General features: G+C 40.0%; 1 protein-coding gene across 1 annotated transcript; it reads left to right on the top strand.

Annotated features, from left to right (window-relative positions):
* The first annotated feature begins 34,278 nt into the window (after positions 1-34,278).
* Positions 34,279-57,963, top strand: MED30 (mediator complex subunit 30). The gene is made up of 4 exons (XM_052651897.1): positions 34,279-34,603; positions 41,527-41,685; positions 43,618-43,719; positions 57,719-57,963. The coding sequence occupies exons 1-4, from the start codon at positions 34,427-34,429 to the stop codon at positions 57,812-57,814; spliced, it is 534 nt and encodes a 177-aa protein (XP_052507857.1). The 5' UTR covers positions 34,279-34,426; the 3' UTR covers positions 57,815-57,963.
* Positions 57,964-72,089: the final 14,126 nt, after the last annotated feature.

Below are 72,089 nucleotides of genomic sequence, written 5' to 3'. Positions count from 1 at the left end.
GGACCTTCTTCACAGTCCCATCGCCCATCCCACCCATCTAGGTCACCACAGAGCACAGAGCTGAGGTCCCTGTGCTAATCAGCAGGTTTCCGCCAGTTTATCTGTTTTGCACATGGTAATGTATATATGTCGATCCCAATCTCCCAGTTCATCCCACCTTCCCGTCCCCTGGCCCTCATGTCCACACATCTGTTCTCTTCCTCTGCATCTTTATTCCTGTCCTACAAATAGGTTCATCTGTACCATTTTTCTAGATTCCACATATACGTGTTAACATATGATATCTTTTTGTCTCTTTCTAATTTACTTCACACTGGATGACAGACACTAGGTTGGATGGAAGCACAAAGACCCCAAATAACCAAAGCAGTTTTCTTTCTGAGAAAGAAAACTGGAGCTGGAGGAATCAGGCTTCCTGACTTCAGACTATACTACAAAACTACAGTGATCAAGGCAGTATGGTATTGACACACAAACAGAACTATAGATCAATGGACTAGGATAGAAAGCCCAGAGATAAATTCACACTGGGTTCAATCCCTGGGTTGGGAAGATTCCCTAGAGAAGAGAAAGGCTGCCCACTCCAGGATTCTGGCCTGGAGAATTCCATGGACTTGTGTAGTCCATGGAGTACCAAAGAGTTAGACATGACTAAGCAACTTTCATTTTCACTTTTCACATAGTCACCTAATCTATGACAAAAGAGGCAAGAATATACAATGGAGAAAAGACTTTCTCTTCAATAACTGATACTGGGGAAACTGGACAGCTACATGTAAAAGCATGAAATTAGAACACTCCCTAATACCATACATAAAACTAAACTCTAAATGGATTAAAAACTTAAATATAAGACTGGACACCATTATATTGGATCTCAAATATCTGCATTGCTATTAGTGAGCCAATTTCAATGACAGCTTCTTCTGACTTCAGCTCTGGTTTACAGAAGACAGCCAACACTGGACTCCATAGTGACGTTAATAGTCTTCTCACCAATGAATTCCTGACCACCTAGGTGAAAGTTTGATTTGGGGACCTGTCCATGGACCATAGTCCTCTGCTGATTCTTCTTGCCTCATATAATATACCCATTCCAGCTTGTCTACTTCACTCAGCCTTTTAATTCCTTTCTCTAGTATATTTTACTAGGCAATGTTAAGCATTTCAACCTCACTCAATATGAGTCATTGCCTTATCTAAGCTGTAGCAGCCATCCTAGCCACAGTTTGCACCATCCTCTGGGGCTGTTGTTACAAAGTTAAATCCTATACCCCAAACAAGTGTCCCCAAGTCAATAAACTCTCCAGTTACCAATCTTATGTTTGAACTGCTTTGTTCAAGCACCCTTAGCCTTCAGAACACACTCAGGGCTATGACTGAATGGGACATCGGGAAAAAAAATTTTCTTTGAAAGGGACAGGAACAATTATATTTATATTTCAGATTATAGTACTTTTTAAGTGGGAGTGGGTGGATCCATTGCCATGAACACCTTGGGTTTGTAATGTGAATATTTTTTAAAAAGTTTTTTTTTAAATTTTTATCTTTTCCTACCTTTTGTCCTTGAGTGTTCTTGTTATTAACATTATTTATAATTAAGTTCACAATTCTTCTTTTAAGTGTTCCTAGTTTTACTTTTTAAAAAAAAAGAAAAGGTCCACCCCAGCCCCGTCTTGTCCATGATGGCTGGTCTTAGGACTCCTTGGGTGTATAGCTCTATTTTTCTTTATTAGATGCATTTCATCCCTGGCTGAGTTATGCTGCTACTTAACCCTGGTTAAGGACCTGAAATCAGGAAAGCAGTGGAAGCTGCTTCTATTGTGGAAAACCTATTGTCTAGTCTTCTAGTTTGGTGGGAGTTGGGGGAGGACTTGCTAGTTCTTAAGGGAAGGAGTGGGTGACTTCTTCGAGGCCAGAAGACCAGATCAGTCTGGGAAATCAAATCTTTAGGCCAAAAGTCCAACCACGGTCCTAGGATTTCCCAACTTGTCTTGACTTTGACACAACAGGTCTGCCTCATTCAAACCTTCACTCATCTTTGGAGTTCAGCCACTATATCAAATCTTGAACTCAACCATCAGCTTTCTTTGCATAAGATGAAGGCTTCTTTATAAGTTAGCAAAGATATTCAATGCAACATAGTAATAACCATCCAATTCCATTGTCTTGATCTTTATTATTTCTTGGTACATGTCAAACTCTGATCTATTGCCCTGGTCAGTACTTGTCCCATCCCAGCTCAACATCCTGCTCCCCATGGGTAAACATTTTAACAATTAGGCCACTACCTTGTACTAGTGGCTATCTGAGGGACAAGATCCTCATTACCAGCCAGTCAGTGAATGGTCCACTTTCAAAGCACCATTTTACACACCTGGTTTTTCAGCCACTCCTGGTACCAACTGTGCTGTGTTGGAGGGAAAGGCTGAGATGGACTGTGGAATGTTAGCAATCTTTTAGAGACTAACTCCTATAAAAGGAAAAGGAAGGAAGCTGGGTTAGATGGGGGCAGTTGGCATTAGACTGTCATATAGATGTCACAAGTCTCTGCTAGTCCAAAGGAGAACTCTGGAACAAAGACTGTTCGTTGGAGGAACCTGTCACTGGGTGGAAATGGCTAGCACCTCATTCCATCACCCTGCTTGGTCACTGGCCAGGGACTGACCTGAGAATAACAAGACTCTGGCTCAAATACTGCAGTGCGTGAGGAGGAAGCATGGCACTGCAGACTGTCAGTGGGAATTGTATCTTGAAAGAAGAACTGAGTAATGCATCTCCACATTGGCCACACTTGTATCCACTCACAGAAATGCACTGGGTCATAGGTCAAGCTCTAGATCACCAGAAAAATATGTGTATCTTCAGTAGATACACAAAAGAATCTTTGACTTCTTAGTCAAAGTAGGGAAGGAGGGAGAGGTGGGATTGTTCAATTGTAAAACAGTATTTCTCAGAAGGATTCCGTGTAGTTAAGGGTTCTACAACAGAGACTTTAATTGGAAAGAAAAAAAAAACAACAACACTGTATCTTTTAAACTTATTGGGCCATTCAGTGTGAGTGCTTGCAGAGATAAGTAGTGACTGAATGGCCCTGTTAGGTATTTTGATAGACGGTCTGTCAATCCTGAAAGAGAGAGTTCAGTAGGATCATGAGTTCATCTGCTTGAGTCAATTTTCAGGTTTTGATGTGGGATAAAGGAGGTTGCTGATAATTGGTGAACACTTCACTGCACAAAAGTGCGAAGAAGATAGGAGACTGATGGTGTCAGCTCATTTCCCCTAACCTCCCATCTTGTGTCACCAACCAACTTATGAGAAATCTCTATCTTAAAGAAGCAATTTTCATATCTTATGGCCTAGCCACCCCCTGCCACTTTGCTATTGTGAATGTTGCAGAAAGTGAATTGTGTAACTTCTAATTCAATTTCGTTATAAAGTTTTTACACTTTGGGTGATTTTCTCATTTGGCTTTCTATACCTTTATATTTTATATATTATTAATATTTGGGTTTAAAAACATGTCTGATGATATAATGTGGTTAAGTTTCTAAGGTAGGTATAAGGTGAAGGAGAAGGATTCTAGTCTTTGGTTTATAAACAGTCTATGTCTACTGATGAAGATTTATAATCTTGTGAGTCATTTCACTGCACTAGTGAAACAGAGATACACACACATACATAAAGTTTGGCACTACAATGGAATGCCAATGCTTTTGTTAAAAAAAATCAATGTCTATAGATATATAGAGATATAATTTTTCCCAGTGAAAAGGAGCAGGAGCCAAGTTATTCAGTGGTAGAATGTACTTCCCATAAAAGTTAAGAACCTAATAATGCCAGGATGTTATGTTCAAGTGGGTAAAATATGAGGACACATGTAGCGTCAGAAGCTGTAAAGGTTTCACTGTTAGCACAATAAGTTAATGTATTAATAATACTTGTTGACAATTTTCATATATGAATGACATGTTAAAAAATCTATTTGGGTTTTTATTGAATCTACCAAGCCTACCTTTCAACAAATTAAACTCTTCTTCTGGCTCAAGTCAATTATTTAACAGAAATTTATTATCTTTGCCTTATGAATTTTTTTAATGTTAAAAAGAAAGAAAAAATAATTTCAAAAAAGCTTACCTACTGGAGGTTTTTAAGAAAGTTTGGCAACAAAGATATTTTCAGTTTAAAGTAGGGAGTAAGACTACTCTCTACATGTCATCTGCCGTATACAATAGATCCTCAGCAACTCAGTGGTAGAAATTAGTCAAGCCTACTTGGATGAAGTTTAAAAAAAAAATCAAGCAAGAATTTAAAAGCCAAAAGAACTGATGTTTACTGCACCTTCACTACTGACTAGTATTAGAATGTGAGAAGGGAGAACTGTACAAAAAGAATACCTCAAACGTTGGTCAAATAAACTGACCTGGAGAAAAACACATTTCTACGCTCAAAAAACTGTTGAGGATTATTAATGGTTTGCTATATATACAACTCACTGACCCAACTAATTTACTGACAGCTATAGATATAATAATTATTTTATACAGGAATTCCCTGAGACCTGAAAATTATGCCAAAGGATTTCCTGGGCTAAAAAGGTTAGAAATGGCTGTGTTGATTTTTTTTTCATCCTTCATCATCTTCCCTGCCATGTACAACTTCCAAATCAAGCTGAACATTTGTAGAGTGGGCACATGCTCAGTCGCTTCCGTTGTGTACGACTCTGTGATGCTATGGACTGTAGCCCACCAGGCTCCTCTCGCTATAGGATTTTCCAGGCAATGATATTGGAGTGGGTTGCCATTTCCTTCTCCAGGGGATCTTCCTGACCCAGGGATCAAACCCACATTGCCTGCGTTGCAGGCAGATTCTTTACCACTGAGCCACTGGGGAAGCCTGAACATTTGTAGAAACCAGCAACTAAAAAAACTAAAATTTTAATGACTTGGGAATTATTGAACCAAAGAACATTGTTCCTTTTAAACTTTACTAAGGCTTAGTTTGAGACACAAACTACTAACTCAACTACTGGGAAGACAGGAAATATAAATGGTTAAGGATAAAATGGAGAGTTCTCTAGTGAAAGGGACCAAAATACACTCAGGAGAAGGATCTCATAATAAAATTAAAGTCTAAACTTGGAAAAATAAATTTGGAAGGATGCCATGGCTGATTTAGAGGCAAGCAAATTAAACCTAGTGAATTTCAAATTAATTTCACAGATGGTATCCAATTCTGATGTGGCTGGCAGGGTTCCAGGTTATATTGGAACATAAAGAAAAAGCAAAAACTCACTTCAATTTTCTTTGGCGATGTGAGATGCCTGATCATTATAATTGTGTGTTTATATGTATGTTTGTGTGTATTTGTGCATAAGAACATGTTTTTGTATGTATCTAATAAATATGATGCAAAAATTAACAAAGGGAAAAAGTAGCCCAGTCTGCTAGCCAGCTAGAAAATAAATTCTCAGATACTCGTCAAGGAAAATATCAAGTAAATATTTATTGGTCTAGTTTTAAGAACTGCCAGATATATCTTGTTATGACATTGAAAATAAACTCGATCCTTACTCAATGGGCAGGATTATATATTAGTGATGTATATATTGTAGCTGAAGTCTTGATTCCATGCATCTTACATACAAATAAAAAAATCACAGCTGCCTGAAATATATATTTAATATCTGATATTTAATATCCAATATTATGTATATGCATACATTGTTACTATCTCAGAGAACTATAGGATATTATTCACAGAATCTTATATACATATATATTATTCACTTTTTGATTCATTTTTGTCCCCTGAGATACTTTGCTCTTTTTAGGTATTTGAAAGCTGATCCACAGCTATTAAGAGACCTCCTTAGTTTCTAAAGTTTAGAGGCTCCCACCCAATATTATTTCAAACATATAAAATCACACCCATGTCACTTGTTAAATACAGCTCCTCTAAAATTTTTCTGAGAGGTTTCTGAAATTTTTAGAAACCTTCTGAATTTTTTTCCAGATCTTAAAAAAGCTATTGACAAGCTCATATACTAGTCTAGCCACTAAGGTTATAATGCCTAATAGATAAAACTGCCATTTGGTTACCACTAATGATGCGATCTTCTCACAGTGTTAGTGTAAAACCAAGTTTTGCATCATGACCTATATTGCTCTATGTGAGTCTTAATAACCTTCTCCTCTGGCCCCACCTCATATATTATTCCCTTTATTACTGTGTCCACATCACACTGGCAGTCTTTTTGTTCTAAGGACTCATCATGCAGTTGATAAGTAGATGAAGAGAGATGAGCGTTGAGGCAAGAGTTTTCAGGGTTTTCATTTTCACTTGTATAGGACAGGGAAGATCTGAGCTTGCCTGCAGGCAGACAGGAAGCAGCTTTGGAGAGAAGAGGAAGAAGAGACCTGTCCTTTTTGATTTTCAAATTACTGCCTCGTGTAGTGCCTGAGTAGCCCATGGAAGGAGACCTCAAATAAATCTTTCTCAAAGGACAATGTGATATAGTGATACCATGATATCAAAGAGAATATATTGTTTTTCTACTGCTGGGAAAATATCTTCTTCCAAGCTCCCTCTGTTGATAGGATTTGGCTCCTCACAGGCTCTTGGACCCAAGGCCTCACTTCCTTACAGACAGAAGCCGTGCTCAATTCCGAATTACATGGGCAACTCACAACCTGACAGCTGGCTTCCCTCAAAGAAAGCAAGCGAGAGAGCAAGAGAGGCTGAGCACCAAGACAACAACCAAAGTTTTGTATCACCAAGTCTTGGAAGGTAATCCATTACTTGTGCCACACTTTATTCATTAGAAGTAAATAATGTTGACTTTATCTCCTTGGGCTCCAAAATCACTGCAGACAGTGACTGCAGCCATGAAATTAAAAGAGGCTTGCGCCTTGGAAGGAAAGCTATAACAAACCTAGACAGCATATTAAAAAGCAGAGACATTACTTTGCCAGCAAAGGTCAGTATGGTCAAAGCTTTGGTTTTTCCAGTAGTCGTGTACGTATGTGAGAGTTGGACCATGAAGAAGGGTGAGCACCGCAAAATTGATGCTTTTAAACTGCAGTATTGGAAAAGACTCTTGAGCGTCCCTTGGATTGCAAGGAGATCAAACCAGCTGATCCTAAAGGAAATCAGTCCTGAATATTCATTGGAAGGACTGATGCTGAGACTCCAATAATTTAGCCACCTGATGGGAAGAACTGACTAATTGGAAAAGACCCTGACATTGGGAAAGACTGAGGGCAGGAGGAAAAGGGAACAACAGAGGATGAGATGGTTGGATGGCATCACTGATTCAATGGACATGAGTTTGAGCAAACTCTGGGAAATGGTGAAGGACAGAGAAAACCGGTGTGCTACAGTCCATGGGGTCACAAAGAGTTGGACATGACTGAGTGAGTGAACAACAAATAATGTTTAAACCAAGATTGGAAAAAAGAAATTTACCAGCCAGAGAAAACAGTATGAGTAAAAGAATAGATGCAGAGATGTTTATAGCATGTTTCTGGAACTTAAGAATTTCAGTGAGCTTGAAGGAAGTGCTGGAGAAAGAGGCCATAGATGGGACTGAAAGAGACAGACTTCTGAACTGTTGTGCTGAAGAATTTAGACTCCATCTTATACTCGAGAGAGTGACTAACACTTTCTTTTGGGCTTTCCTGGCTGCTCAGACAGTAAAGAATTTGTCTGCAATGCAGGAGATGCGAATTCAATCCCTGCATCAGGAAGATCCCCTGGAGAAGGGAATGGCTACCCACTCAAGTATTCTTGCCTGGAGAATTCCATGGACAGAGGACCCTGGCAGGCTACAGTCCATGGGGTTGCAAAGAGTCACACACAACTGAGCAACTAACACACACTTTACTCGACAAAATTTCCAAAAGGGAAAGGATGAAAACTGTATCTTAGAAAAAATAACTCTACTAACAGGGTGTAGAATGATAGGGGAAAGAAGAAGTCGTGGAGGCCATTTAGGAGCAAGCTGTGGAAGCCTGGATAAAAATATGGTGCCCTAAAATAAGGCAGAGGTCATGCATATGGGGTAGTGACAAAGCAGACAGAAATGGATGGACAGGGATTATTGACAGAGAGCAAAGAAAAGATGACTTTACAATTCCTGGCTTGCATGGTTAGGCAGATGTTGATGACATGAACCATCTATGGTTCAAAAGAGGATGAATTTCTCTTGGATATGTTGAGTTTTCAGTAGCCTATAAGACTCGGTAGATACAGTACGGATAGGCTTTGCTTCATAGACAATGAAAGGGGTAGGAAACGTAGCACAATTATCATTTGGATGGAGACATGCAAGATCAAGTTCAGTTTCACAATATTTATTGAATATTAATAAATCTGGCTATCACAATGAGTTACACTAAAGTATTTATATAGTGGAGCAGTGGTAAAGAATCCGCCTGCCAAAGTAGGAGGCACAGGTTTGATCCTTGGGTTTGGAAGATCCCCTGAAGAAAGAAAGGGCAACCCACTCTAGTATTCTTGCCTGGGAAATCCCATGGTCAGAGGAGCTTGATGAGCTACAATCCATGGGGTCACAAAGAATTGGGCATAACTGAGCATGATGCTAAAGCTGAAACTCCAGTACTTTGGCCACCTCATGCGAAGAGTTGACTCACTGGAAAAGACTCGATGGACATGAGTCTGAGTGAACTCTGGGAGTTGGTGATGGACAGGGAGGCCTGGCGTGCTGCAATTCATGGGGTCACAAAGAGTCGGACACGACTGAGTGACTGAACTGAACTGAGCTGAGCTGCACACATAGCACATACATGGGTATGTGTGTATATGTAGGTGTGTATGACATTCTAAAAGAAAAAAAGATTTTCTGATGTAGTAAGTCATTAAATTCAGATTCTCCACTGTTCATATATTATCCCCAAGATATAAATTCTGGACTTCCAAGAAAAATACAGATATCAGTGAACATGAAAAAGAAAGTGCATAACCAAAACACATACCAAGCAACCATATCTGAATACTGGATATTGTTTCCACAAGTCAGCCTTTTATTGATATTTATTTTCTCTTGATTCAATTAGATATGTAGCCTGCAATTTTGAGGCAATTTTGCATTTTATGTGGCTGAGTTTTATACAAACCATTAATAGAATGCAGGAAAAGGCAATACTCAATGAATCTCTTATGTATTAACTTGATTACTAGAATTAAATTAGCTTGTTTCATTCTGAAGTCATGTTCAACACATAATGCTTATGTATCTTGGACAGTTTGCATTTCACAGCTAGTTAATTAAAGTTTGTAGTTACTTATTAAAATTGTAATGGCACAATGCCATGACTGGGGATCTTTTAAAAATCAAATTATTATTTACCAAAGTAGCTCTGGGATTTTGTTCTGTGTGTGTGTGTGTGTGTGTGTGTGTGTAGCTCTGGGATTTTGGTGTGTGTGTGTGTGTGTGTGTGGCGCGTATGCACTTATTTTAACAATACAGTATTTAAGACTTTTTTCCTCATCAATCTGTTCTTGAAAAAATATGTGCTACAGCTGTTTAGTTTTGGTGGCAAGTTTGTGTATTCTGTCCCAAAATGCTAGCGACCTTACAAATGGTAGTGTATATATGTCAACGGTACTCTCTCAATTGACTTCTAACTTCTGTCTAGTCTTCATTTCCATTAAAGCACTGACTATAATACCAACTTGAGTTTGAAGTCCGCACTTAATTAGAACAGGGATTCTCACCTTGCAGATTGGGGTATACAAGGGAAAGTCAAACCTTTCTTGGTGCCTCTCTCAGCTGATGGTCCCATAATAACTGCCTTTCTGAGCACTACAGAGATTTCCAGCAAGAAGGAGACCATAAACTACTAGAAAGACGGTATTGTCAGCTTGTTATGCCTTTCCACCTTTCTCCCCAGGCCTCTCTCAGAAAAGCAAAGCAGTTTGAAGCCTCTCCCCAAAGTCCTCCCTTCAGGAAAGAATACCCAGAGTTAAATAAGCAATGTTTACTAGCCGTAGGACCCTGGACAAGTCACGTAACTTCTCTAAACGTCACATGACTCATGTGTAGAATAAGAAGGATAAAAATAGTACTTACATAAGATCACTGATAGAATAAAATGAACCGTTCTTATACTTCAACACATTTTTTAAAGTGTTCTGTAAAATGACTACCATCTGGTAAATACCCCATAAATTGTCATTATTGTTATTACTTCTTGACAAAAACATTTCACCACAGTAAAGAGCTACCAAAAATTCAAGATGAAAAGGTAGATAGGAGATATATTCCTACCAATAAGATGGCAAAACCTCAGTTTCAATCACAGAGATAACTGACTGGCCCAAAAGACCACAAAAATTCTACAAAAGATCCAGAGGAACAGTCTAGCATCCAGACTGAGATAAACTGACCCAGGGATAGATAGCATGTGTCTCAAGGTTAAATGAGAGGAAGTAGGGCAATGTTATCTGATCAACTTTCTACTTCAGCAGTCCTGAGAAAACTAGCTTCTGCTCACATTAGTTGGATTGTGGGTATCAGGAACAAAACTAACGCAAAAACTTTGATTCTGAAATATTGGGATTTTTCAGCTTCTTGGGTTGCAAGCTACGTACACTGGAATCACCTCTTATATCACGTCTCTCAAATATCAGATTTTCTTTCCACCAGTGACTTCAAGGTCTAAGAAATATTAAAAATGTTTCCATACCACAAGCATCAGTAACTTTTAAGTGTGTTTGTTTCAGTTTTAAGTTAAATCCATCCCCCAAAAGTTTTATTTTCATTCGTTGCCTTCTAGACATCAATTCTCTTTCGTGTTTCCACATCTCATTTATCATGGAGAAAAGGGGAGTTCTGGACAAGCTGTATCTTCAGACAACTGAGACAACTCCCTCAAGTGTTAGCACATTTATTTTAACTCCATTTGACTTATTTATTTTCCTATCTTAATAGAAGACTTAAAGATAATAGAAACTTCTGGAAAACTCAAGAATATGACTTGAGATCTCATTACTAGAAATAACAAAATATATTAGAGAATATATAGGCTTTGAGTCAGAAAACCTGGATTTCAGATCTGATTCTGCTACCTGTGGCTGTGGATTCTTAGCCAAGTTACCTAACTGCTTTGAGATGCTAATTTTATCTGAAAAATTGGTAACAATAATGCATAACTCATGGTGGCTTTGATGGCTAGGTGAAAGAATATAAAAGACTGTAATTTAGGAATTGAAAGACGCTTACTCCTTGGAAGAAAAGTTATGACCAACCTAGATGGCATATTGAAAAGCAGAGACATTACTTTGCCAACAAAGGTCCGTCTAGTCAAGGCTATGGTTTTTCCAGTGGTCATGTATGGATGTGAGAGTTGGACTGTGAAGAAGGCTGAGCACTGAAGAATTGATGCTTTTGAACTGTGATGTTGGAGAAGACTCTTGAGAGTCCCTTGGACTGCAAGGAGATCCAACCAGTCCATTCTAAAGGAGATCAGCCCTGGGATTTCTTTGGAGGGAATGATGCTGAAGCTGAAACTCCAGTAATTTGCCCACCTCATGCAAAGAGTTGACTCATTGGAAAAGACTCTGATGCTAGGAGGGATTGGGGGCAGGAGGAGAAGAGGACGACAGAGGATGAGATGGCTGGATGGCATCACTGACTCAATGGATGTGAGTCTGAGTGAACTCCGGGACTTGGTGATGGACAGGGAGGCCTGGTGTACTGCGATTCATGGGGTCGCAAGGAGTCAGACACAACTGAGCAACTGAACTGAACTGAATACTATATACTTAATTGGTGTATGTATTGTTTATTGATGTAAATTTTTTTTCACAAACAGATGGTAGGTACATTTTTAGGTAGCAAAGTAACACATCATCATGAGCTAAGCACTGGATTACGAGATGAAATCAATCCAAGCAACAACTAGCTTGTTAATGTCTTGGTCTTGGTTTATCATCTTGAAAAATGAAAGACCTGAGAAGCTGACCTCTTCCAGCTTTGATTTTTCCAAATTAAAAATTATTAATATTTACTATGCCTTTATGTTACATGCCAACACAATTTTAAATTTTTTAATCTTCCTCTTACCAACTAAAAGTTTTGGTAATTAGAATGAAAATTCCACATGCACCTGTATCTCTGCCAAGAGGCTCAGTCTTCCCTCCTCTCTCCTCCTACTCTTGGATGAACTCTCATCCAAGGCCAACTCTTTTACTTGTGCACTAGACTCCATCCCCTTTCTTTCCCCACTTGCTGCTGCACCATCATTTCTTTCTCTTTATTCTGTCACTTCTATAAGCATAAACTCCTAGAATTTGTCAGCAATTTCTCCCACTTTCTGCTGCACCATCATTTCTTTCTCTTTGTTTGATCATTTCTAGGGGAAATAACCATATTATAATTTCTCCCATCTTATTAAATTTAAAAAAAAACCTCTTGACCCTCCAGCTTCCTCCATGTACCCTCTATTTCTCTGCCTTTCTTTTAGAGGAAAATTCCTGGAAAACATTCTCTATATTCACCAGCAACAGTTTCGCTCTTTCAATTATCTCCATAATATTTTTCAACCAGTCTTCACTCTAATTAATCTGTTTTAATGTGATCATGATCTCTGATGACCTCTGTGATGTTGTTCCTCACCTTATTTGACCCGTGAGGAGCATCTGACTCGCTGATTGCTCACTTGCTTGAAATACTCTCTCAATTTGGGTTTCAGGACACTCTCCTTGTTTGCCACCTGTATCACTGTCCTTGCCTTCTCAGCCTGTTGTCCTTATCATTCCTCATCTCCTGGATCTCTTAATTTTACAGCACTCCAGAAATCAGCTGCAATCTTAATCATCCTTATGGTATTAAACATCATCTATATTCTGAAAACTCTCACCACCATAACTTTAGGCCAACCTCTCTCCTAACCTCTGCATCCTTGTGTCTAACTATTTGGATGTCTGATGGACATTTCACACATTACAGGTAAAAACTATCCTCTTATGTTTCCATAATGTACTCTTCTCAAGGCCTTCTCTCTCTGAGTTACTGATGACTACATCAGTCCTGGTGCTCTAGCCACAGTTCTGGATGCATTCCTGACCTCTCTTTTGCTCTTCTTACACTCAGCAGTTCGTTCTGGCTCTCCCTTCAAAACAAATCCAGAGTGTGACCACTCCTCTCCTCTGCCCCTATCACTACCCTGGTCCAGCCTTTCAGGATCCTGCCTCTGAACTATTTTTTTAAAATTTTTATTGGAGTAAGTTGATTTACAATGTTATATTTCTGCTGCACAGCAAAGATAATTTATATATATATATGTGTATATATATATATATATATATATATATATATCTCCACTCTTTAATTCTTTTCTCATATAGGTCATTACAGAGTATTGAGAAGAGTTCCCTATGCTATACAGTAGGTTCTTATTAGTCATCTACTTAATATATAGTAGTGTATAGATGTCAATCTCAATCTGATTCACTTTGCTGCACAGTAGAAACTAACTCAACATTTTAAAGCAACTATACTTCAACAAAAATTAATTAAAAAAAAAACTGTCAATGAGAGTGGAATGCGCCTTCATCCCAATGTGCACTGTGTGAAATATTTTTCAAGATGGGCTGCCTCTGAATTATTTTAGCTGTCTCCACTGTTGTTTGTTTGTTATGCCCTACCCTCCCCAATCTGGGTCTCCTATAGTCTATTCTATTCAGAGAAATCTTGCTCAAATAAAAGTCAGACCATCTCTCTTCTGTTCAAACCAGCTCTGCACCCCATGTCTTTCTAGAATAAGTGCCTTATATGATATGCCAACTGGAATTCCATCACCTCCACTAGCTTTGTTCATAGTGATGCTTCCCAAGGCACACTTGACTTCGCATTCCAGGATGTCCGGCTCTAGGTGAGAGATCACACCATCGTCATTATCTAGGTCATGAAGATCTTTTTTGTATCGTTCTTCTGTGTATTCTTGCCACCTCTTCTTAATATCTTCTGCTTCTGTTAGGTCCATGCCATTTCTGTCCTTTATTGTGCCCATCTTTGCATGAAATGTTCCCTTGGTATCTCTAATTTTCTTGAAGAGGTCTCTAGTCTTTCCCATTCTACTGTCTTCCTCTATTTCTTTGCACTGATCACTGAGGAAGGTTTTATCTCTCCTTGCTATTCTTTGGAACTCTGCATTCAAATGGGTATATCTTTCCTTTTCTCCTTTGCCTTTAGCTACTCTTCTTTTCTGAGCTGTTTGTAAGGCCTCCTCAGGCAACCATCCTGCCTTTTGGCCTTTCTTTTTCTTGGGGATGGTCTTGATCCCTGCCTCCTGTACAATGTCATGAACCTCTGTCCATAGTTCTTCAGGCACTCTATCAGATCTAGCCCCTGGAATCTATTTGTCACTTCCACTATACAATTGTAAGGGATTTCATTTAGGTCATACCTGAATGGTCTAGTGGTTTCCCCTACTTTCTTTTAGAGAGTTGGACTACAAAGAAAGCCGAGCACCAAAGAATTGATGCTTTTGAACTGTGGTGTTCTTGGACTGCAAGGAGATCAAATCAGTCAATCCTAAAGGAAATCAGCCCTGAGTATTCATTGGAAGGACTGATGCTGAAGCTGAAGCTCCAATACTTTGGCCACCTAATGTGAAGAACTGACTAATTGGAAAAGACCCTGATGCTGGGAAAGATTGAAGGCAGGAGGAGAAGGGGACGACAGAGGATGAGATGGTTGGATAGTATCACTGACTCAATGGACAAGAGTTTGCGCAAGCTTCAGAAGTTGGTAATGGACAGGGTATCCTGGCATGCTACAGTCCATCACATCTCAGTGAGTTGGGCACGGCTTAGTGACTGAACTGAACTGAATGATATGCCAACCTCTTTCCACCTGCCAATGCTTGCAATGTGCTGGCCCCACAGACCTACTTGCTGGGTCTTGAACATGCCAGGCAGCTCCCTTCTCAGTACCTCCCTGCTCAAGGCCCTCAAACCTTTGGTCAAGTAAGAGAGATGACAAGCTGTCACTCTCAAACAGAAAAGTTACTATTCAATACATCAGAGCCTGACTCCTTATCTCCTTCAGATCACCATTCAAAGATTATCTACCATGTGATGTCTTCTCTGATTAGTTTAATTAAACAACATTGTCTATCTCCTTTCTCTGATTTGGTTTTCTTCATAGCCCTTACCACCATTGACATAGTATATATTTCACTTTTTTTGTCTGTCGTTTTATTAATGTCTTAGTGTATTCAGGAAGTCAACCATGAATATTCATTGGAAGGACTGATGCTGAAGCTGAAGCTCCTATACCTTGGCCACCTGATGCAAAGAGCTGACTCATTGGAAAAGACCCTGATGTTGGGAAAGACTGAAGGCCAAAGGAGAAGGGGGCAGCAGAGGATGAGATGGTCGGATAGCTCCATTTACAATGGACATGAATCTGAGCAAACTCCAGGAGATAGTCGAGGACAGAGGAGCCTGATGTGTTGCGGTCCATGGGGTCACAAAGAGCTGGACACGACTTAGCAACTGAACAACAACAACAGTTTATTGGCTCTTCCCACAACTAGAAAGTAAGTTCAGGTGGGCCAGGATTTTTCTTTATTTTCTTCATTGCATTAGCTCCAGGGCTTAGAACAGTGTCAGGCACAAGTCAGGTGCTCAATAAAAGTTTGTTAAATAAACACTGAATGAATCATAGAGAAAAATCTGTAGCTTTTTCAGAAATAACCAGAATGATAATATTATGTAAAGAAAAGAACTCATGGACTTAAGCCCCTATGTTTTTAACTCTGAAAGATGTTAAAAAATGTTAAGAAGCTTCTTAAGAATGCATAAAACTTCCCTGATTTGGGTATGTTTATATTCAAAAGCAGAGACATTACTTTGCCAACAAAGGTCCGTCTAGTCAAGGCTATGGTTTTTCCTGTGGTCATGTATGGATGTGAGAGTTGGACTGTGAAGAAAGCTGAGTGCCGAAGAATGGATGCTTTTGAACTGTGGTGTTGGAGAAGACTCTTGAGAGTCCCTTGGACTACAAGAAGATCCAACCAGTCCATTCTAAAGGAGATCAGTCCTGGGTGTTCTTTGGCAGGACTGATGATAAAGCTGAAACTCCAATACTTTGGCCACCTCATGCAAAGAATTGACTCATTGGAAAAGACTGATGCTGGGAGGGATTTGGGGGCAGGAGGAGAAGGGGACAACAGAGGATGAGATGTCTGGATAGCATCACTGACTCAATGGATGTGAATTTGAGTGAACTCCGGGAGTTGGTGATGGACAGGGAGGCCTGGCATGCTGCAATTCATGGGGTCGCAAAGAGTAGGACACGACTGACCAACTGAACTGAACTGAACTTATCCATTAGCTCTCATCTCTTCTTTTGTGAAGCATAGCAAGGAGAAAAATGTTACAAGTGGAAAGCAAACATTGATCATACAAGTCAGAAAACAAGCTGCTAATGAGTTTCAAGTTGCTACAATGTATGTGTTGAGGTACAATTGAAAGGGCTAATAGATCTTAAGTTGTATATGATTTTGAACTGTCATGGTTATTTCAGTGATTTGCTTGATCTTCCTAAACACTTTCCCAAGGACTCAATTCATTTCAACAAGCATTTATTGAAGGCTTGAGTGAGCAAATACCTGGAGCGCACTTTTTGTTAAAAAAGGGAAATGAGACTGGCCTTCCCTTTGTAACGCAAATACAGACCTTTTCTCAGTTCCCAATTTTTGTTTAGATCTAAGCATACGTTGTAGAGATGGTAACTCCTCTGTGAGAAATCAACAGCCCTCTAAGTCAACAAAAGAAATGATGCCTGTGTCAAAATATTATGGAGAGGCAAAGACAATAACACACTGAATTCAAGCTTGAAAAGTAGAGTGGTGAGGGGAATGGGATAGGGCTTCATAATAGAAAGAAGAGGATTTGTGCTCCAAGGGCTTCAAGGGTAACTCAGCTAGTAAAGAATCCACCTGCAATGCAAGAGACCCCGGTTCAATTCCTGGATCAGGAAGTTCCCCTGGAAAAGGGATAGGCTACCCCTCCAGTATTCTTGGGTTTCCCTGATGGCTCAGATTGTAAAGAATCTGCCTGCAAGAGGGAGACCTGGGTTTGATCCCTGGGTTGGGAAGATCCCCTGAAGGAGAGCATGGCAATCCACTCCAGTATTCTTGCCTGAAGAATCCCCATGGACAGAGGAGCCTGGCGGGCTACAGTCCGTGGGATCACAAAGAGTCGGACACGACTGAGTGACTAAGCACAAGGAACTATGTGACTACTGCACAGTGTGTTTAACTTTCCTGAGACCTGTTCCCTAATGTGAGCAGACAGAGTTGAAAAAAAAATCTTTAGTTGTTGTAGACATACGGATTAAAGATAACATGTGTAAAGCACAATATCTGGCACACAGTAGCAGTTCAACAGTGGTAGGTGTTATAAACAAGCAGGAAAAAAAGTGGATATAGTCCACTAATTGAGACTTTAAGAACCAAAATATCTATTCTGCAATGCTTAGGAAAATCTGACACTTCTGCTCTCTCCCTTAACCACATCCCCAACCTCCCAACTCCTGTTTGAATCCTGTATGTCTTTTCAATTGTCTTGGCTATGTGCATTCATGAAGAAGCAGAAAGAAAAATGGAGACCTGATTTCTAAGCTCCTGCTCTAGCTTTACAGAGATGGAGCAAGGGCTAAGATAACAGAATATGATGGAGTTCCCTTCAGTTATGGGGGCATAACCCCCTTTTAGGCCAATCTTCCCCCTTCTAACAATTATAGACTCTGGAAAAAAAAATAAACCTGAAGATTCTGAAGAGTAAACAAATGCAGGCAGATTATGGAGGGAAGTATAGAAATGTGGAGCAGCAACAAGCATGGGGTAAGTTCTGCATTTTCCTATGGTTTTCCCCCAGACTTGGGCTGCAGTAACAGAGTTTATTAAAACTCAAGAAGCTAAAACTATAAGAGAAGCCCACCATCTTTCTTGAAAGAAGCATCAAGGAAAGAGCCTGCACAACAGCCAACACTGGATGGTGGAAAGAGAATCCCAGAGAGGTAAATCCCTAATCCTATGCATGAAAACTGTTTTAAAAGGTTCAGGTTGAGACTTTAACTAAACATATGTGGGACAGATTTAAAACAATACAGCAAAGGCCTAAAGAATTGAACTAAAATTTAGATGACTGCCCACAGAAAGTAAGAAAAGAGTTAGAGCTTATGTTGTACCAAATTACTTGATGGTAAAAAAAGGAAACATCAACAAAGTTTCTCAGAGGAATATAACAGAACCCAGAGTCTACACAACAAAACTTTCAGAATGCCCATGGTAGAATTCAAAATACCCCAAAACACAAAGAAGCAGAAAAATACAACAAATTCTCAATGACCTAAAATTCCACAAGAAGCTAAAATTTGAAAGTTATATCAAAGAACGTGAATCCAGAATTTAAAAAGAACTGTAACAACGTGCCAGTTTACAAATGTGCAAAAGACTTGACAGACATGTCATAAAAGATACACACATGGATAATAAGCACATGGAAAAAATGTTCCTCAATATGAGAAAAAAATAAACAATGATATACATAAATTAAATACTTTTCATAAGAATTAAAATTAAAAACACTAGCAATACCAAGTGCTGCGGGTGATCTCACCTCAGAAACTGTTGGTGGGAATGTCAAATTGTACAAATGCATTGGAAAAAAGTTTAGCAGATTTGTTAAAATTTAAACAAACACTATCTATAAGCCAGTGACTCCACTATCTATAACCTGGTTCTATACGAAAACATGTTTACAGATGTTCATAGCAGCTTCATTGATAATATTCTAAAAGTGGAAATAACCCAAATATCCATCAGAAGTGAAGAGATAAACAAAATATGGTATGACCATACAGTGGAATAGTACTCAGCAGTCAAAAGGTACCACCTACTAATATTTGCATCAACAGGTAATGACTCAAAATTATTATCAGTTCAGTTCAATTCAGTTCAGTTGCTCAGTCATGTCCGACTCTTTGCGACCCAATGAATCGCAACACACCAGGCCTCCCTGTCCATCACCAACTCCTGGAGTTCACTCAGACTCACGTCCATTGAGTCAGTGATGCCATCCAGCCATCTCATCCTTGGTCATCCCCTTCTCCTCCTGCTCCCAATCCCTCCCAGCATCAGAGTCTTAACCAGTGAGTCAACTCTTCCCATGAGGTGGCCAAAGTACTGGAGTTTCAGCTTTAGCATCATTCCTTCCAAAGAAATCGCAGGGTTGATCTCCTTCAGAATGGACTGGTTGGATCTCCTTGCAGTCCAAGGGACTCGCAAGAGTCTTCTCCAACACCACAGTTCAAAAGCATCAATTCTTCGGTGCTCAGCCTTCTTCACAGTCCAACTCTCACACCCATACATGACCACAGGAAAAACCATAGCCTTGACTAGATGGACCTTAGTTGGCAAAGTAATGTCTCTGCTTTTGAATATGCTATCTAGGTTGGTCATAACTTCTCTTCCAAGAAGTAAGCGTTTTTAATTTCATGGCTGCAGTCACCATATGCAGTGATTTTGGAGCCCAAAAAAATAAAGTCTGACACTGTTTCCACTGTTTCCCCATCTATTTCCCATGAAGCGATGGGACCAGATGCCATGATCTTCATTTTCTGAATGTTGAGCTTTAAGCCAACCTTTCCACTCTCCTCTTTCGCTTTCATCAAGAGGCTTTTTAGCTCCTCTTCACTTTCTGCCATAAGGGTGGTGTCATCTGCATATCTGAGGTTATTGATATTTCTCCCGGCAATCTCGATTCCAGCTTGTGTTTCTTCCAGTCCAGCGTTTCTCATGATGTACTCTGCATATAAGTTAAATAAGCAGGGTGACAATATACAGCCTTGACATACTCCTTTTCCTATTTGGAACCAGTCTGTTGTTCCATGTCCACTTCTAACAGTTGATTGCTGACCTGCATACAGATTTCTTAAGAGGCAGGTCAGGTGGTCTGGTATTCCCATCTCTTTCAGAATTTTCCACAATTTAGTGTGATCCACACAGTCAAAGGCTTTGGCATAGTCAATAAAGCAGAAAGAGATGTTTTTCTGGAACTCTCTTGCTTTTTCCATGATCCAGCAGATGTTGGCAATTTGATCTCTGGTTCCTCTGCCTTTTCTAAAACCAGCTTGAACATCAGGGAGTTCATGGTTCACGTATTGCTGAAGCCTGGCTTGGAGAATTTTGAACATTACTTTACTAGCATGTGAGATGAGTGCAATTGTGCGGTAGTTTGAGCATTCTTTGGCATTGCCTTTCTTTGGGGTTGGAATGAAAACGGACCTTTTCCAGTCCTGTGGTCACTGTTGAGTTTTCCAAATTTGCTGGCATATTGAGTGCAGCACTTTCACAGCATCATCTTTCAGGATTTGAAATAGCTCAACTGGAATTCCATCACATCCACTAGCTTTGTTCGTAGTGATGCTTTCTAAGGCCCACTTGACTTCACATTCCAAGATGTCTGGCTCTAGATGAGTGATCACATCATCATGATTATCTGAGTGGTGAAGATCTTTTTTGTACAGTTCTTCTGTGTATTCTTGCCACCTCTTCTTAATATCTTCTGCTTCTGTTAGGTCCATACCATTTCTGTCCTTTATCGAGCATGTCTTTGCATGCAATGTTCCCTTAGTATCTCTAATTTTCTTGGAGAGATCCCTAGTCTTTCCCATTCTGTTGTTTTCCTCTATTTCTTTGCATTGATCTCTAAGGAAGGCTTTCTTATGTCTTCTTGCTATTCTTTGGAACCCTGCATTCAGATGCTTATATCTTTCCTTTTCTCCTTTGCTTTTTACCTCTCTTCTTTTCACAGCTATTTGTAAGGCCTCCCCAGACAGCCATTTTGCTTTTTTGCATTTCTTTTCCATGGGGATGGTCTTCATCCCTGCCTCCTGTATAATGTCACGAACCTCATTCCATAGTTCATCAGGCACTCTATCTATCAGATCTAGGCCCTTAAATCTATTTCTCACTTCCCCTGTATAATCATAAAGGATTTGATTGAGGTCATACCTGAATGGTCTAGAGGTTTTCCCTACTTTCCTCAATTTGAGTCTGAATTTGACGCCCAAGGCCAGCGCCGGCGGCCAGGAGGAGCAACCTGAGGAGCGGTGGCTACGCAGGCACAGGAGGGCCTAGAGGAGCTATCCATCCCACGTTGAAGGTCAGGAATGGTGGCGGTAAGGAGATACCCCTTGTCCAAGGTAAGAGAAACCCAAGTAAGACGGTAGGTGTTGCAAGAGGGCATCAGAGGGCAGACACACTGAAACCATACTTGCAGAAAACTAGTCAGTCTAATCACACTAGGACCTCAGCCTTGTCTAACTCAATGAAACCAAGCCATGCCTGCAGGGCAACCCAAGACAGGAGGGTCATGGTGGAGAGGTCTGACAGAATGTGGTCCACTGGAGAAGTGAATGGCAAGCCACTTCAGTATTCTTGCTTTGAGAACCCCATGAACAGTATGAAAAGGCAAAATGATAGGATACCAAAAGAGGAACTCCCCAGGTCATTTAGGTGCCCAATATGCTACTGGAGATCAGTGGAGAAATAACTCCAGAAAGAATGAAGGGGTAGAGCCAAAGCAAAAACAATACCCAGCTGTGGATGTGACTGGTGATAGAAACAAAGTCCGATGCTGTAAAGAGCAACATTGCATAGGAACCTGGAATGTCAGGTCCATGAATTAAGGCAAATTGGAAGTGGTCAAACAAGAGATGGTAAGGATGAGTATCGACATTCTAGGAATCAGCGAACTAAAATGGACTGGAATGGGTGAATTTAACTCAGATGACCATTATATCTATTACTGCGAGCAGGAATCCCTCGGAAGAAATGGAGTAGCCATCATGGTCAACAAAAGAGTCCAAAATGCAGTACTTGGGTGCAATCTCAAAAACGACAGAATGATCTCTGTTTGTCTCCAAAGCAAACCATTCAATATCACAGTTATCCAAGTCTATGCCCCAACCAGTAATGCTGAAGAAGCCGAAGTTGAATGGTTTTATGAAGACCTACAAGACTTTTTAGAACTAACACCCAAAAAAGATGTCCTTTTCATTATAGGGGACTGGAATGGAAAAGTAGGAAGTCAAGAAACACCTGGAGTAACAGGCAAATTTGGCCTTGGAATGTGGAATGAAGCAGGGCAAAGACTAATAGAGTTTTGCCAAGAAAATGCACTGGTCATAGCAAACACCCTCTTCCAACAATACAAGAGAAGACTCTACACATGGACATCACCAGATGGTCAACACTGAAATTAGATTGATTATATTCTTTGCAGCCAAAGATGGAGAAGCTCTATACAGTCAACAAAATTATTATACTAAATGAAAAAAAAACCCAGGCAATTAAGAGCATATACTGATGTTTACACTTTTATAAAAGTCTATAAAATGAAATTTTATCTATAATAATAGAAATAGGTAAGTGATTTCATAACATAAGAGACACACAGTGAGGTACAAGGTTCAAGATCACATAGAAAGTTTGGAGGTGTTAGAAATGTTCAGTGTCTTGGGGTTCCCTGCTGGCCCAGTGGTTAACAATCCACCTGCCAATGTAGCGGACACAGTTCTGATCCCTTATCTAGGAGGACCCCTCAGGCCCCAGAGCAGCTAAGCCTGTGAGCTGCCAACTGCTGGAGCCCACGTACCCTAGAGCTGGGGCTCTGCAGCAAGAGAAGCCACCGCAGTAAGAAGCTTGTGCACTGCAGCTGGAGAGGGGCCCCCGCTCGCCACAACTAGAGAAAAGCCTGAGCAGTAACAAAGAGCCAGCACATCCAGAAATAAATAAATAAATTTTAAGAAAGTTCAGCATCTTGACTGTGGTAGTTATTGGGTGTAAACATATGTCAAAACTCAAACTGTACACTTGAAATATGTGCAGCTTTATTGCATGTAAATTTTATTTAAATAAGTAAAACTAAATTAATAAAAACTATTTCTTTGAAAAGAAAGAAGATATGGTACCTGCTTTCAAAGATTTTTATAATCTAGGTATGGAGGTGAGATAAAGATAAGATTTTTTAAAGTAAGGTAGCTAGGTCCAAAAAGTAGAACTAAAAGCAATACTTTTGAATTTTATGCTAGGAAATGTTAAAGTCTAATTTGAGATGAATAGACAGGGCTTTCTCCCCACTTACGACTTTGTTCATGCAAAGGGAACCAATGAATCTAATTATTAGTATTCAAAGCATAAAGCAGGTCTTAGTTGTCTAAGTTTTAATTGAGAAACACATTAGGACTATGTTTTTAGACGGACTTTAAAACCTCCCCAGGGCTTATTCCAGATCTTCGACTGTGGGCCTTTATTTCTCAGTCGTTGAGACAAGGATGACAGAAAGCACAGTTCCTTATCCTGATGAACTTTTTTCCTAATATGTGAGACTTCAATGTAAGTCTCTAGAACTGCATCTCATATCTCTCTTTTGGTGCAGTCACAGAAAGGGACTTGATTCAGGCTGCCAAGTATTTATTAAATTTTCATAACATGTCTAGTACTGTGTTAGGCACTTTAAGAAAGGAGGGGGTCCATGGCCTGTGTCAAAGTCCCTGCTTTTATCAGTGGATAAATTAGCGAACCATGCATAAAACGATTAGGGAATAACGAACGATATAATAATATATGTCAAAAGCACTTTTAGTGATTGAACTATAAATGTAATTAAAAGATGGGAGAAAAAAAGAAGCACTGAGATAGAGAAAGGAGTGAAGGATCTGACATCTGGATTTAAGAAAGGTAGTTAGGATTGAGCCAAAGTGGGGAAATCATTTAATATATTTCATTCATTCATTTATTTAATGGCTATTAAAAATCTACAATGTCCTAGGTATTGAGCTGAATGCTAAGAACACAGTGGTGAAGAAATATGCACCTTCTCCTTATTCCACATGTGGCTTCTAGACTAATGGAAGGAGTAGTCATCAAATAAATAAATGTGCAAGTAAAGATATCATTGCAAAGGATGACTAGCGCTATGAAACGGTGGAACAGGAAGTGTTCAGAATAAGACAGAGATCACATTTCACTTGGGGAGGTCCAAGGGACTAACATTTCACTTGGAATTTAAATGAAGAGGAAGCCAGCAGGGAAATAAAAGTGTTGGGAGTGAGTGAAGTGGGGTAACGTAATTCACAGGGTTCAAGAAGAACCTGTAGGAAAACTCCGAGGTTGGAAAGAACCTGGCATCTTTGAAAAGCTTCAAGGACAATGTGACAATGCTCAGTGCATGGGTGCCAGAGAGGCAAGAGCTAAGAAAAGGCAGGACATGAACAGAGCATGCAGGACCCCATCAGGCGTGTTCAGGAGTCCAGAGCTTATGTGCAAATTTGTGAGCAACTTGTGTGGAAAAGCACATCCTCTGAGGTCAAATAAATTATGGTAGAAAGATGGTGCATGAGGTTTCATGGTCCTGAAATGCAAGCTTCTTCCAGTCATCCTTTCCAACACTACCAGCCTCTGTCAGTCTCTGCTTCTCTTTGAGTTCATTTCTTGTCTAGCTCCCAACTACCCTGTTCCCTTAGATTACTGCCTGATTCACTCTTTCTTTCCCCTTCAAACTCCTGAGAAACACTTTCTGATCATCTCAGTTTATTACTTTCATCCTTGTTTGAGCAGAGCTTTTTGTACAAAGTCAGGTGATATACTGTTGGTCAGAGTACACACTGGTTGCCCTTGGGTCACATGCCCATCCCTAATCAGCAGCTGGGACCAGGAGTCATGTGGTATGGAAATGGATACCTAAGACTGTGCCTAAGTAGGAAGAACAGTTCCCCTTAGAAAGGGCCCTGAGGATGGCAAGGACCATGATTGATCCGCTCCACACAGTGAGAAATAAGATTGCTTAAGTAAAGTAGAAGTAAAAAATGGGAGGCCTTGAGAAATCAGAGAAACTGAGACTTTTTATGGAGATGATTGAAATCACATGAAGGAGATAAACAGAGACTGACATGGCGAAAGTGGAGTTTCAGGAAGATAAGTAGGTTTATCTTAATTCTCTACTTCCTTTGCAATTAGACCATGCATTGAGATTTAAAGGACGTAATATTGCCTTTCTTTTAACCCAGCAGAACAAATATGATGAGAATGGGTACAGAAAATTCAAAGGGATAAAGGTAAAATATCAGCCTTATCCTAGAATATCAACTAGGTTATAGAATATGGTTTTCCTTTGCCTTTCTCTTGAATTGCCAACCAGTCCCAGGCAGGGTAGGGACAGTGCCTGAGGGAGAGGAGGTGAGGATACTGCACTGTGGAGGCTAGCCGAAGGAAGAGAAAGAAGATGGGGGGACGGGAGATTGATTAATTGACCCTAGATTCAGTCTCTCATCACTCATTCACCTCTCTGACCTTAGGAAAAAGTGAGTGAAAGTAGGAGCTGTTTGTCATAACTGGTCCTTTCTGAAAACTTGGCCAGTGACAAGTCAGTATTTTCTCCCAACATTATTGCTCTCCTGAACATTTTTGATTCCTCACCCCTGATTTGTCTGTTTCATCCTTTGCCAAAACATGAGATGCTTTCTCGCTCCTCGGCCACACCATTATCTGTTACTGCTCTCTCAAAAATCTGCTCAAAATTAATCTGTACATGATGTTCTCCTAAGCGAAATGCATTGGCTTACCATACCTTAATAGTTTTACCTCTCAGAATATGTGTTAACATTTTAAAATACAGGTATTTTCACTTTACATCATTACCCTAACTAAACAAAATTGGTTGTAAGATGATTCTCTCTAAAGCAATCGATGAAGGACCCTGTTTTTTAGATCTGAAGTTTTCAATAAGGTAAGGTGAGAGGTGGGGAAATAAATTATATCAAAATACGAATGGAATTGAGGGGCTAGGGTAAGAAAGAGAGACAAAAAAGGTGTAATTTGAAAGTTTCCCAGGCATCTCCTTAGATACTGAAGCAGTAGATTGGGGCAGTGTGAATGCAGCCAATACTGATATTTTTAAACAGTTCAGTTCAGTTCAGTTGCTCAGTCGTGTCCGACTCTTTGCAACCTCATGAATTGCAGCACCCCAGGCCTCCCTGTCCATTACCAACTCCCAGAGTTCACTCAAACTCATATCCATAGAGTTGGTGATGCCATCCAGCCATCTCATCCTCTGTCGTCCCCTAATCCTCCTGCCCCCAATCTCTCCCAGCATCAGAGTCTTTTCCAATGAGTCAACTCTTCGCATGAGGTGGCCAAAGTACTGGAGTTTCAGCTTTAGCATCATTCCTTCCAATGAACACACACGACTGATCTCCTTTAGAATGGACTGGTTGGATCTCCTTGTAGTCCAAGGGACTCTCAAGAGTCTTCTCCAACACCACAGTTCAAAAGCATCAATTCTTTGACACTCAGCTTTCTTCACAGTCCAACTCTCACATCCATACATGACCACAGGAAAAACCATAGCCTTGACTAGACGGACCTTTTTTGGCAAAGCAATGTCTCTTCTTGTCCATATGCTATCTAGGTTGGTCATAACTTTCCTTCCAAGGAGTAAGCATCTTTTAATTTCATGGCTGCAATCACCATCGGCAGTGATTTTGGAGCCCAAAAAGATAAAGTCTGACACTGTTTCCACTGTTTCCCCATTTACTTCCCATGAAGTGATGGGACCAGATGCTATGATCTTCATTTTCTGAATGTTGAGCTTTAAGCCAAACTTTCCACTCTCCTCTTTCACTTTCATCAAGAGGCTTTTTAGCTCCTCTTCACTTTCTGCCATAAGGGTGGTGTCATCTGCACATCTGAAGTTATTGATATTTCTCCTGGCAATCTTGACTCCAGCTTGTGCTTCATCCAGCCCAGCGTTTCTCATGATCTACTCTGCATATAAGTTAAATAAGCACAGTGACAATATACAGCCTTGACATAATCCCTTTCCTATTTGGAACCAGTGTGTTGTTCCATGTCCAGTTCTAACTGTTGCTTCCTGACCTGCATATAGGTTTCTCAAGAAGCAGGTCAGGTGGTCTGGTATTCCCATCTCTTTCAGAATTTTCCAGTTTATTGTGATCCACACAGTCAAAGGCTTTGGCATAGTCAATAAAGCAGAAATAGATGTTTTTCTGGAACTCTCTTGCTTTTTTGATGATCCAGCAGATGTTGGCAATTTGATCTCTGGGTCCTCTGCCTTTTCTAAAACCAGCTTGAACATCTGGAAGTTCATGGTTCAAGTATTGCTGAAGCCTGGCTTGGAGAATTTTGAGCATTACTTTACTAGCATGTGAGATGAGTACAATTGTGCAGTAGTCTGAGCATTCTTTCGCACTGCCTTTCTTTGGGATTGGAATGAAAACTGACCTTTTCCAGTCCTGTGGCCACTGTTGAGTTTTCCAAATTTGCTGGCATATTGAGTGCAGCACTTTCACAGCATCATTTTTCAGGATTTGAAATAGCTCCACTGGAATTCCATCACCTCCAGTAGCTTTGTTCGTAGTGATGCGTTCTAAGGCCCACTTGACTTCACTTTCCAGGATGTCTGGCTCTAGGTGAGTGATCACACCCAATCATTCTACTATCCTAAGGAATCTGAAGATCACGCTTTAGACCATTAACAGTAATGCAGAAGGCTTTCCATCCAGTACTCCATGAAAAATTTTGAAACAAACTTTAGAAGAAGTCGTAGAAGACAAGGGTACTGAAAATTCTGACAGGTGAATTATTCACTTTATTCTTTCTCACTTACAGCTCACCTTGAAGTATCAATGATCACAAAGCCCTTATAACAAGTTTTTGCTAGTTTGTTTGATGGCCATACAACTCAAAAAGAAGGAGTAGAATATTGACTTCAAGCACAACAAAAGAATAACCATCAACCATTATCAGCTTATGTAATTGTGAGACAACACACCACAAACAATAGGCAAATTCATATACAACTTGAGCCTTTGCATCCCAAACCATGTTTGCTTATTTAAAGCCTTATGCTCTCATTACTGATATTTACAAACATCTCTTGATCCCTGCTAAATGTGTCTGAATAGCAGACTTTGGATGGCAATATATGTGACACCAAGGGAGAAAAGAGACATTAAGTGCTTAAATACCCAAAACAGTTGACCAGGGCACACAAGTTCTCTAAACTTGTGGGAGGAACCATTCTTCAGTGTGAAGTGGTGATTTAATTCATGCATTTCTTAAGTATGGAATTCTAACTGAGCATTTGTGAGGCAAAGAAAACCTTTACTAATGAATCTTCAGGGATCAGTTAGCATAGTTTGTTAAATTGGAATACTAATTAGGTGTAGGCAATAGTCTAAATCAACCTAAATGCTTGTTAGTTGGACCAATTATAGGTGCCCAATAAGTGTTTGTTTAAACTCAATAATTCTGTATCCAGAGGGAATATTCTTGACATGAGTGGCTGAAGTGAAAAATATAGTCTATCAGTCACGAATAAATTGTGCACAAATGGGCATTTCAACATCACTACTGGCAGGCCAAGGTCATGTCAATGATGGTTTACATCCAATCCTTTGCTTTGCTAGGTCCTATGTGGTAAAATTTCCAAATGTCCCTAGGTTACTTTGAAGCTTTTCTATGACACGTGTGAGTTCATGAAAAGTGTAAGAGTTTAGGAGTGAAACAGGTTATAGACCAGCTTGCTGCTGCTGCTGCTGCTAAGCTTCTTCAGTGGTGTCCGACTCTGTGCAACCCCATAAACAGCAGCCCACCAGGCTCCCTGTCCCTGGGATTCTCCAGGCAAGAACACTGGAATGGGTTGCCATTTCCTTCTCCAATGCATGAAAGTGAAAAGTGAAAGTGAAGTCACTCAGTCGTGTCTGACTCTTAGCAACCCAATGGACTGCAGCCTACCAGGCTCCTCCGTCCATGGGATTTTCCAGGCAAGAGTACTGGAGTGGGGTGCCATTGCCTTCTCCAATAGACCAGCTTAAGCCCACTAAACTATGTAAAGACAAAGCAGATCTGGTTTCCTTTGTGCTGACTTGAGAGGGGTTTTCCTTTCATTATATCTTTCCATAATCTGTATTTCTCTCTTCCCTACCCTGAGTGTCCACTGCTTTCCAGTCAGTGTACTCTTAAATATTGTCTTTTAGGTTCAGACTAACAACAGTGACCTGTAACCTTTGATTCAACTAGCAGTGTCCTAACTCCACAAAACATCCCAAAATTTTTCATCTCCTAGGTGCTAGGTTTCCCAGGTGGCTCAATGGTAAAGAATTCACCTGCCAATGGAGGAGATGGGGACAGGAGCTCAATCCTTCAGTCAAGAAGATCCCCTAGGGGAGGAAATGGCAACCCATTCCAGGATTCTTGCCTGGAAAATTCCACGGACAGAAGAGCCTGGCAAACTATAGTCCATGGGGTCTCAAAGAGTTGGACATGACTGAACAACTGAGCATGCCCAGGTACTAGAAAGTGCAGAGGTGAGCACTTTCTGTGGGAACAGAAGCAAAACGAACTCCACTCTTGAAATTACACAAGAGCTTGTGGCACCACTGGGGATGATGGACCAGGTCAAAAGGGGCTCTGGTCTGTTTTTTGGATTATTTAAAGGAGAGGCGGTAAATCATTGTATTAGGAGAAACTATGTTGGAATCAAGAACTAAATGGAGCTCAGGTCAAATTCCAAAGTTGCCACTTTAGTAGCTAGAATTAGATACAGCTGCATGTGACAAAAAATGTCCCCAAATAAGAGTTCATTTGAGTGGCAGCCACAATGTCTGAATTTCAGTTGGAAGGAGCAATTGGAGGCTCTCTTCTTTTTGTCCACCCCTCAAGCTTTATTGAAGAATAACTGGTATACAAAGAACTGCACACAATTAATGCACACAATTTCGTGAGTTTGGACATATGTATATGCTCATTTTACCATCATCACAATCAAGGTAATAAATGTATTCATCGCCTCCAGCAATTTCCTTGTGTCCCTTTGTGGTTGTGTGTGTATGTGTTAAGGATACAATATGAGATTAACCCTCTTAACACATTTTTAAGTATACAATATCTTATTAACTATACTGATTATATTGTACATCACATCTCTGGAACTTTCTCATCTTGCATAACTAACCTTTATCCATTAGAACAACTCCCCATAAACCTCTGTCTCCATTTCCTGGTAACCAACATTCTATTGTCTACGTCTATACATTTGACTATTTTATACCCCTCATATAAGATAAATCATGGCTGCATTTGATCTTCTGTGACTGACTTAATTAACTTATCATAACGTCTTGTAGGTCTACCCTTGTTATCACAAGGGATGGAATTTGCTTCTTTTTAAAGGTTGAAATACATGCACGCTCCACATTTTATTTATCCATTCATCTGTTGATGACTATTTGGGTCATTTCTACATCCCTGCTACTGTGAATAATGCTGCAGTGAACATGGAAATGTAGATATCTCTTTGAAATCCTCATTTAAATTCTTCTGGATATATACTCAGAAGTGTGACTGCTACATAATATGGTAGTTTTATTTTTAAGTTTTTGAGGAACCTCCATACTCTTTTCCACAGTGGCTGTTTCAATTCACATTTCTATCACCAGTGCACAAAGGTTCCCATTTCTCCACATTGTAGCCAACTCTTATCTCTTATCTTTGATAATAGCCATTTTAATAGGTGTGAGGTGATATCTCCTTGTGATTTTGATTTGCATTTCCCTGATGATTTTGATTTGATTTTTTCCATGGACTCTTTGGCCATTTTTACATCTTCTTTAGAAAAATATCTATTGAGAGCCTCTGTCAAATTTTTAAATTAATTATTTGTCCTTTTGCTATTTAGTGGTATAAGTGCCTATATATTTTGGATATTAGCCCCTTATGTGAATATTATGGTTCACGAAATATTTTCTCCCATTCCACAGGTTGCCTGTTTGTTTCATTGGTTATCATGCTGTTCATATGGCTCCCTTCTTTTAGACATAACTGCCAATAGCCTCACATGTCACCCATGCTTCTAACCCACTGGCTATGACCCAGTAAAACAGCCTTGCCAACATGTAATGAAGACTGAGACATATATTCACCCGGATGTCTATTAAAATCAGATATTCTGTTGCAGAGGAAAAAGGCAGCATAGCTCCTGGATTGAACACATAGTTCACTTCACCATTTTTTCTACATGATGTCAGGCAAGAATTTTCCACTTAATATTCCTATTCTTTAAATTAAGATACTTCCTTTTACAGCAGGATCTCACACTGTTCACCAAGAGCTCCTTTCTGAAATAACCTGTGCTTCCTGTGGCTTCCATGGTATGATATTATCTTGATTTTCCTTCAATCTCTCAGACTATTGTCAACTTTGTTATTATGGCCTTCTTTTCCTGTTTATGTCCCTTAGTATTCCTATTGCCTCTGTCCTGGGACAACTTTATTCCTTACTTCCCACTTTACCTATTTCTTCTCACTGTTACACATGTGAACACATTTATTGAATACTTATGCTTTGAACTATAAGTACTTTATATTCAGAATCTCACTTAATACTATCAACAATCCCAAAAGTTTCCCATCATGTGAAATGCCAGGCTGGATGAAGCACAAGCTGGAATCAAGATTGCCAGGAGAAATATCAATAATCTCAGATATGCAGATGACACCATCCTTATATTGTCACATTGCTTATTTAACTTATATGCAGAGTACATCATGAGAAACACTGGGCTGGAAGAAGCACAAGCTGGAATCAAGATTGCTGGGAGAAATATCAATAACCTCAGATATGCAGATGACAACATGCTTATGGCAGAAAGTGAAGAGGAACTAAAAGGCCTCTTGATGAAAGTGAAAGAGGAGAGTAAAAAAGTTGGCTTAAAGCTCAACATTCAGAAAACGAAGATCATGGCATGTGGTCCCATCACTTCATGGGAAGTAGATGGGGAAATAGTGGAAACAGTGTCAGACTTTATTTTTTTGGGCTCCAAAATCACTGCAGATGGTGATTGCAGCCATGAAATTAAAAGACGCTTACTCCTTGGAAGGAAAGTTATGACCAACCTAGATAGCATATGGAAAAGCAGAGACATTACTTTGCCAAAAAAGGTCCATCTAGTCAAGGCTATGGTTTTTCCAGTAGTCATGTATGGGTGTGAGAATTGGACTGTGAAGAAAGCTGAGCACTGAAGAACTGGTGCTTTTGAACTGTGGTGTTTGAGAAGACTCTTGAGAGTCCCTTGGACAGCAAGGAGATCCAACCAGTCCATTCTAAAGGGGATCAGTCCTGGGTGTTCTTTGGAGGGAATGATGCTAAAGCTGAATGATGCTCCAGTACTTTGGCCACCTCATGGGAAGAGTTGACTCATTGGAAAAGACTGTGATGCTGGGAGGGATTGGGGGCAGGAGGATTAGGGGATGACAGAGGATGAGATGGCTGGATGGCATCACTGACTCGATGGACATGAGTTTGAGGGAACTCCAGGAGCTGGTGATGGACAGGGAGGCCTGGGGTGCTGCAATTCATGGGGTCACAAAGAGTCGGACACAACTGAGCGACTGAACTGAACTGAAAGAACTAAAAAACTTTATTGAAAGTGAAAAAGGAAAGTGAAGAAGCTGGCTTAAAACTCAACATCAACAAAAGGAAGATCATGGCATCTGGTCCCATCACTTCATGCAAATAAATAGATGGGGAAACAATGGAAACAGTGACAGACTTTATTTTCTTGGGCTCCAAAATCACTTCAGATAGTGACTGCAGCCATGAAATTAAAAGACACTTGGTAAAATAAATAAATAAATAAATAAATAAAAGACACTTGGTCCTTGGAAGAAAAGCTATGAACAACTTGTGTGTATGTGTGTGTGTGTGTGTGTGTGTGTGTGTGTTAGTTGCTCAGTTGTGTCTGACTCTTTGTGACCCTATAGATTGTAGCCCATCAGGCTCCTCTGTCCGTGGGGTTCTCCAGGCAAGAATACTGGAGTGGGTTGCCATTTCCTTCTCCAGGAGATCTTCCCGACCCAGGGATTGAACCCTGGTCTCCTGCATTACAGGTGGATGCTTTACCATCTGAGCTACTAGGGAAGCCCATGAACAACTTAGACAGTATATTAAAAAGCAGAGACATTACTTTGCCAACAAAGGTCCATCTAGTCAAAGCTATGGTTTTTCCAGTAGTTATGTATGGATGTGAGAGCTGGACTATAAAGAAAGCTGAGCACCAAAGAATTGATGCTTTTGAACCATGGTGCTGGAGAAGATTCTTGAAGAGTCTCTTGGACTGCAAGGAGATCCAACCATTCTGTCCTAATGGAAATCAGCCCTGAATATTTATTGGAAGGACTGATGCCTGAGCTGAAGCTCCAATACTGTGGCCACCTAACGCAAAGAACTGACTCACTGGAAAAGACCCTGATGCTGGGAAAGGTTGAAGGCAGGAGGAGAAGGAGACGACAGAGGATGAGATGGTTGGATGTCACCGACTGGATGGACATGAGTCTGAGCAAGCTCCAGAAGTTGGTGATGGACAGGAAAGTCTGGCCACAGTCCATGGGGTCTCAAAGAGTCGGACACGACTGAGAGACAACTGAACTGATGGTTACTCCCAGGCTTTACATGGACGCTGATGTGATTTGTCCACAGTTGGGCAGTGCTAACTTTGAATATTAGTCCAGGATATCTGGTGTGTGTGAATAAAACAAGGAGAAGTCAGAAAGAAAACAGACTGAAAATTATGTATAACCTAGTGCCAAAGTGAGAAAAGGGAAGGAAGTGGAGGAATTGTGTGCCATGAGAGACAGAAGTGTTATTTTTATACTTTCCGTGATCAGGAAACCTTGTCAAATAAACGGACTTTTTAGCAGGAAACAACAACAGGTGGGAAATTAGTATCATGTCACAGTGAAGGTTGGAATATCAAAAACTCAAATTTCAGGTTTTCAGTTGCAAGTTGTTTGTGACGAAACACGTCGAACTACCCCCTCTGAGTCTGCCTTCTAGTTGTGAAAGGAAAGTAATACTACAAACTTCGTAGGCTCGTGACAAGGCAATAATCAGCAAGGAAATTAACGCGAATTCAGAGTTCTATGAAGAATTTTAACCACTGGCTCAGACTGGGAAACGAACTGTGGGAAAGCCCACCTGCCTTCCACCCTGCACACCGCCCCCTGTGTCTGGAGTGCACCCGGTGATTGGCTGCTCAACACGTCCGACCCAACCCGCCCCCGCGTCCAGTCCAATCCCAGTCGTCCTTGAACCACAGGTTCCCAGGGACCAGCCGAGTGGGCGGGCCCTGTGACGTCTGACGGCGCGCCACGTCACCGTGGCGGAAGTGGCGGCCGCTGTTTTGAAATCAGACCGCCCGAGTCTCACAAGCTCCTACTTACGCCGAGGCCTGAGGTCGAGCAGCGTCGGGGGACATCCCCGACACCTATCCTCCAGCCCTGCTGACCTGACGCCGCTGCCACGCCATGTCCACCCCTCCGTTGGCGGCGTCGGGGATGGCGCCCGGGCCCTTCGCCGGGCCCCAGGCCCAGCAGGCGGCCCGAGAGGTTAACACTGCATCGCTCTGCCGAATCGGGCAGGAGACGGTCCAAGACATCGTGTACCGCACCATGGAGATCTTCCAGCTCCTGAGGAACATGCAGGTGGGAAGGAGGGCGGGCCCCGCTCCGGGGCGTGCTTGGAGAAAGCGAAGTGCTTCTGAGAGGGAAGGAGCAGCTGGCTTAATTGTTACCTGGGGTCCCTCGGCGTCGATGCGGCGGCCCTGGGCAATCCGCGAGTATGGGGTCGCCCCCATTTACATTCAGAAGTGTTCCCCGATAAAGTGTCTGTCCCCAAGATGTGAAGGTGATGTTTTGCAGACCAGATTTCTGAAAAGGATGAAGCCGCATTTTCTAGATTCGACCAGGTTCTGTAGGCTCTAGGCGAACTCTTGTATCTTTCAAGGTAGAGGTGGGCCTCACTCCTCCACGCTCTTTGGGTTATTTTAATCTCATATTTTTCCACAGAATACTTTGTGATGGTTCAAGGAGTTGAATTCAGATTCTGCTAACCATTTTTGCTAAACAGCTTTATTTTGGTATAACTGATTCCCAATACAATGCATTTATTCAAAGTTTTGACACGTGTACTTGTGAAACCAACGTCCGTCACCCCACAGTTCCCTCCGTGGAGAAGTGAGCACATTCTCGTGTCCCTTTTAAATCTTTACTTCTGGCTCTCCATCCACAGGCAGTCTCTCTTTTGCTTTCTGGCATCATAGCTAGTTGGCATTTTCTAGAGTTTCATACACATGAAATCATACACTATGATTGGTGGGGGGTGCGGATCTGGCTTCTTTCACTCAACAAATATCAATAGGTCATTCCTTTTCATTGCTGAACAGTATTCTATTGTATGAATATATCACAATTAGTGTATCTGTTGATGGCCATTTGGTTTGTATCCACTTTGGAGCTATTATAAATAATACTTCTGAGTGTTAGCTACAAATGTTTGTGTGAACATGTGTTTCATTTCTCTTGAGTAGGTAGATGCCTAGGCATGGAATTTCTGGGTTATGAGGGAAATGACTGATTACCATTTTAAGAAACTTTTCCAAAAGTTTCCTCGTCCTTGCCAGTAGTTGTTAGTGTCTTTCTTTTTCTTTTTTTTTGGAATTGTATGTCTTTCTGTTTCATCAGTACTTTCTCCCAGCCTGTGGCATGTCTTTTTATTCTCTTCACATTGTCTTTTGAAGAACAGATATTTTAAATTTTGATGAAATCCAATTTATTGATTTGTCCTTTTACAGATTTTGGGTTTTGGTGCCATACCTAAGAAATCTTTCCCTAACCCAAAGATTTCTTATGTTTTCTTCTGAAGTTTTATAGTCTTAGGTTTTACATTTAGGTCTATGATCCACATGGAGTTACTTTCTTAAAATAATGATAGATATGGATCTGTCTTTTTTTTTTTTTTGCGTTTGGATATCATGTCATTCCAGCACCATTTTCCTATTTGACTAACCCATTTTTAAGGCTTATCTTACTACTGTGTGATGTGGATATCGTTCTTGTGTTATGGATGAGGATTCTATGGCTCTGAGAGGTGAAGTGACAGAGGTGATAGTCAGTGTAGGGTAAATTTGAAACCAGGTCCTCAGACTCTTAGAACTTTCAAACTCTTATTTCAGCTGGTACACTAAGTAAGTGTTTAGTGGTGTTTTATTGCCTTTTTAAATAAAATGGTTGGGGTATTTTTCCCCTTGATTCTAGAAGTAGTACAACTGTATGGAAATATTTTAAGACCCTGTTAATAAGCCACTGTGAGATAAAAAGGGAATCCAAGAGGAGATATGAAATCTTTGGCAATTATTTTTAAAATTTACAGATTAAAATGTAAAATGATTAAAATACAAATTAAATGTTCTCTCAGAATTTAGCAATTATTTATTTTTAAGCTGCTGTATTGGACTAATAGAGCTAATAGCTAACATGTATCAAATACTTTCCTTAGTCAGGTACATTGTTATAATAACAGTTCTAAGAAGTATTTTTATCTCTATTTTACAATTAAGGAAACAGACTTAAAGAAAGTAGAATTTACTCAACATCATGTATGACTGGTAGCTTTTTCTACTAACCTCTTTATTATACTAACTTGCTATCAACAGTTTATACTATGAACAGAGAGCTAATACACATCCATGACTGACAGTGAAAGAACTGAACTCTCAAAAGATACTGTCAATAACTAGATTACATGTGGACATATATTCAAAGCCAGTTTGTAAGGACTACAATAACTATTCCTTTGTGCTTGTGAATTCTGTGTTTTAACTCACTAAGACCCTTTAGGCCATATCATAATTGGCTGTAAATTAAGCAACAGTGTGCTCCTTAATTTATAGAAAGCTGGGAGGAGAAGTGTTACAAACAAGACTACATATAAACTATTTGTTAATACATTTTTAAGTTCAAATTTTAAAAATTATCTTCTATATTATTAATCCAGAAGCATGACGTGCCATAAATACCAACTTCTGAGGTTATTTCTGAGCATTGATTTTAGAGAAGTCCGTCTTTATTAGTTGTCCTTTAGCCTCTTGAGAATCTGATGGAAACTATAGACTCTCTTCTAAGAAGACTGCACATATAAAGAAACATTCTAAATAAAATTTCATGGGGCTAACAGATGTCTCCCTCCAAATCACTAGAACCGAGGTTGATTCCTTGCATGAAAAAGTATTGCTTTGGTTCTATTTGTTATGCTTTAAATCTTACCTTTTAAAAAAAACTATAAAATATATTCTGAATTCAGAAATGAAAAGGGACATTACAGTGAACATTCCTCCTCCTCTGCTACCTGTCTAACCTCTCTCCCCAGTTCATTTCAGTCACTCAGTCATGTCTGATTCTTTGCGACCCCATTGAATGCAGCACGCCAGGCTTCCCTGTCCATCACCAGTTCCCGGAGCTTGCTCAAACTCATGTGCATCCAGTCGGTGATGCCATCCAACCATCTCATCCTCTGTCGTCCCCTTCTTCTCCCACCTTCAGTCTTTCCCAGCATCAGGGGAATGAGTGAGTCAGTTCTTCACATCAGGTGACCAAACTATTGGAGTTTCAGCTTCAGCATCAGTCCTTCCAATGAGTATTCAGGACTGATTTCCTTTAGGATGGACTGGTTGGATCTCCATGCAGATGATCCTTGGATCATGTTTATTCAGTTCAGTTCAGTCGCTCAGTCGTGTCCAACTCTTTGCGACCCCATGAATCGCAGCATGCCAGGCCTCCCTGTCCATCACCAACTCCCGGAGTTCACTCAGACTCGTGTCCATCGAGTCAGTGATGCCATCTAGCCATCTCATCCTCGGTCATCCCCTTCTCCTCCTGCCCCCAATCCCTCCCAGCATCAGAGTCTTTTCCAATGAGTCAACTCTTCGCATGAGGTGGCCAAAATACTGGAGTTTCAGCTTCAGCATCATTCCCTCCAAAGAATTCCCAGGGCTGATCTCCTTCAGAATGGACTGGTTGGATCTCCTTGCAGTCCAAGGGACTCTCAAGAGTCTTCTCCAACACCACAGTTCAAAAGCATCAATTCTTTGGTGCTCAGCTTTTACATACAAAACATACTCTTACACATGTGTACTATACTAAATAGAGATAGAAATGTGAGTATCTTCTCAGTTCAGTTCAGCCACTCAGTTGTGTCCAACTCTTTGTGACCCCATGAATCGCAGCACACCAGGCCTCCCTGTCCATCACCAACTCCCGGAGTTCACTCAAACTCATGTCCATCGTGTCAGTGATGCCATCCAGCCATCTCATCCTCTGTCATCCCCTTCTCCTCCTGCCCCCAATCCCTCCCAGCATCACAGTCTTTTCCAATGAGTCAACTCTTCCCATGAGGTGGCCAGAGTACTGGAGTTTCAGCTTTAGCATCAGTCCCTCCAATGAACACCCAGGACTGGTCTCCTTTAGAATGGACTGGTTGGATCTCCTCGCAGACCAAGGGACTCTCAAGAGTCTTCTCCAACACCACATTTCAAAAGCATCAATTCTTTGGCGCTCAGCTTTCTTCACAGTCCAACTCTCACATCCATACATGACCACTGGTAAAACCATAGCCTTGACTAGATGGACCTTTGTTGGCAAAGTAATGTCTCTGCTTTTGAATATGCTATCTAGATTGATCATAACTTTCCTTCCAAGGAGTAAGCGTCTTTTAATTTCATGGCTGCAATTACCATCTGCAGTGATTTTGGAGCCCCCAAAAATAAAGTCTGACACTGCTTCCACTGTTTCCCCATCTACTTCCCATGAAGTGATGGGACCAGATGCCATGATCTTAGTTTTCTGAATGTTGAGCTTTAAGCCAACCTTTTCACTCTCCTCTTTCACTTTCATCAAGGGGCTCTTTAGCTCCTCTTCACTTTGTCATAAGGGTGGTGATATCTGCATATCTGAGGTTATTGATATTTCTCCCGGCAATCTTGATTCCAGCTTGTGCCTCTTCCAGCCCAGCACAAAACTCAGCAGTGGTCACAGGACAGGAAAAGGTCAGTTTTCATTCCAATCCCAGAGAAAGGCAATGCCAAAGAATGCTCAAACTACCACACAATTGCACTCGTCTCACAAGCTAGTAAAGTAATGCTCAAAATTCTCCAAGCCAGGCTTCAGCAATCCGTGAACTGTGAACTTCTAAAGCTGGGTTTAGAAAAGGCAGAGGACCCAGAGATCAAATTGCCAACATCTGCTGGATCATCGAAAAAGCAAGAGAGTTCCAGAAAAACATCTATTTCTGCTTTCTTGACTATGCCAAAGCCTTTGACTGTGTGGATCACAATAAACTCTGGACAATTCTGAAAGAGATGGGAATACCAGACCACCTGACCTGCCTCTTGAGAAATCTGTATGCAGGTCAGGAAGCAACAGTTAGAACTGGACATGGAAGAACAGACTGGTTCCAAATAGGAAAAGGCGTACATCAAGGCTGTATATTGTCACCCTGCTTATTTAACTTCTATGCAGAGTACATCATGAGTATCTTCTAGTCTTTATTAAATACAAAATATAGGCAAAGTGTGTAGTATCTACAATGTAGGTACAAAAAAATGTAGTACCATAATAGTACAAAAAAATGTAATACCATAATAAAGGTATAGCCTGCTTCTGTATGTAAACTGTAATTATTATTTTCTTATTGTCACCCAAACAAGAAAGCAGTGACCCTTTGAAAATTTTTTCTTATTTTTTAATGTTTTGAAAGTTCATAAATTGAAAGATCATGAGAAATCCCACATAGTATTGTGGAGGGTGAACTCTCAGTGCTTTTGTCCTTTAAACTGTTTTCACTAATTGAGTCTTTGATACTTTAACCCTTTTCTTTGAGATATCATCTGCAGAATGTTTTAATGCTTGAAAACTTCCAAAAATCCTAATATTATAAAAAACTAATTTCCAAGAATTTTAAAAGATCCATCTCCTTAAGTTGTAAACCATAACATTATAGGAAATTTAGAAATGAAATAAAAGAAGAAAATCAATTATTAAGCCTATTTTCCTATTACATCTTTTATGAACTATTACCTTTTAATAACTATATATATATATAACTATGTATATGCCTTTGGTCTTTTTTTTCCCCCTCCGTATTTATGGTTTTACCTACTTGGAACAATAGTGGCTCTTATTTTCTTTCTTCTCTGAACACTGTATCAGGCTTTTTTTGATTCCTACCTCAGCTGTTTAGAAAAGAAAAAAAGGATGAAGTGAGGTTTAGAAAAGACTGGATTGATCTTCTAGCTATTAGACATTAGTTGGACTTTTCATTTTAAGTCACTTTATAATCCCTACGATAAGTGTATGAATTAGTGATTTTAATGAAATTACCTTGTATACTAGAAACCATGGTACAAACTTTGTTAATTCTAGTTTTAGGATAATTTCACAGATCAAATTGTGGGAATAAAATATTGTAAAGATGTACACAGAGAGGAAGATTTTGTAAGTTTCAGCACTGCACAAAAAGTGCATTTAGTTGTAAGTAGTAGTCAGTTTTTCCATTTATGTGTGATTTTTGTCATTTCGGTATGTATTTTGGCTTCTTTTGGTAAAATTCCTGAATTAAAAATACGTAAGCATCCAAGACAGAGTTATGATCATAGCAGTTATTTCTAATAATTTATTAATAATTTTCAAGTACAGATTGATTTGTTACTATATATTGCCTGCTATTGATTTCTTTTTAAAGTAAAACTTTTGGTGACAGCTTTATGTTTTAATGCATGCCTGCTGCTGCTGCTGCCTCTAAGTCACTTCAATCGTGTCCGACTCTGTGCAACCTCATAGACAGCAGCCCACCAGGCTCACTTGTCCCTGGGATTCTCCAGGCAAGAACACTGGAGTGGGTTGCCATCTTCTCCAGTGCATGAAAGTGAAGTCGCTCAGTCGTGTCTGACTCTTAGCAACCCCATGGAGTGCAGCCCACCAGGCTCCTATGTCCATGGCATCTTCCAGGCAAGAGTACTGGAGTGGGGTGCCATTGCCTTCTCTAAATACATGCCTAGAGCATCTTAATTATAATAGTTAAGGTATCTTGAGATTGTTTTTACAACAATAGCAGTATACTCTTCTTTTTCTTCTACTGAAAAGTCCTATCCTCATTTTTTTCCTTTTCTTCTTCTTTTCCTTAAAATTGTATTTTGAGTTGTTTGAATTCAGCTCCTGGTTGAGTTCAGCACCTTGCTGCTTTTACATTATCTTAAGTGATATTAAAATTGTATATTCTTTTTAGTTATAATACAAAGCTGTGGTATAAATATAATCAAAAGTGAGAGGCAGAAAGCATTTCAGCTGATCAGAAAGGCTTATCACAAAGTCTTGTAGAACTGCTTGACAGTATGCTAAGGAGCTAATTAATAAATCAGCATGTATTACTGTTAAATTCTTAAAGTTGCACTTGATTCATTATCAGGAACAGCTGGCTTTTATGCATTGCTCAAAGACTGTTTCTGTTTGTTAGCTTTGCTTAAAGAAAATCTTGATTTTCATTACTTTATGTTTTGGGGTTTTTGTCCGAGAAGCTGCCAAATGGTGTCACTTACCATACTGGAACATACCAAGACCGGTTAGCAAAACTACAGGATCATCTTCGCCAACTTTCTATTCTCTTCAGGAAGCTGAGATTGGTCTATGATAAATGCAATGAAAACTGCGGAGGGATGGATCCCATTCCAGTAGAGGCAAGTTTTAGTGGTCAAGGGAGGGTGAATGTAAGAGGCTTAGGACGTTTGTAATTTTTTCCTTTTTTCTCTTCTATCTTCACAGTATTTCCAGATTTTGATCATACTGGTTTCACTTTTGACTAGAAAAGATGAAATTGTGAGATATGTGTGTGTGTGTATATATAGAACTGTCTTTTCATGTTGATAATTTCTTGCAGACTTTAGCATCCAGGCTGATAGTGAATTTTTGTTGTTGGGGGAGATTATCTGTGGCAACTTCTATTATTGCTCTCTGTGTCTCATTTTAATTAAATCAGTGCATGATGTCTTAGCAGACATTTTAATAGTATTGTAAAATACTTTTACAGTGGTTTTCATGTAAGTTCTTTATGGATAAAGGTTATAACCATTTTTATCATTATTAAATTATCTTAGTAGAATCACTCTAGTTTTTAAATATATTTATTTAAGTTTAATCTTGGGTCATAGGTATATTTTAGTTAATCAGGTATACAGTTATTTTTATAGGTGGTCCTTTCCTGTTGACAAGTGATAATCTCTGCCAGCAGAGGTAGCTGGTGGCAGGGAGTGGGGTTAAATGTTCTCTCACTCTATATAAAGAACAGTTTCATGTCATCAGTGCTTGCTTATTTGAGTGAGCAGCATATATGGGGTGAACAGGGAAAGAGTAAACTGCAATACAGCCTGAAAAAAAGTGGTCAGAGATGTGGAGGGTCAGAAATATGGTGGACTCTGACAGAGGCTGCAGAAAAGTCAAGGAAAATAAGGAATGAAAACTGTCCAGCAGATTTTACTAGAGGAAATTTGTTGGTATATTTGGTCGGAGCTTTGGTGGAAAGATAGCAACAGAGGTCAGATCACAGTGAGCTGAAGATTAAACAGAAAGTAAGGAACTGAAGCCAAAAAGTGGATATCCATCTTTCAAGAAGCTTAGACTGAAAACAAAAGAGGAAAGTAGTAGGTGGTAGGAGGGATCGAGTTTGGGTCCCCGCCTCCCGCCCCTTCCAAATGGGAGAACTTGTTTAGATGAAAATGGAAGAAAACAGTCAGGTGAGGTCAGGGGAAATAAATAAGGAAGTCGGGAGGGCAGAGGAATCAGTGTACAGGAATGAAGACTGAATGTATTTGAGATGAAGGACCACTGTCTGCATTTGGAGAGAGGAAAGGAAGAAAGTAGCTGTGGATGTAGGCAAATTTATATTTGTCCCAAGAATTCACAGAAGTTTGGCCAGATTGATTACTGGTTATACTAGTTACTTATCTCTGTCCTATTCCTGCATTGGTGATAACAGATGGAAGAGACAAGCCTCTGGTGACTCTCTAAGGGGTTTCATCAAACAAATGTCATCACAAATCTATACATATTTAATTATAATTCTGCTGGAAGTTTCATTGCTATATAAACTTTTTCTCTTACAAAAAAACTTTCTCCCAAATATAAGACATCTAGAAATCTACATAGACACTTAGATAACAAGTAAATCACAATTATATAATACATGTCCATGAAGTTCCTTTCTTTCTAGTATAGATCAAGGCAGCCTATTCTAGCTGAATGGACATAAAGTACTTAAGGGTAGGACTTGTATCTTATTTGGCATTATTTTTGCAGTGTCTGCTCACCCAGTGTCTGCAAATTAAATATTTGCTGATTGACTGAGTAGGACATTACTTAATTACATGTGACAACTAATTTTGCTAAAAGGACTGTTTTGCAAAAGAAACCCAAAAAGCAAATGTACAGAACTTATTGAAATGATATATACTTCTAATGCTTTTATTTTAGGCCATCACTTGAATTAAAATGTATTTTTGTACTGTTAAGATAAAAGTGTAAAATTGATCTTAATTGGATGTATTATCTATGCCAGTATAATTGGAAATTGTGTGTCATATCTTTGACTTTTAACTTGTGTCTGTCACTCTCAGCAACTTATTCCATATGTGGAAGAAGATGGCTCAAAAGATGACCGGGCTGGCCCACCTCGTTTTGCTAGTGAAGAGAGGCGAGAAATTGCAGAAGTCAATAAAGTGAGTTGCTAGTCTGTATGTCTTACATTTCTGAATTATTGATAAAAATTAAAAGGGAGTCTATGTAACGCAAAAACATAATTTGGACCTGAAGTTGTTTCTGTGGCAAATTTAACCTACTTAAGAGTACAACCCCAAACTCAGAGGTAAACAGAAATGCCATCTAGTTATTCAGAAGATCCCAGAATTCAGGCAATAAAGCTCTTAGAAAGGCCTCATAGGCGCTCTGTCACGACCCATTTACATTTTCTTCTCCAGGCAGAATTGTAGCTCTCTAGGATACAGCATATTTGGAGCAGCAAATGATAATACTTTACAAGTAGGAGATGTGAATGTCTCAACAACTGAATAAGAAATTGAGAGTTATCAAGTTACCCCATCCCACCCTTCACCCTACAAAAGTTCCTAACTTGAATTTATTGCTGAGTACTTTCAGAAGTTCAGAAGATAATGTTCAGATAGTTCTCTTGAAACACAGGGAAATAAGGGGTGTTGTCGGTCCATTCTGGGATAGAAGCATGGCTAACAAATAGCACACAAAATGAAACTACCAGTCTTGGTGCTTTACTTAAAAATAAGTGCCCCCACCTCCTGCCTCACTCCTGAAATTCTTAATGCTAGTTAATAGAATTCATCAGGACATTAATTAATCTACCACAGCCAAAGAGGGTTTTCTGAGGTAGAGGAGGATGACTTAGTTTACTTACATAAGGTCTGTAGGCCAAATTGAAAAAAATGGTTTTTCCTCAGATCTAGAAGACATTTGATAGACTTAAAATGTTGCTGACTCAAAGAATGCTTAAAGTGATTAATGTGATAGTCTTAAAAAAAGAATGTTTAATCTCAGATATGTAGTCAACATTTTTCATAGAAATGAAATACAGAACTAGTCATATTGCTGCTGCTGCTGCTGCTGCTTAGTTGCTTCAGTCGTGTCCGACTCTGTGTGACCCTATAGATGGCAGCCCACCAGGCTCCCCCATCCATGGGACTCTCCAGGCAAGAATACTGGAGTGGGTTGCCATTTCCTTCTTCAAAGCATTCATGCATGCTGAGTCGCTTCAGCTGTGTCTGACTCTGTGCTACCCCATGGACAGCAGCCCACCAGGCTCCTCTGTCCATGGGATTCTCCAGGCAAGAATACTGGAGTGGGTTGCCATTTCCTTCTCCAGTCATATTAAAAACAGGCAGAAAATAAGATGCCTTATACTACTGTGTTTGATGCTGTTTTAGAAATTATAGCCAGTGAAACAACCTTTATGAAGCAAAAGTTATTGTATACAAATTTGTTAAGTTTGTTCAGGTAGTACATAACATTATAGCTTAAACTTCTGAAGCTCAAAGCAGCTCACTGATTAACAAGTAGAGGCAGTAAATATTTGATAAAAGAGCTTAAAGATTTATACCATTTTCCTATAATGTTATAAACCAGTTAGATTATAAGATCCTATTCACAGTTGCAACAACAAATATTAAGTAGTTAGGATTTCCATAATATATGAGACTAAACTTAATATATATAAAAGGATTATTTTTTGGTAAAACTTCTTATGTTATATTGGAGTATAGCTGATTAACAATGTTATGATAGTTTCAGGTGAACAGCAAAGGGACTCAGCCCTACTTACACATGTATCCATTCTCCCCCAAACTGCCCTCCCATTCCGGCTGCCACATACCATTGAGCAGAATTCCATGTGCTGTACAGTAGGTCCTTTTTGTTATCCATTTTAAATATAGAAGTGTATACATGTCCAACACAAACTCCCTAACTGTCCCTTCCCAAGAAAAATCCCAAGTAAAGAACCTAACCTTACACCTAAAATGACTAGAGAAAGATCAGATAAAACCTAATGTTAGTAGAAGGAAAGAAACCATAAAGATCACAGCAGAAATAAATGAAATAGAGACAAAGAAAACAATTGCAAAGATGAATGAAACTAAAAGCTGGTACTTTGAAAAGATAAACAGAATTCATAAACCCCTAGCCAGACTCATAAAGAAATTTTGAACAGTTGAAAAAACACATGACATTCTTACATGGGCAATAACTACTCTAAAAATGCCAGTCTTGATTATTTCATAGTTTTTTATTTATTTTTTAATTCAAAGATAATTGCTTTACAGAATAGTGTTAGTAACACTCTATAAGTACAAATGTGAATTCTCTTGAAATTGCACAAAATAGTAAGATCTTAGTGCAATACCAATCAAAAAACAAATAAAAAAATTGGAACTTTTTTCCTTGAGAGCATACTCAAATACATATAATAAAAAAAATTCCAGTAAGAGTAATAAAATGAACAGACTCTTTGCTTCAAAAATTAAAATGTTAGATGAAGCATATTATAAAAACAATAATTAAGTGTAAAATACTGGCATAAGAACAGACAGATTCAATTCAGTTCAGTCGTTCAGTTGTGTCTGACTCTGTGACTCTGTGAACTTCAGCATGCCAGGCCTCCCTGTCCATCACTCAAACTCATATCCATTGAGTCGGTGATGCCATCCAACCATCTCATCTTCTGTCATCCCCTTCTCCTCCCACCTTCAATCTTTTCCGGCATCAGGGTCTTTCCCAATGATTCAATTCTTCGCATCAGGTGGCCAAAGTATTGGAAGTTTCAGCTTCAACATGGGTCCTTCCAATGAATATTCAGGGCTGATTTCCTTTAGAATGGACTGGTTGGATCTCCTTGCAGTCCAAGGGACTCTCAAGAGTCTTCTCCAACACCACAGTTCAAAAGCATCAATTCTTTGGCACTCAGGTTTCTTTATATTCCAACTCTCACATCCATCGGAATGAAAACTGACATTTTCCAGTCCTGTGGCCACTGCTGAGTTTTCCAAATTTGCTGGCATATTGAGTGCAGCACTTTCACAGCATCATCTTTCAGGATTTGAAATAGCTCAACTGGAATTCCATCACCTCCACTACCTCTGTTCGTAGTGATGCGTCCTAAGGCCCACTTGACTTCGCATTCCAGGATGTCTGGCTCTAGGTGGGTGATCACACCATCATGGTTATCTGGGTCGTGAAGATCTCTTTTGTATGGTTCTTCTGTGTATTCTTGCAACTTTTTCTTAATATCTTCTGCTTCTGTTAGGTCCATACCATTTATATCCTTTATTGAGTGCATCTCTGCATGAAATGTACCTTTGGTATCTCTAAATTTCTTGAAGGGATCACTAGTCTTTCCCATTCTATTGTTTTCCTCCATCTCTTTGCATTGATCACTGAGGAAGGCTTTCTTATCTCTCTTTGGTATTCTTTGGAACTCTGTATTCAAATGGGTATATCTTTCCTTGTCTCCTTTGCTTTTCATTGCTCTTCTTTTCATAGCTATTTGTAAGGCCTCCTCAGACAACCATTTTGCTTTTTTGCATTTCCTTTTCTTGGGGATGGTCTTGATCCCTGTCTCCTGTACAGTGTCACGAACCTCCATCCATAGTTCAGAAAGAATGAACAGACAGAGCCAAAGCAAAAACACCATCCAATTGTAGATGTGAATGGTGATAGAAGCAAAGTCCAGTGCTATAAAGAGCAATATTGCATAGGAACCTGGAATGTTAGGTCCATGAATCAAGGCAAATTGGAAGTGGTCAAACAGGAAATGGCAAGAGTGAATATCAACATTTTAGCAATCAGGAAACTAAAATGGACTGGACTGGGTGAATTTAACTCAGATGACCATTATATCTACTACTGTGGGCAAGAATCCCTTAGAAGAAATGGAGTAGCCATCATAGTCAACAGGAGTCCAAAATGCAATACTTGGATGCAGTCTCAACAACAACAGAATGATCTCTGTTCATTTCCAAGGCAAACCATTTAATATCACAGTAAACCAAGTCTATGCCCCAACCAATAATGCTGAAGAAGCTGAAGTTGAATGGTTCTATGAAGACCTACAAGACCTTCTAGAACTAACACCCAAAAAATATGTCCTTTTCATTATAGGGGACTGGAATACAAAAGTAGGAAGTCAAGAAATACTTGGAGTAACAGGCAAATTTGGCCTTGGAGTACAGAACAAAGTAGGGCAAAGGCTAATAGAGTTTTGCCAAGAGAACACACCAGTCATAGCAAACACCCTCTTCCAACAACACAAGAGAGGACTCTACACATGGACATCACCAGATAGTCAATACTGAAATCAGATTGATTACATTCTTTGAAGCCAAAGGTGTAGAAGCTCTATACAGTCAGCAAAAACAAGACCAGGAGCTGACTGGCTCAGATCTTGAACTCCTTATTGCCAAATTCAGACTTAAATTGAAGAAAGTAGGGAAAACCACTAGACCATTCAGGTATGACCTAAATCAAATCCCTTACAATTATACAGACAGATTAGTGAAATAATATTCAGAAAAATTGTCTTACTATTATATTAATATATGAGAATTTAATGTGACATGAGGGGTTATGTGGAAAATTAGTCTTTAAAAATAGACACTTTGGGGGAAATATAGCTAGTTTTTACATTACACCATGTGTCAAAATGAATTTCAGAGTTGAAAATAAGACTTGTAAAACAAAATATTAGAAAACTAAAAGAAAAATATATATATACAAACTCAGAAAAAAAAAGATTTTTCTAAAATAACATTTAAGAAAATTTTATGAGGTGGACTATACATTAAGAGTATTTTCAGCAAATTTAACAGTAATAAGCATAAAGAATTTACAGTAGAGATTAGGAGGGGAAACTTTTAAGTTAAATCTTGAAGAGTAAGTGGTATTTGGTAGTCCAGAGAGATGAGACATCCATATATTAAGAAGTGTTATATGTTTCTGTTGATAATCTTATATATTAATCCACAATGGATGTGTTCTATTATTTTTCTCTATAGTAAGGATGTTATGAAATGTATAGGTAAATAAAACACCATTGTGATGATAACTTTGATTTCAGAATGCTACATGTGACTTAAATATAGTTTGTTCTCTAACCTAGAAGATATTATGATATTTTGGTGGGGCAGGGGAGAGAAAAGCTTCAGAATGAGATCATTTCTCTAAAGATAAGTTTCATTTCACTTCCTATTTCTCTAAGTTTCTCCCTTTTTCTAATATGATTTTGAAATAGCCTATTCTATGGAGGAGGCTGGTGGGGTACAGTCCATGGGGCTGCAAAGAGTCAGACACGACTGAGCGACTTCACTTTCACTTTCTTTTCAAATAATCAGAATATAGTAATTCCTTGACAGTGTGTAATCAAAACATTCTTACTAGCTAGAATTTTGTGAATTTTAAGATAAGGATATAATTGATACAAAGCATTTGATATGTAAAAGTATTTCTCCATATGAAGATGTAGGTCTCTTTATGGTCTCTGTCTGGGACCCACCTACCTCTTTCCTTCCCCCAATTCTTTCAGTGTGGTTATGTGATAATTGGGATTCAGTAAATATTCTGTGTTCATATTATTATGGCACATAGATACTGTTTATTGCTAAACCACGCAGGAAACCAGACTTATATTTCCTTGAACATTTTTTTGTTTTCCTAGACTTTATATGTTACAACCTCACCAAGGCCACGACAGGCTCAGAGAGGTGCACTAGGCCAAAAATAATCCCTGAGTCATGCTTCCAGGGCTTCCGGGGATGGTAACTCTGGCCAATCAGAGAGCTGGTAACTCTGGCCAATCAGAGAGATGATAACTCTGGCCAATCAGAGGGATGATGACTGGCCACTCAGTAAATATGAGGAACCCCCTGCAGCCAATCAACCCTTGCCAACTCCCTGTCTTTGTTCTAAACTTATAAATACTGCTGTAAATCTGGGCTGGGGCGCTTGTTCTACTCCACTGTGTTGGATGTGACAAGAGCCCTGGCTCGAGCTAGCAATGAACCCCTTTTTGCCTTTGCATTGCTGTGGATGTCTTATTCTCTCAGTTTTGGGGACTCGGACCCTGGGCATAACAAATAGTTCTGTAATTTTGAAAAATTTTGATTAGTTCTTTATGCATCTGTGGGAGCAGCTCAGTACTGTTTCCCAACTTTCCAGCATCAAATTATCAGATGACTTATAGGTTTGTTCTCCCCATGCCAGCCTGCCCCCAGAATCCTCTGTCTTGCTGGGACGATCTTACTAGGTCTGAATTGAATGCCTACTAAGCCTGGTATTCAACTACTGTCCTGGGGCCTTGCCTTCACCTCTTCAGTTAATTTTACTCTCTCCTCAGCCTCCCATCTTCCTCTTTCTTGGTTTATTTCCTCCCTTGTTTGTAAGGTTCATACATCAGTGGCTTCTTCAGGAGAAATGTAGGGAAGGGAATGGCAAACCACTTCAGTATTCTTGCCTTGAGAACCCCATGAACAGTATGAAAAGGCAAAATGATAGGATACTGAAAGAGGAACTCTCCAGGTCGGTAGGTGCCCAGTATGCTACTGGAGATCAGTGGAGAAATAACTCCAGAAAGCGTGAAGGGATGGAGCCAAAGCAAAAACAATACCCAGTCGTGGATGTGACTGGTGATAAAAGCAAGATCCAATGCTGTAAAGAGCAATATTGCATTAGGACCCTGGAATTTTAGGTCCATGAATCAAGGCAAATTAGAAGTGGTCAAACAGGAGATGGCAAGAGTGAATGTCAACATTCTAGGAATCAGCAAACTAAAATGGACTGGAATGGGTGAATTTAACTCAGATGACCATTATGTCTACTACTATGGGCAAGAATCCCTTAAAAGAAATGGAGTAGCCATCATGGTGAACAAGAGAGTCCAAAATGCAGTACCTGGATGCAGTCTTAAAAATGAGAGAATGATCTCTGCTTGTTTCCAAGGCAAAGCATTCAATATCATGGTAATCGAAGTCTATGCCCCAACCAGTAACACTGAAGAAGCTGAAGTTGAACGGTTCTATGAAGACCTATAAGACCTTCTAGAACTAACACCCAAAAAAGATGTCCTTTTCGTTTTAGGGGACTGGAATGCAAAAGTATAGGAAGTCAAGAAACGTGTGGAGTAACAGGAAAATTTGGCCTTGGAATACGGAATGAAGCAGGGCAGACTTCCCTGATGGCTCAGACGGTAAAGTGTCTGTCTACAGTGCAGGAGACCCAGGTTCGATCCCTGGGTGGGGAAGATCCCCTGGAGAAGGAAATGGCAATCCACTCCAGTAATACTGCCTGGAAAATCCCATGGACAGAGGAGCCTGGTAGGCTACAGTCTATGGGGTCGCAAAGAGTCGGACATGACTGAGCGACTTCACTTCAAAGACTAATAGAGTTTTGGCAAGAGAACACACTGGTCATAGCAACACCCTCTTCCAACAACACAAGAGAAGAATTTACACGTGGACATCACCAGATGGTTAACACCAAAATCAGATTGATTATATTCTTTGCAGCCAAAGATGGAGAAGCTCTATACAGTCAGTAAAAACAACACTGGGAGCAGACTGTGGCTCAGATCATGAACTCCTTACTGCCAAATTCAGACTTAAATTGAAGAAAGTAGGCAAAACAACTACACCATTCAGGTATGACCTAAATCAAATCCCTTATGATTATACAGTGGATTGAGAAATAGATTTAAGGGACTAGATCTGATAGAGTGCCTGATGAACTATGGACGGAGGTTCGTGACATTGTACAGGAGACGGATCAAGATCATCCCCATGGAAAAGAAATGTAAAAAATGAAAATGGCTGCCTGGGGAGGGCTTACAAAAGAGGAGAAGCAAAAAGTAAAGGAGAAAAGGAAAGATATAAGCATCTAAATGCAGAGTTTCACAGAATAGCAAGGAGAGATAAGAAAGCCTCCTCAGCGATCAATGCAAAGAAATAGAGGAAAACAACAGAATGGGAAAGACTAGAGACCTCTTCAAGAAAATTAGAGATACCAAGGGAACATTGCATGCAAAGACACGCTCGATAAAGGACAGAAATGGTATGGACCTAACAGAAGCAGAAGATATTAAGAAGAGGTGGCAAGAATACCCAGAAGAACTGTACAAGAAAGATCTTCAGGACCCAGATAATCACGATGGTGTGATCACTCACCTAGAGCCAGACATCCTGGAATGTGAAGTCAAGTGAGCCTTAGAAAGCATCACTACGAACAAAGCTAGTGGATGTGATGGAATTCCAGTTGAGCTATTTCAAATCCTGAAACATGATGCTGTGAAAGTGCTGCCTTCAATATGCCAGCAAATGGCCACTGGACTGGAAAAGGTCAGTTTTCATTCAATCCCAAAGAAAGGCAATGGAAAAGAATGCTCAAACTACCAGACAATTACACTCATCTCACACGCTAGTAAAGTAATGCTCAAAATTCTCCAAGCCAGGCTTCAGCAATATGTGAACCGTGAACTCCCTGATGTTCAAGCTGGTTTTAGAAAAGGCAGAGGAACCAGAGATCAAATTACCAACATCTGCTGGATCATGGAAAAAGCAAGAGAGTTCCATAAAAACATCTATTTCTGCTTTATTGACTATGCCAAAGCCTTTGACTATGTGGATCACAAGAAACTGTGGACAATTCTGAAAGAGATGGGAATACCAGACCACCTGACCTGCCTCTTAAGAAATCTATATGCAGGTCAGGAAGCAATAGTTAGAACTGGACATGGAACAACAGACTTGTTCCAAATAGGAAAAGGAGTGCATTAAGGCTGTATATTGTCACCCTGCTTATTTAACTTCTATGCAGAGTGCATTATGAAAAACGCTGGGCTGGAAGAAGCACAAGCTGGAATCAAGATTGCTGGGAGAAATATCAATAACCTCAGATATGCAGATGACACCACCCTTATGGCAGAAAGTGAAGAGGAACTAAAAGGCCTCTTGATGAAAGTGAAAGAGAAGAGTGAAAATGTTGGCCTAAAGCTCAGCATTCAGAAAATGAAGATCATGGCATCTGGTCCCATCACTTCATGGGAAATAGATGGGGAAACAGTGTCAGACTTTATTTTTGGGGGCTCCAAAATCACTGCAGATGGTGATTGCAGCCATGAAATTAAAAGAGGCTTACTCCTTGGAAGGAAAGTTATGACCAACCTAGATAGTATATTCAAAAGCAGAGACATTACTTTGCCAACTAAGGTCCATCTAGTCAAGGCTATGGTTTTTCCTGTGGTCATGTATGGATGTGAGAGTTGGACTGTGTAGAAAGCTGAGCGTGGAATAATTGCTGCTTTTGAACTGTGGTGTTGGAGAAGACTCTTGAGAGTCCCTTGGACTGCAAGGAGATCCAGCCAGTCCATTCTAAAGGAGATCTGGGTGTTCTTTGGAAGGACTGCTGCTAAAGCTGAAACTCCGATACTTTGGCCACCTCATGGGAAGAGTTGACTCATTGGAAAAGACTGTGATGCTGGGAGGGATTGGGGGCAGGAGGAGAAGGGGACGACAGAGGATAAGATGGCTGGATGGCATCACTGACTCGATGGACATGAGTTTGAGTGAACTCTGGGAGTTGGTGATAGACCGGGAGGCCTGGCGTGCTGCAATTTATGGGGTCGCAGAGTCGGACACGACTGAGCGACTGAACGGAACTGAAGGTTTTAGTCTTTGTGTATCTGTCCAGTTGATTGTTTTGCTGCATATAAAATTATATGTTGTAAATTAATTTCCCTCAGAAATTAGAACTGTTCTTCCATAATCTTCTCATATGGCATTTGGTAGATTTTTAAAAGTCTAGTTATAAATATTTTTAGGCTTTGTGCGACATGGTGATCCTTGTTCTGATGTAAAAACCATCCTCAGTTCACGGGCCTTAGAAAAACAGGTCACGTGCCATAGTTTGTCAACCCCTGTCTATTATGTTTTGTTGTCTTTGTAGATGGAGGATCAAAGATCTGTGGAGCGTTGGATGCTTAAACATGAGCCATTTCTATTTGGGAGTGAAGCACTAAGACACTAATCATAGGCTTTGTGAATTGGCTTTCATCATAGCAAGATTGGAAACAAGCTGGCTTTTTTCTTTGTGGGAACCCCAAGGATCATTTGCTGAGATTTTTTTCTTTAGGGCTGTTCAGAATCTTCCAGTGTCCTACATAGAGGGATAGTCTCCTGTCTTCTTGCCTTCTGTGCTGGTGGCACTGAATCCCAGAATCCCCAGCTATTTGGTTCATAAGAAACAAACCTGGTTCCCTCAAAGGGGGAGTGGGTACGGAACTCTGGAGAGGGGACCTAGTCCCGTGTTGATGAGAAGTAGGAATGAGCAGCCTAGGCTCTCGCTTGTTTCTACAGCTCTTCCCCTCCAGCTTTTGTCCCCAGGCCTCACAGCAGACTTTGCGGTGGCACTTGCCTCCAGTTCTCCATGGAGGATCAGCCATTCTCAGTGGCATCCTTCTGGGTGGTACAGTGGTTTCCTCCCATGTCATTTCCCATTCCTCTCTATTACTATTCCCCTTCTATGCCCCACCTTAACATGTGCCACCTGGTATCTACTATTGTCTCCTTTCTGATCATTTTTCTCCATGGGAATTTATAGCCTTTTCATTCCCCTCCTGCCATTTTATTAGGGTATGAGAAAAAAAAAGAAACATGTGTTTAGTCCATAGAGTGTATCTGCAGTAAGTTTATTTCAATACACAAAATAGTATTTCTGAAGGTTTATTTAGTTTTGGAATAAAAGCCCATATTTTAAATTCTGTTCCCATTTCTACTTCAGGCATTTGAGAACACTTTTTGATTTTGATTAAACCATTTGAATCTGTTGAATTTGCTGTTGTATGTGCTTCTGGCTTTGGGGTAAAACTTGTTTCATTTAACATGGTATTGAACTGAAGATTATTACAAAAAGGAAAGAATCCATTAAATGTTTTAAATTAAACAGATTTAAAGCTTAGCCCTGTATTTCCATTGGAAAAAAAATGTAAAGAAAATTGAGAGAGAAAGTATCTTCTCTTGAGTGGTGGGAGAAGTATTCATTTGATTGGCCTCATAGCTCTCTCTTACTCCTGGAAATTGTCAGTCTAATTTGAGGAAAGACTGAAGAACTAAGTGATAAACAGAGACCTATATATATATATATATATATTTATATATATATATATTTTTTAAGGGGAGAGGCCTAATATTTGGTTAACTCAAATTCAAATTCCCCTTAAAAAGGCAAAAGAGAATAAAGTTAACAGCTAAAAACCAAAGTGGATTTTTTGACCCCAAAAGGTTTTTAACTTATTCCTTAAATAAAGCATCATAAATGTGAATTAAACATAATACATATCCTATTAACCAAGTTATCTTATGTATAATTAGTGCTACTAATTATTTTTTCCTTTCCTCTACTTCTTCAAATTTTGTACCTCCCTTCTGGAATATAAGATTAAAATATAATTGAAAAATTATAAAACACTGAGTAAACTCATGATCAATTGATATATTTTTCTGCCTTAATGGCACACATACCTGAGTGTTTCTGTGAAAAATGTTTATTTTAAATAACCACCTTCAGATGGTAAAAATGTTGGTCTAATCTAATTATGGGCTTCCCCGGTGGCTTGGTGGTAAAGAATCTGCCTGCCAGTGTAGGATATGTGGGTTCAGTCCCTGGGTCGAGAAGATCCCCTGGAGAAGGAAATGGCAACCGGCTCTAGTATTCTTGCCTAGGGAATCCTATGGACAGGCTGTAGTCCATGGGGTCACAAAAGAGTCAGACAGGACTGAGCGACTAAACAACAATTTAATTACATAATTACACAGATGCTATTAAAAGTCGAAATTAGTTGGTTTGATTTTTCAACCACAGCTGCCCCTTGACCAACACAGGTTTGGATAGTGCAGGTCCACTTACATGCAGATTTTTTTCAGTAAAATACTCAGTACTACACAATCTGCAGCTGACTGAATCTGCAGATGCAGAACCATGGACACAGAGGACAGACTGCTTGGATCAATTGTCACAGCCTTTGGATGAATATTAAATTACATAGTATTACTTAACACAAACATTTTTTTCAGTACTCTACTTACACATTCACCTGTTAATGTAACAAATTAGGCACAGCTGATGGATTTTGATAATAGCAGCTGTCAACCTCTGTTAAAATCAATCAGTGGCAAGACTGTATATATTAAATCCTGTATCATGTCATGAAAATTTATTTACAGTTTAACCACTAATAAGCATAGCTGTCAGCTTTGGTGTTGATATTTTCATGATGTGTTTTGGCCCCAGGTATTTTTTAGTTGCATGCTAATTTTTTAAAATTTAAAACTTAGTGCTCTTTGAGACAAACTATCCTAATGCCTTATAATATGGCATTCTTTACATTAAAAATTTTTACTGTTCCCTAAAGTTGAGTATTACCTTGAAAATATCCTACCTTTTTTTAGTTCTCTTTATTTTTTGAGTTAATGAAGCTAAATTTTTTAATATCAGAATTTATATTTCCAAGTGAGTATTCTTGAAAGTAGCATTTATTCCATTGATGAAACCATTGTGGGAGCCACCTGTAACCTCTGTTTTGATACTGATTTGAAAGTCTCTTTTTAACCACTCATTAATATAATTTTATTACTTCCAGTTACTGCTTAATGAATACTGAAAATGTGATCACTAAGCTTCTGTCACCAAACTTGGCCTTTCAAGAAGCTGAATACCAAGAGGAATTTCTTCCTCCTCCCTTTTGGCTCCTTTCCTCCTGTTCCCTCTCTGACTCTAGATAGAATATGAACAATTTATTTAATCTCAGTTTGCTCTTTAATAAATCAAAATTAACATTTCTAGGTCTCCTTAAATGAACATGATTATGTATGACTTGATCTAGAGGTATTTTAATGTAGTGTCTTTAAAATTATCTAACTAAACGTATTACTTCCAAATGTAATATTTCCAAGAGGTCACTTAAGAGTGATGATTATTATAACAACTAGTGAACACTTTGAAATTCTCTATTTTGATCTTGTTTTATCTACACAGACATTCACTACATACGATTTGAAGGAAAGATGCTTAATAAGAAGTTGATAAACTGTGGCCTGTTAGAGACCCAGATCTGGAGATAACAGACACATTCCATGTGCATTCAGGGCATCCAGGAAATCTCAGTTATGAAGAAGATTCTATCAGGGCTGTGGCTTCCTGTCTTCAGTTTTCAGAATTAGAAGTAGATTGCACTTCATGCTTAGAGAAATTGGTGACTTCTGCCATGTTTGAAAGATCAATTGCATTTTTATTATACTTTATATTCTCTATTGACAGTTTATGTTCTGTGCCTACCAGTAACATTTGTTGAATGCTTACGTCTACCCACTCCAGTATTCTTGTGTGGAGAATCACATGGACAGAGGAGCCTGGCGGGCTGTTGTCTATGGGGTCTCAAAGAGTCCGACACAGTTGAGCAACTGACACTTTGACTTTTCACTCACTTTCACTTACTCGTATGCTAGGCTCACTGCTAACACTTGATGTGAATCAGATCTTTTACTCTCCATAACAACCCTTATGAAATAGGTTCAGTTATTATCCCCATTTTTCTGTTGTGGAAGCTGATGCACAGAGAGATTAAGTAATATTTACTTAGTGAAGGAGCTGAGCGTAAACCCAGAGAACCCAGGCTTTAGGGCTTATATTCTTAACCATTAAGCTACACTGCCTTGTGGAAACCTATATGCTTAGGTTTTGTAATTGAACATTTAGCTTATTTTCTTTAGTGGTTCAAATGGAGGAGGAAAAGGAGGTAGGGGGCTGGAGCCATAGGCTCTGTAGGCTGAATTAGAATTTATTATGCCTTTCAGTGGATGCTTGCAGCCAGAAAAGTATTGAGACCTTCTGCCTTAAGTGCATGCTTAGTCCCTCAGTCGTGTCCAACTCTTTGGGACCCCATGGACTGTAGCCCACCAGGCTCCTCTGTCCATGGAATTTTCCAGGCAAGAATACTGGAGTGGGTTGCTGTTTCCTACTCCTCTTCTGCCTTAAGGAAGTGTTTAGCTTAATTTCTGTCTGGTTCATTAGAGTTCTGACTTAATGACATTTTAATCTTATATCTTCATGGTCTGTATTTCATGAAACATTTTTTGATAAATTCTTTTGTTTCTGCAGAAACTCAAACAGAAGAATCAACAGCTGAAGCAAATTATGGATCAATTACGAAATCTCATCTGGGATATAAATGCCATGTTAGCAATGAGGAACTAAACTGATATTTAAATTTCCGGCTTTACACATGTTATACCGTTTTTTTTGCTCTCAAGTATTTTTTCCCTTTGAAGAAGATTATTTATCAGCTTTCAGTCTAGTCACTAGAATTAAAGTTTCTATTTTTTACACTGTGGTTTTACAGTAAAGTATTCACTGGTGGTTTTTTAAAAAGCTATTGATTCTGTGAAAGACTATTGTAATACATTTTGATGAGATTTGTTTTTGGTTACTCTTCATGAATTGAATAATTGTTTTTTAAAAGCAAAAATAATTAACTTTTGTAAATAAATTTCTAAATTTGATCACTGATTGTTTTGTTCATTTCATTACCTGTTTAGGAGAAAATTAAAGGTTTAAACATTCTTGCAGATGAAAATATCAAGTTCAGTCCATCTGTGGTACAAATTAAACATTAAAGTTAACCATTTGAGCTCAACTTAAAAATTTTAGTTTGAGTCCCAATAAAGTCCCTTGGACTGGCAAGGAGATCCAACCAGTCAATCCTAAAGGAAATCAGTCCTGAATATTCATTGGAAGGACTGCCGTTGAAGCTGAAACTCCAATACTTTGGCCACCTGATGCGAAGAGCTGATGCATTTGAAAAGACCCTGATGCTGGGAAAGATTGAAGGCAGGAGGAGAAGGGGATGACAGAAGATGAGATGGTTGGATGGCATCACTGACTCAATAGACATGAGTTTGAGTAAACTCTGGGAGTTGGTGATGGACAGGGAAGCCTGGTGTGCTGCAGTCCATGGGGTCGCAAAGAGTCAGACACAACTGAGTGACTGAACTGAACTGAACTGAAAGTTAGAATGAAAGAACAGTTAGCTTATCTATTGCTGTAAGTAGATGAAAAGATTTCTTTTATCATGGTTCTTACTTGGCATGTTCTGTCTCTAAAAGGAGAGAAAATTTTGTTGAAACGCCAACTGTGTGTTTATTTGCTACCTGCTTTAGGCCACGAAGCAATCCCCTATCTGATTTTTCAAGTATATCCTAAAGTAACCTTAAGCAAATTTTGGAAACAGTGAATTCTTAAGAGTTTAAATGACAAATTCTTTTGTAGCTTGGTAGTTGGTCTACAGTAATAAGTCGTTTATAGGTCTGCCTACAAGCAGCTGGACTCTCAGATTATAAATAGTGCATCCTCAAGAGAGAGTCAGATTTTCCTCAGGAAGGACTTTTTCCAGCCTGATCCAGTAGCTCTTACCCCCTGGCCTTGGTTCTGACTCAATAAATACTGCTATTTGACTTGGTAGTATATGGAATCTCTGCTGCTGCTAAGTCACTTCAGTTGTGTCCGACTCTGTGTGACCCCATAGACAACAGCCCACCAGGCTCCCCTGTCCCTGGGATTCTCCAGGCAAGAACACTGGAGTGGGTTGCCATTTCCTTCTCCAATGCATGAAAGTGAAAAGTGAAAGTGAAGTCGCTCAGTCATGTCCTACTCTGAGCGACCCCATGGACTGCAGCCCACCAGGCTCCTATGTCCATGGCATTTTCCAGGCAAGAGTACTGGAGTGGGGTGCCATTGCCTTCTCCGATGGAATCTCTAGAGGGTACCAAATTCCTCTGGGGAGGGACCTGGGTGGTTGAGGATGAGGGTAAAGAAGATCCTTACTTTTTACTGTATACCCTTAGGTACCTGTGGGATTTTTTTAGCATTTGCAAATACTGCCTATTCATGTTAAGTTATGCAAATGCCCACCTTTCACAAGTGGAAGCACAAGACAAGCCAAAGCATGGAGGCATCTTTAGACCCAACTATACATTCGTCAGAACAAGTTCACCCGAGCAAGCACAGTGTTAGTCAAATGGGGAGCTGACTCTACCCACAGTGGAAAGCACAACAGTTGCAAAGCAGAAGGTAAAAGTATAGGTGTGCTTTGTGTGCCTAGCCGCTCAGTCATGTCTGACTCTCTGCAGCCCTGTAGACTGTAGCCCACCAGGCTCCTCTGTCCATGGAATTTTCCAGGCAAGAATGCTGGAGGCGGTTGCCATTTTCTCCTCTGGGGGATCTTTCCGACCCAGGGATCAAACCTGTGTCTCCAACAATGGCAGTTGGATTCTTTACCACTAGTGCCACCTGGGAAGCCCAAAGGTATAGAAGGTTATGACAAGAAGACAGTTATTCAATCTGCCCCAGTAGTCTGCAGTATCTAAGGGTTTTTACAGTTTATTTAGCCTACCATCAGGTGGACATGTAAGGGTTTTTCTTACAGGTTTTCACTGTATGTTCTTTGCATAGTAGATTGCAGGTTACTACTGGGAATTTAGTGTTTTGATACTGACAACTTGTAAAACAGTTATAAAAAATGTTTTAACCAAGTGGGGTTTTCTGTTTTTTTTTTTTTTTTTTTTTTTTTTTAAATACTCAACTCCTTAGATCATTCAAGGTGTCACAAACTTAGCTCTTCGAGGGAATGTGGAAATTGCATCTTTGGGGGCTTGATTCTATAGCTAGCCTCTCTGTGGAGCAAGAATCAATGCAGCTACTCAGGTACAGAGCAGGAGCCCCAAATTCTGAGAACCTTGAATTCTCTGCTCTCGAAGTCCTCAAAACTAGTCACTCACTAGTCTGCTTGAACTGGTTATGTGTTGTGCCAAGTTGCTTCAGTCATGTCCAATTCTGCAACCCCATGGACTGTAGCCCGCCAGACTCCTCTGTCCATGGGATTCTCCAGGCAAGCATGCTGCAGTGGGTTGCTACGCCCTTCTCCAGGGGATCTTCCTGAGCCAGGAATAAAACCCATGTCTCTTATGTCTCCTGCATTGGCAGGCAGGTTCTTTACCACTAGTGCCACCTGGGAAGCCCTGCTTACGTGTCAAGGGTTAGTAAAAACACAGACTCCCCTAACAAAGTTTCAGCTTTTTCTTGAGGGAGAGCATGCCAGGAGACCGAAGAGCCAGAAAGGCAATTCAGTCATGATGTGTGGCCTCGCGCAAGTAAATCTGTTTTCTTGTCTGTACAATGATAAGTGGGATTAATTGATCTTATATTATGTCTTAGAATTTTACTTGCAAATGTTCGAAACCCAATTCAAAATGGCTTAAGCCAAAAAGGGAACTTACTAGTTCATGTAGCAAGAAATGATGCTTGAGAAGTGCTCATAGCAGCATAGAAAAGCTGCAGAAACCAAGGCTTCAAGATAGAACCAAGAATCAATGCCCTAGGATTCTCTTTGCTTACCCCTAATTTCCTGTCTCTCTCTGCTTCATCCTCTCCTATTGTAGACAGGCTTTCTCCATATGTTGGGAAAGACGGCCTCCCACTGGCTTATTACATCTTTTCTATGCCCTGGCCCCAGAGGCTGGGCCCCTTCTCCCACTCTATGTTAAGAACTCCAGTGGACCTTGATGAGCACAGCTTGGGTCAAGTAGCCAACCTTTGGACTAACTGTTACGTACATGGGCACTATGATTAGATCACCCAGGTTATAAGCCCATCTCTCTGGCTAGGAATTGGGTGTGAAAATCATGGAAAAGTTACTGAGCACGGAACACATACTAGGGGGAAAAGAACCAATCAGAAAATTTGTAAGAAAAACCTAACAACAATGGCAACACAGGTTCTAATACTGTCCCAGACAATATAAGTTATTCAGCTCTCAAAAATCTGACAAAAGTTTAGAGAAAACTAAGTGCATCACTGACCATCCTGAGAAAATAGTGCATTTTTTTCTTGATTTGTGGTCTTCTGTGCTGACAGTTTTCTTTGCAGTCTTTTGTTTTGTTTTGCAAGTTTTTCTATAAATTGCAATGTGATATTATCAGGTCTTGGTTAGCCTTGCATGGGTTAAAACAGAAATAGAAAAGAACTAAGGAAAAAATAAAATGAAAGCTCCAGCATCCTGGTAATGAAATTATCTTTAAAATGATTTGGAAACCGAAGGCCCTCATCACTCAGGCATTACATCCTTTGGCACCATTACAAGCCAAAATGTGTTAACTTGACATTTTGATGTAGTTCCAGTTTGAGTAATTCATTTTCTTTTCCTTGAATTCCCAAGGAAGTTTAAGCTAGATAGAGAAGTCTTTCTGCCTTAAACTAAAATGTGTACTTTGTCCTAAAGCTCAAAGACTTTGTTATCCTGAGTATTCTTAAATTTGTGCAACATAACTGGATGCCTTAAAATTTTTCCTATTCCTTTAAAACATTTGTGGTCCAAGGACTGATTTTTTTTTTTTTTAAGACCAAATTGAAAGGTATTCCAGATGCATATATATTTTTAACATGGAAGCAGTCTTGAATTTTTTCATATCTTTTTTTAAAACTTGAAGTAGAGCTAATATCTTTAAGTTCATATCTTTACCTTTTTACATAGGGTTGAATTGTACACTAATGCATTTATATCACTAAATGTATGAATGTACTGATGATTCATTCATGCATGCATTTTTTGGGGAAAATTCTTACTGTTGTCAATATGTAATTTGCATTCCCCAAACAGTTCAAAACTTAAAGGGAAAAAGTAAACCTATATTTTCTCTGTACTTTGAGGTCTTACTCCTCTGTGACACAGGATCACAAGATCACCAAGTGGCATGAGCCTAAGGTTGTCCAGAACTACCTTGTTTTAACGTACTTGTTTTAACTTATGCCTTTTTGAAGCAGGACCTTGTCAAGCTCAGTGAACACAGGAATCAAGTGTGAGGCACTTAAAAATGCTGATTTGGGACTTAGCGCAAGTTTACTGAATCAGAATCTCTAAGGTAGGGTCTAAATATATGCATATTTAATGACAAGATATCCAAGTGCACTCGAAAAACATTTTCTTCTAGGCAGTTCAGTGATAGTCATGAGTATTTTAACATAAAAAGTCTTAAAAATAGCAGTATTGATATAAAATGTTTCATGCCATATTTAGAGTTCTAGCCTTTTAAGTATTTAAAAATAATGCTCTACAGGAGTAGTTCTCAACCTTGGCTTGAACATTAGAATCAACTGGAAAAATGTTAAAACTCCTGTGCAGAAGCCGTGTCCCAGGCCAGTTCAATCAGGATGGCTTGAGTGTGATCCAGGCAGCAATGTATTTTAAAGCTCCCGAGTGATTCCAACCTTCAGCCAAGGTAGGAGGCATTGCTGCATGTAGATTTATGAGCATGGAAATAATCTAGAAGCATTGATTTTTCCAGTAACAGTTAAATATTTGGAGCAAAGAACTTAAAGAAGACAAAACCCTAAAACTCACCTATATACCAAGGTATTTTTAAAATTTATTTCTTATAGAAGCATAATCGCATTACAGAATCGTACTGTTTTCTGTCAAACCGCAACATGAATCAGCCATAGGTATACATATATCCTCTCCCTTTTGAACTCTCCCATCTCCCTCCCCGTCCCACCCCTCTAGGTTGATACACAGCCCCTGTTTGAGTTTCCTTAGCTATACAGCAAATTACCCTTGGCTATCTATTTTACCAGAGAAGGCAATGGCACCCCACTCCAGTACTCTTGCCTGGAAAATCCTATAGACAGAGGAACCTGGTAGGCTGCAGTCCATGGGGTCGCTAAGAGTCGGACACGACTGAAGTGACTTAGCAGCTACACACATGGTAATGTAAGTTTCCATGTTACTCTTTCTATACATCTCACCCTCTCCTCCCCCCTCTCCAAGTACACAAGTCTATTCGCTATGTCTGTTTCTCCATGGCTGCCCTGTAAGTAAATCCTTCAGTACCATTTTTCTAGATTATGTATGCATTAGAATATGATATTTATCTTTCTCTTTTTGACTTACTTCACTCTGTATAATAGGTTCTAGGTTGGAAACCAAGGTATTTTTGACTGTACACTCTCATGTTTCAGGGGCAAAGAGCCCTCACTCTTCTCAGTCACAATCAAACTGACTAGGGAAAAACTGAAGAGAGGATGCCATCTAGTCAACAACTTTTAGAGGCAAAGGAAAAGCAGGCTGATGCATGATCTTCTATCCTTACAGGTCATAATCATTTCAAGACCTTAGAGAGACTGAGTGAAAACAAAAGGAAGATGACACTTCTTGTTCCTCGTTTCATGCTGAACATGGTCATGTCTTAAGACTGATAAAATAACTAACCTGGATATAATTTATTCATGTAACAGCCATTTGTAGATCACCTACAGACTCGGCGCCAGGTTAGGAGGTGGATATACCAAGAGAGAAAGGACCGTTTGCTCAAAGGTTACAGAATACAAGTTAGAAGAGAGCTGTCTATATACACAAACTCCAGGCTTCTCAAATAATTTCTACTTTACAAATTAGAGGCTCAGCAACCAACCCAAAGAATCAATGGCCAGGTTTTATAGTACAGGGAGTTAGATTTTCTTGGTGCCTATAGAGCAGATAACAGAGCTCAAGCTAGAGGTCTCCTTCCCAGAGGTTCCACAGGAAAAGAGTATCTCTGTGGTTAAAAAATTACTATCTATGCCCAGACTTGTAACAACCTAAAGATACAAGAAGGCAATGCATTAAAAATGTTCCACTCTGAAAATAAGAATGTAGCTCCGCTTTAATTGCAATAAGGTGGGGGAAATAGTTTTCCAAACAGCTTTGGGAAGGGGAATAAAAGTCATTTGTGAAAGCTCAATACTTAAAATCTACAGATGGCATCACTAACAAATAAATCAATTAAAGAATGCAAGGTGTGAACGGAAACATAAATGTAAATTAACAGCATACAAACCTGCAGCTATGTATGAAGCAAGTATTTGAACCACTGGCACTAAAATTTTAAATTGAATTCTCTGATGAAATAGAAAACTGGTGTAATTGCCTGCACAAAGGATGGTTTGAGAATTACAGTTGGTGGGGGAGAAAAAAATAAATGTGCTTCTATGTTTTGAATAGACAGTAAAAGCAAGATGGATGAAAGAAAAGGACCTGCCAAGGTGCTAACAGTAGTCCAGGCGAGAAATAACTAAAGCATAAAACAGAGTTGTAGCATGTTTATTACCTTGCTCATTTTGATGGATTCCTAAATGTTGCTTGCTCTTGTCAATCCATGCAAGGTTGGAGAAATACAGTCTGTTGGCCTTGTGAGGTCAGAGAGTTTGAGGCATTTCCTGGGCCTGTTAGCTTCTGTTTTGAGCATGTATTTTTTCCCCTGAACCTCTGAAGGATTTCTGCACAAGCACTGGGTTATTTACTTGTTTACAAGACACTGGGGGAAGAGGATAGGAGAAGATAGTGAAGAGTCTCGTGCTTCTAGATCATGAGAGTAATAGCTCAGCTCTTAGAGAATTCTCACCCTAGGAGACTAAGTGCTGAATAGTTGGCAAGGGTGTGAGTCTTACAGACAAACTCGCTATATTCCAGCTTTGCTGCTTACCTGCTGTTCCTTTGGGCTTCCCTGATGGCTCAGCACGTGAAGAATCTGCATGCCGTGCAGGAGACTCAGGAGACACGGGTTCAATACCTGGGTTGGGAAGATCCCCTGGAGGAGGAAAATGGCAACCCACTCCAGTATTCTTGCCTGGAAAATTCCAAGAACAAAGGAGCCTGGTGGGCTATAGTCCAAAGGGTCGCAAAAGAGTCAGATGCAACTGAGTGGCTGATCATGCACAGCTGTTCCTTTGGGTGAATTTTTCAGCTTGCTTATGACCTGGTTTTCCTCTCTGTACAAGGGACAAATAGTATGTTACATGGATTTTATTTTTTAACAGATGTGAAAACTGAAAAGTTTATATTTCAGTTCAGTTCAGTCATTCAGTCATGTCCAACTCTGCAAAACCATGGACTGCAGCATGCCAGGCTTCCCTGTTCATCACCAACTCCCAAAGCTTGCTCAAACTCATGTCCATCGAGTCAGTAATGCCATCCAACCATCTCATTTTCTGCCATCCCCTTCTCCTCTTGCATTTAATCTTTCCTATCATCAGGGTCTTTTCCAATGAGTCAGTTTTTCACATCCGGTGGCCAAAGTATTGGAGTTTCAGCTTCAGCATCAGTCCTTCCAGTGAACACCCAGGACTGATCTCCTTTAGGATGGACTGGTTGGATCTCCTTGCAGTCCAAGGGACTCAAGAGTCTTCTCCAACACCACAGTTCAAAAGCATCAGCTCTTCAGTGCTCAGCTTTCTTTATGGTCCAACTCTCACATCCATACGTGATTACTGGAAAAACCATAGCTTTGACCAGTTGGAACTCTGTCAGCAAAGTAATGTCTCTGCTTTTTAATATGCTGTCTAGATTGGTCATAGCTTTTCATCCAAGGAGCAAGCATCTTTTAATTTCATGGCTGCAGTCACCATCTGCAGTGATTTTAGAGTCACTGTTTCCATTGTTTCCCCATCTATTTGCCATGATGTGATGGGACCAGATGCCATGATCTTTGTTTTTTAAAACTGGAAAGCTTATATTTACAAAAGCTAAATACTTTAAATCTACCACTGCTTCCCTTAACAACCCACTTGGCCATTTACAAGGATAAGATGAAATAAGGGTGTAGTCTTGTGTCTCCACAGAGAAGGGAAAGGAATACCTAGATGTCAGATATCCTTATCTCTATGTGGAGTTCAGTTCAAAATAAAGGTTGCAATTCATCATCAATTATTTTCCCCTCTCTGCAGCCTCTCTTCCTCCAACTGCCTCCGACAAAGCAGCACTCAGGTGTCCTCGCACTGAGGAAATGTCAAAGCTCAAGTAGATGCATTGCCGTTGCCGTTTTCTCTGTCAGCAAATCCCTAACTCTTCCCCTGGTGCGTGCTAAGTCACTTCAGTCGTGTCTGACTCTGTGCAACCCTACAGACTGTAGCCCGCCAGGCTCCCCTGTCCATGGGGATTCTCCAGGCTATACTGGAGTGGATTGAGGGGATCTTCCTGACCCCGGGATCGAACCCTTCCCTCTTAGGTATCCTACATTGGCAGGCAGGTTCTTTACCACTAGCGCCACCCGGGAAGCCCAACTCTCCCCCTGCCCTGAGCTTTTTCTATTCCATCTGTTTCTGTCTCACTTCTGTCCTGTCAGTCTCCAATCCCTGGCTGTTTTACTCTAAACGCTAACCTTCCTGGGACCGACCCTGGTAGCTGACAGCTCCCTTTCAGAGAGGCTCTACTTCCAGCCTTTCTATGTCACATGCTGGTGAATCCAGCATTGGCTTATCCTCTTCCTCAACCTGGATACCCTGCGCACTCTTCTGTCTGGTTAAATCCTTAATAATTCTTCAAGGCTCCTCTGAACCCACTGCCAGCCCTAACAGCATTCACACTGATTTCCACCATCTCTGAACTCAGTGGACTCGTAGGTCAATCATGCCCTACCTTCTGCTCTTATGTTGTGGCTTCATGTGTGTGCCTTGTCTGCCTGGGGAGATGGAAAGCTCTCTGGGGTTTGGATTAATTTTCCCTCTTTCTCTATCCAACAGAGTACTATGACCATCATAGATATTCAATTAGTAGTGGTCAAGTTTGGGGGTTTGATTCCTGGATTGGGAAGATCCTCTGGAGAAGAGAATGGCTACCCATTCCAGTATTCTTGCCTGGAAAATCTCATGGACAGAAGAGCCTGGTAGGCTAGTCCATGGGGTCAGACACAACTGAGCGACTGACACTTTCACTTTTGTTTGAATCAAAGTTTATTTGGTTCATAAGTTTTTACTGATTAGGAAATGACCTTTCAACTTTGCATATTGCCTTAAAAAGTTATTTCTCTTTTTTCATTATACTTGATGCAAAAAACAATACTTTTACATGTGTTCCCCATCCTGAACCCCCCTCCCTCCTCCCTCCCTGTACCATCCTTCTGGGCAAAACCAACACAATATTGTAAAGTAATTAACCTCCAATTAAAATAAATAAATTTATATCAAAAATAAATAAATAAACACATTAAAAAAATTATCTGGAGGTTAGTATTAATTTGTTGGTGGGTCACTTCATTGTTCTTAGGATATATGTGTATTTATAAGTATATATCATATTTAATGGAGTTGAGACTTTACAGGAAAAAAACAATACTTTTGAGGTCAAAGTAATTCACATATTAATGAGTAAATTTATACATTAATGAATGCATTATTATTGATTGGCACCTACAAAATTAAAGATAAAACAAAAATCTTAGAATAAGTTTCCATACTACGACATCAAGGGAAGTTCAAACTCATTTATGGAAGGCACTCTGTGAACAGATAATATAGGTGTAACACTTGAGATACATAGTATAGAGGGTAATACTTTACATATATTAAGTCCCTGAGTCATTCAGTTCAGTTCAGTCACTCAGTTGTGTCTGACTCTTTGTGACCCCATGGACTGCAGCATGCCAGGCCTCCCTGTCCATCACCAACTCCTGGAGTTTATTCAAACTCACATCCATTGAGTCAGTGATGCCATCCAACCATCTCATGCTCTGTCATCCCCTTCTCCTCCTGCTTTCAGTTTTTCCCAGCATCAAGGTCTTTTCCAGTGAGTCAGTTCTTCACATCAGGTGGCCAAAGTATTGGAGCTTCAGCTTCAGCATCAGTCCTTTCAATGAATATTCAGGACTGATTTCCTTTAGGATGGACTGGTTGGATCTCCATGCAGACCAAGGGACTCTCAAGAGTCTTCACCAACACCACAGTTCAAAGGCATCAATTCTTCAGCCTCAGCTTTCTTTATAGTCCAATTCTCATATCCATACATGACCACTGGAAAAATCATGGCCTTGACTAGACAGACCTTTGTTGGCAAAGTAATGTCTTTGCTTTTTAATATGCTGTCTAGGTTGGTAATAGCTTTTCTTCCAATGAACAAGCATTTTTTAATTTCATGGGTGCAGTCACCATGTGCAGTGATTTTCACTGTTTCCCCATCTATTTCCCATGAAGTTATGGGACCAGATGCCACAATATTAGTTTTCTGAATGTTGAGTTTCAAGCCAATTTTTTCACTCTCTTCTTTCACTTTCATCAAGAGATCCTTTAGTTCTTCTTCACTTTCTGCCATAAGGGTGGTATCATCTGCATATCTGAGGTTATTGATATTCCTCCCAGAAATCTTGATTCCAGTTTGTGCTTCATCCAGCCCAGCATTTCGCTGGATGTACTCTGCATATAAGCAGGGTGACAATATACAACCTTGACATACTCCTTTCCCGATCTGGAACCAGTCTGTTGTTCTGTATCCAGTTCCAACTGTTTCTTCCTGACCTGCATACAGATTTCTCAGGAGGTAGGTCAGGTGGTCTGGTATTCCCAGCTCTTTAAGAATTTCCCACAGTTTGTTGTGATCCACACAGTCAAAGGCTTTGGCATAGTCAAGGAAATGGCAACCTGCTCCCGTACTCTAGCCTCGACAATCCCAAAGACAGAGAAGCCTAGAGTACTCTAGTCCATACTATAGTCCATGGGGCCGCAGTCAGACACAACTGAGCAGCTGAGCACACATGCACTGAGACATATACTATTCCCTTTTTATAGATCAAGACCCTTAAGCACATACGAGAAAGGAGGTGAGTACTGAAAGCAATGACTATATTTTCCTTGGAGGATGAATCATAGAGAATCAATGAAAATGATAGATTTTGTGTGCCAGGCCCGTATAATAACTCATTTAATTTGCACAACTTCATGAAATAGAAACTATTAATTCTCCTACTTTATAAACCAAGAAATGGAAGCCCAGGGAAGTTAAAACACTTGTCCTAGGCCATGCAGCTAGAAAGTATTTGAACTGGATTCAAATCTCAGTCTGCCTCTGAGGTCCTCATTCTTAACCAGTATATGAGATAAAAGATGCAAAAACAGGTGAAACATAGATTGACGTGTGTGGTATTATAATCTGAATGCCTCTGGAAGACCTCAACCTTAGCAATCAGTTGAACCCTTACAGACAGACACACACACAAACACTCTGTGTGATGATATCTGTCCAGCACTTAGCACAGGCCTGGTTCACACAAGTGCTTAGTAAATGTCAAGCATTCCTGCTGTGGCCACTGTCTTCCCTTAGCTGCAGTGGAAGGACCAGCATTAAGAACTGACTCGCTAGAACATGAGAACGGAATCTGGCTTGCTTTCACAGAAGGAGATATATTGCTCTATATCTTATTTTCTCCTTCTGCAATGAGAAGGACTATTTGAACAGGCAGGTCATGGAAAGGTAAAGAAAGCCTTATCAAAAAATAGAACTAACAACATTTCCCTTTTTATATCCTGCCCCCAGGTATCCTTTGCATTTTCTTCCTCCAGTTTTCCTGTTTTTTCCTGTCTCTAGCTACATCCTTGCTCAGGCATACTCAAGGCATTTCACTGTAAGGAGAATCCAAATGCATCTAGCAAATGAGTGCAATTCTTTGGCAGAGCACAGCACTTCACTCTGCAAGGTCTGTTAGCTAGAAATCAGTAATACCTGTGCTCTAAGGACTCTGGGTGGTGTTTGATATGCTCTTCTAAGCCATGACTGGCCACAGAATTAAAAAAACAAAACACTGAGTGAGAAGGGGTTTTACCTCCTTCAGCAGCATTTCTGTACTGAAAGTGACAAACAGAATGGTGGCATGGGTGTAGAAGTGGGTCAGTTGTTTACCCTTGTGACCATGTGGTTGACTAGGATCTGGGGCTTGCTATAGAGGCCCCGCGTCACAGGGAGTATCACACTGTATATCCCTGGGCTGGGGAAGAGATAAGAAGTCAACGTACAGTTTCTACTGAGTGTGTATCATGTTCCATCATGAAGTTGAGAAGTCGTAAGACTTGAACCATCTGTACTGAGCATCGGCCTCCAGGAGTTCACACTAGTTATGAAAGATGCATTTTGAGCCATGTTCTGGTTCTGGATTTGGTGAGAACAACCATATGGGGCTTCCCTCATGGCTCAGATGGTAAAGAATCTGTCTGCAATGCAGGAGACCTGGGTTTGATCCCTGGGTGGGGAAGATCCTTTGGAGAAGGGTATGACAACCCACTCCAGTTGTCTTGCCTGGAGAATTCCATGGACAGCAGGCTATAGTCGATGGGGTCACAACGAGTAGGACATGACTGAGCAACTAATACACACATACAACCATATGACCTCAATCTGCAAGGAAAATATGGGCATGGGGCCCAGGGCTGCCTCCCCTGGAAGCTGGTCCAATTCAGCACCAGCCTATGCCAGACCAGCCCACAGCCACTGTTACCAAAGATGTGGGTCTCTGCATCTTGAAGTATAGTGTGCTGCAAAAAAAGTGGGTAAGAGGAACATACAAGAAGTGGTCTACTCCACCCCTCTTGAAAATTTTCAGTGAGAAAGGGCCATTTTGTATACTTCCTTGAGAAGGAAGAAAGACACAGGAGTACTTTCATCAGGTGCTTCAGGAGGTGAGCCTCGGCTGCTTTCTGGCCCTTTGGAATTGGAAGAGACCGATGCCTTTTGAATTCCACTTGAAGACACAGAAGAGGCTGCAAGAGCCATTGTTGGCCTGACAATGGAAGATGATTTTCATAGACAAGTTGATTGCTTTCTAAGAAGCAGAAAAATAAAGCCAATTTCAGCAACCACCCAGGAGTCTGTGAGAGCAGCTACTTCTGAAAGGACAAAGAGATGGGTAACAAAAGAGACGAAGGTTCACCAGGGAACATATTTCCTCCATCTGGGAGGAAAACTGGGTTTCACAGTGTTTGCATAGTAGATCAATGAGCATCTTGTCCAAGGTTCTGCTAAAGTCTGGTCTGCAGAAGCTTATACAAACTCAGAAAATGTTACCAGGAAAACCTGATATGATGAGGGTTAAACCAGCCTAGACAGCTGTAGAAAGAGTTCTTAAATGGGTAGCTATTTTATATATCCAGACTGTTTTCTGAGCCTTTAAACTCAACTATGATAATCTCCCTTCCTTCCCAGAAAAAGAAGGAATAGTCTGCTCCCCAACTAAGCAGTGAAAATGACAGTTGGAGAAAAAAAATGTAAATGTGAGTATGCATATTTACCTCTCTCTTTAATTGCTAAGTCATGTCCAACTCCTGCAACCCCATGGACCATAGCCTGCAGGCTCTTCTGTCCATGGGGTTCTCTAGGCAAGAATATTGGAATGGGCTGTTATTTCCTTCTCCAGAGTAATAACACAAACCAATGTAAAGCAAAAGAAAAAAAATCATTGTATGTTCACTTTATACATGAGAAGATTCATCAAATATCTGTGGCAATATTCACATTTGGCCAAATACAGTGTGGCACACTCCCAGTTTTTCTTTGCATTTAGCTAACATGTGCTGAGTATCTATTCTGAGGTGGCATTTTGTCAGGTGACTTATGTACCGAATTATTTAGTTACTCCCAATTCTCCAGGTGGTGCTGACCTCACTTTTTAGATGAGAAATTTTAGGT

This window comes from Budorcas taxicolor, chromosome 14, assembly GCF_023091745.1.
Source record: "Budorcas taxicolor isolate Tak-1 chromosome 14, Takin1.1, whole genome shotgun sequence".
Taxonomy (NCBI): Eukaryota; Metazoa; Chordata; class Mammalia; order Artiodactyla; family Bovidae; genus Budorcas; species Budorcas taxicolor.
The sequence above is the reverse complement of the archived record's forward strand: the minus strand, read 5'-3'. Positions and strand labels throughout refer to the sequence as shown.

Coding starts and splice junctions, on each gene's coding strand:
- MED30 (XM_052651897.1), top strand. CDS start 34,427: ATGTCCACCCCTCCGTTGGCGGCGTCGGGGATGGCGCCCGGGCCCTTC. Junction 41,686..43,617: donor TGGATCCCATTCCAGTAGAG/GCAAGTTTTAGT, acceptor TGTCACTCTCAG/CAACTTATTCCATATGTGGA. Junction 43,720..57,718: donor AAATTGCAGAAGTCAATAAA/GTGAGTTGCTAG, acceptor TTGTTTCTGCAG/AAACTCAAACAGAAGAATCA.